Source organism: Plutella xylostella, chromosome 11, assembly GCF_932276165.1.
Source record: "Plutella xylostella chromosome 11, ilPluXylo3.1, whole genome shotgun sequence".
NCBI classification, from domain to species: Eukaryota; Metazoa; Arthropoda; class Insecta; order Lepidoptera; family Plutellidae; genus Plutella; species Plutella xylostella.
The window spans coordinates 547,280-615,565 of record NC_063991.1 but is presented as its reverse complement, the minus strand read 5'-3'; the positions used below and the strand labels follow the sequence as shown (position 1 = coordinate 615,565).

Below are 68,286 nucleotides of genomic sequence, written 5' to 3'. Positions count from 1 at the left end.
TTCTTCTTCTTTACCTTCTGCCCCACTGTGGGAACATAATGATATGTTCCCACAGTGGGGCAGAAGGTAAACACAACAGTTTTCTATCCAAAACTGTGGACAGCAGCCTTTGCATCGGACCACGTCATTCAAACTTCCCGCATCTCCGTCCGATCGAGCGCCGCCAGGTCTATTTAGGGCGGCTTTTCTTATGCTTGCCCTGCGGATACAATTCGAGAGCCTGTCTCAGGGTTTGGAATTTGTCTTTGTACGCAGGCTATGGCTATTCCAACTTCGTTTTATCTGTGAACCAACAGGATCTTCATGGCAGCTTTTCCTCAGATCTTTGTTGGAAGGTTCCGCGAAGGACAGCGGTTAATGAAGACCTGCAGCTTCTGTGTACCTATTTGTCTTTGTGGTCTACCAGGTCTCGCAAGCGTATAACAGTACCGACTTTAGTAACGTTGGTGTTAAATATCTTTCACTCTAATAGAGAGGTGTTTTGACCGCCACATGGATCGCAGACACGCAAATGCACCTTTGACCGTATCAATACGGGCACCCACATCTAGGTCAATGCCACCATCGCCTGCAACAACTAGGTAGCGTTAGTAGATGAGCCAGGATACCGTCCCAACTTGTTCCGTTCCTACGACCCTCTCGTCATATCAGACAGACAGATATCATCTGGGTTATCCAGGTTTTGCATTTACACTAGCCAGAAAATGCTTTTAGTTTAAGTCTAAGTTTTCTTTTGACAACCTTTTCTCTCACTTCCCTTTTATCTAGTAAAATTTTGCTCTTAATCTATTCTCCTCCTAAAGCCTCATCTTTTCAAATCCTCTCTATTCATAGTATTCTCAACTTTTCTGGTCTATTTGTCACACTATCACTGTTTATTTCTCTATTTCTATTCTCTGTGGGGCTGTAAGTACCTGCACCTGGCTCTCTCGAATGGAACCTTTGTGAATATCCCCTAGGTCTAAACTGCCTTCCTATGTTTGGACCATTTCCCACCATGTTGGTCCACTGCGGGTTGATTGGTTCACATATCTAGACATGCTAAACTAAATTTCAATTAAATTCCGCTCCTGTGAAGGCTTGGATTTTCATGTGCAACTTTGATCAATACTTGTTCTGGAATACTTGAAATAGATGTAGGGGGAACATGTTTGTGTCTCCGTAACGCATGGCTGCAGTGGCCATCTTGTGCTTCCATAATAGCATATCCCATTTGCTTGGGCGTATAAGTCTTTCTTGAACAAAATAAAAAATCCAGTTATGGACACCCAATTATGGACATGTGTCCATGACTGGATTTACTGAAAATTTACAAACCAGTAATGAACACCCCCTCTGAAATCATTTCCATAAACGTAAGCTCTCCTATTATTTTGAAAATATGTGCGTAATTCAGTATAGTTTCCATAAAATCACAGCATTTTAATATAACATAAAATAAAACGAAATAATCAACAAAAACCTACACCTAACCTCTTCGAAGATTTCCTTATTTCCTTATCAAATTTCGGTTGAATTGGTGAACCTCCGCCAAATGAACTTTTTTGCCTCACAATTTTTAATCTAAATGGATGACATAAGTCACTTGTCTATATAACAAAGGAGGGATGTATAGGCTTTGAAACTAAGGTGTTGTAATTTTCGTAAAACTATGCATACTCTTATTTTAGACACTATAAGTTTGTCGTGTCCATTACTGGTTCCATGTCCATTACTGGTGCCGTTACGTTAAATCCCAAAACTATTATAATAACATATAAGTAGGTAATTGCAAATTGCCGAAGATGGAACTAGGTAAGTACCTATACAATACAATGTAATCCCTGAAATCCCTTGCTGAATGAAGTTATCATTTCACGAGCATTTGAGAGCGCAGAGAGAATTAAGCTTAGGTACTTATCCAAATCTATTAAGGGAAATTAACAAGTTGCCCTATATTTCTATTCAAACAAAAATTGCTCCAGATTTATCGAAAACTTTTGATTTAACATAACTGTTAACCAATGTAAATCCCATTTAAAATAAATATTAAATAACTAGGTACCCTAGTACTTCAGATACCTTGTTTTGTCTTTTCGATACCGCTCCAGCTTTATGCAAAACTTTTAATTTTAACATAAGTACTTAACTGCTAATCAATGTAAATCCCATTTAAGTTGAATATTTATAATCACAAAATTTTAATACTACAGGGATTCAAGCTTCCATATCTAGATAACCCATCTCCTCGAGCTGCCATCCATGTATGACGATATTCAGCATATTAGTCCATCAATCCATTCATCCTTGTATGATCATGACAAAATAATCTAGTCTCATTTGTCCTTAAAGGTCAACTTTGTTCAAACATTACACACAATAGATAAAAACGTCAATTTAAGACAAATTCGACTGATTGCACTATTCCATAGAATGATCATGTTCTAGAGAATATTTAGTAGGTAAGTATACAATAATAGTAATCACAGCAGAAACCAACGGGGAAAATCTATCTGACATATTATTATATATCCAAGTCATAAAATTTAATAAGTAGGTAATTAATCATGTTTTTAATTCGAAGCCGGTCTAACTTTCCTGGATATAGAGTACTTTAATAAGTTGAAAACCCCACTCTCCTACGCAACAGTTCGAATATACATTAACTACAACATGTAGTAAATAGATACATCCATCTTTTCCTCAACTCCATCTCCGTGTAAAATTCCAGACGCTCACACTCACAAATGTTCACATACCCCATGATATTCATATCCACATTAAGCGCATCCAGTAATATCCGCAGGTCACAATATTGAACTGTGGAAACTTCGAAAAACACACGAGTCCTGTTGTAGCAACCGCCATTCGCCAATGGCCACATGGCAATATAAGTTCAAAATTCCCTAGGCAACAGAAACTAATCCATCTCTCAATATCCGGTCGTCACTTCAATGTAAGCCACCTTTAACCACCTATAACAGCAATAATAGATAGGTACCGTCTAAGTCACTATATGCCAAGCCTACATTGAATATTACGTAACTTCTTATAAGAAGAACTTTGCAAACCCTCATAGACTGCCACAAGGTGTAGTGGCCCCCAACTAACTATCTTTAGAAAATCAAAACATTAGTCCATAAGATTTTACCTACTAGATAAACTATAGGTATGGGTGAAATAGATCCGATAATTAATTATGCAATGCTATTAGCGCACAATCATGATCCATACTTTACCCATTAGAGAAAAGTAGAGTCATCATCATCATTTCATCTACTATACTAAATTATATACCTAATACCTATAAGTTCCTTAATTTTGGCTGGAATCCTTAATATATTATTAATAAAATAAAATTATTAGAACCAACTATAACACTTGAAATGCAACATATAAGTATTTATGACACACAGTCCCAGAATCGCAAGGCAATGACAAAAGGCATACAGTATTCCGTATTGTACTCGTAGCTTCATTTGAAATCATTGCGAACAGACTCAATAATGGCTTAGGAATTTTAAACTCAAGTAAATGTATGTAGGTACCTACTGAATACTTGTTAGGACATAGCGTCATTCAAGTCCGTCGACAACAGCTGACTGATAGGTACCTACTACACAGATGCTGGATACAAGATTCGCTTCCACCTACTCCATCTTCATGGAATCAACAGGCCTACTCAACAATAACCTCTATGTGAGTGGGTAGACATACTAAAAGTCTACAGAAGGTACATGAACCCTTCAACGTGGTCGACAACGGATGGAAAACCAAAGAGTCTCGCCCTGCCGGACATCAGTCCCTGCCAGGTCACTTTATTTCCTTCTTTACCACCTTATTCCCCACCAATACTGCAAGCAACAACAATGTTCCTTTCAAGTAAATGTCATTAGCTGAAGTAGGTAGGTATATCAAATATTTTAGATAATGAATCAAAATCAAATGATGCCCTTGTAAAACTGGGTACATTTATGAAACAAAGGATCATTCAATCACAAAATGAATTATAGCACCCATGACACCATATCACATGACTTATTTTAAGAGGAGGACTCTAAGAATATAATTATCGTTTCGGTTTAATATAGGTACACCACAAAAGAGAACAAAGCACTTAGGTACTTTTAAACCTATTGTGACTTTACTCCAATTCCATATCAAAATTAGTTACGCAATTATTATGCGCAAGATTCCCTTTTTACATTGGAATAATTAATATTTAATTGGAATATACAAAGCCCGACCAACAAATTAATTACTCCTCCAGTGCAACCCTTCTGTGACTCACAGCCAATGCAATCAAAACCATCAAGACTTCCTCAAATGAACATTCCATCATCAAACTTGAAGCAACTGTAAAACCTCCAAAATCACTATATCAAAAAGCAATTAAGTATAAATAAAACATTGCAAGATAACTGTGCAACCACCATTCAAAATTAATAACAATACCAATGCAATGGAATTCATCCAGGTTTCAAATTAATTTTCCCTTTCCTTATAACCATAACATAGGTACCTCATACCTTTATTAACCTACATTACGAGTAACTTTATGCACCTGATCAAAACTAACTAAATAATATGTAAATAACACCCAGTTCAGTGCTCCTTATAATAATCATGGTGATCATGCAACTGTAGATGTAGCTCCAGTCCTGTTGATGATAGCGTCGCCACTGCCGCCCGTCGGCCATTGAGCATGCGAACCGAAGTTCAGACTCCCGCCTCAGTCTGGTATGGTATGGTATGGTCTGGTATGGTATGGTCTGGTGTCTTCGGTCTGGGTACTGACACCACTGATAGCCATCTCCTCCACTGTTCCTCCAGCCTTGGTCCGGTTGATATTGATGTTGACAGCTCTGACAGCTGCCATCACCACGGCTCCGACTCCAGGCCTGTACCCGGAGATGTAGACGCTGGCAACCCCAGCCGCACCACCGCAGCCGCAGGCACAGCCGCACCACAGGCACAGCCGCACCGCAGGGACAGCCGCACAGCAGGCACAGCCGCACCTCAGGCACAGCCGCACAGCAGGCACAGCCGCACCGCAGGCACAGCCGCACCGCAGGCACAGCCGCACCGCAGGCACAGCCGCACCGCAGGCACAGCCGCACCACAGGCACAGCCGCACCACAGGCACAGCCGCACCGCAGGCACAGCCGCACCGCAGGCACAGCCGCACCGCAGGCACAGCCGCACCGCAGGCACAGCCGCACCGCAGGCACAGCCGCACCGCAGGCACAGCCGCACCGCAGGCACAGCCACACCGCAGGCTCATCTTTGTCCATCTTCAACTCATCTGTAGTTGTGCTGCATCCCATATCTCTTGAGTGGTCCAGTTTTCTCGTCTCGTCTCCAACTCAAACAAAAAGGAATAAATTTATATTAGTAGGTATACTTATTATAATTTTATACACAGATATTATTATGTATAACCTTCAGGGTACATTGGTACATTAATTATATACATGATGACAGATAAGGTGTATATTAAATAGATAGTCCTAATTTAGCAGTCTTCAAAACTTAATATATTTGGTATCTTTTGCAACTAAAATAAAATCACCAAAATGATTAACCCATAGTAATGTTCGTTACGTTTTATGAGCCCAACGGCAACGCTATAAATGATCATACCCTTATTACACCTAATGTTAAGAAAGAACATTTTAAACATTAGGCTATCTAGTATTTATAAATAATATCTACCACACGTTAGGTAGTAAGCGTAACATCGGGAAATCTTTGCAGAAAATAATAATTCGTAAAACCCAATAGTACTTTACTCAGAATAATAATGCTAATATTTTAAAGTAATCAAGGCATCGTTTTTGAACGCTCCCTGTAATGTCAACACTGTCAGATGATCAAAATGTCAGTGTCAATGTCAGATGTCAATTGAAACTGGATAGTTCCCTATATTTTTAATAGATGTCGCTACCGTATCGGATTATCGATATCCAATAAAAATCTAATGAAAATGATAAATATGAGTAATATGACTATTCCGAACATTTCCTTACTATTACATGACATAATAACATAACATTACTATTATGTAGTCTGAGCCTATCTGAAACCTAGTTAAACATTGTGAGATATGGCGTTTCGACTTTCTCCGTGTTCGGCATCATAAGGGTCACAGTGACAGTTAAATAAAGTCCATTTTTCTCTCCACCTTTAATTTGCAAGGTGCGGGTGCCTATATAAATAGAGTGAGTCGCCCGCGCGCCTCAGTTGGTTTTTGATTTTTGAAGTGAACACTTCGGCAAAATGGCTCAATGTAGCCACGGTTCTCGTCGGCTTCGCTCCGACGGGGAAAAATATAATATTGAATTTGCGGAGTCCTCGCTGCCGGGAGCTGTAGCGTGATGCGGACCAGGCGGCGCGGGGCCTGCCGGCTGCTGCGCACGCAGCCATTGCTGAGGATTTCGCAACGAAGGTTTGAGATGATAAGTCGTGAGTAAAATGCTATTATTTACTGCTTTTAAAAGCTCAGCCACTGGTCATAAGGCTCCGGCTCTTGGGGTTTTTATCCCACGCAGTAGGGTCCGATTCAATAGTCGTGGTGATGATTGATCACATATTCCGGTCCTACTAGTGGCGCTTGAGCTAGATACTTACATTAATGACCGCTTTAAGTAAAGCATATGTTAAATTTATACAGGAAAAAATAATAAAAATATATTTTTCTACCCTCAATTTCTAATATTTTTAGAAAACAGTTGATAAAAACTTTGCTATTACAATAATGCACTTGATTATAGCTTACATATAAGGCTTTACAAACAGGAGCTTTCCAGGACCGTCATAGGATTTTTTACAGGAAGCACGTGGCTCCGAGTTTCAGTATGTTGGGACATTGCGGCATGTGCGGCGAGTAATGTGATCCGCCGGTACCTACCCGCTGAGGGTAGGCAGGCCGATTCGGTGAAATTGAAGTTTCGTGTAACCTGCACCCGGCCCTGTGCTCCTGCGCTGGCCGCCGTCTCGTGGCACCTGCATCGCAGCATACACCCGGCCCTGTGCTCCTGCGCTGGCCGCCGTCTCGTGCCACCTGCATCGCAGCGTACACCCGGTCCTGGCCCTGGCCACCGGTTTGTGGTACATGCATCGCTGCATAGACCCAGCCATGCACTCCTGCCCTGGCGGCTGTACACCCGGTCCTGGCCCTGGCCACCGTTTTGTGCCACCTGCATCGCAGCGTACACCCGGTCCTGGCCCTGGCCACCGGTTTGTGCTACCTGCATCGCTGCATAGACCCAGCCATGTACTCCTGCCCTGCCGGCTGTGTTGTCCCACCTGCATCGCTGCGCACACCTGGCACTCCTGTTCTGGTTGCCAGATCCAAACGCCCCCTGTCTGGGAAGAGATTTTATGCTCAGCGGAACCGCCTGCACTATTGCTAGCACGGTCATCATCATCATCAGCCATCATTATGAGTGACTTATTTAGAAGGTATCGAGTAACGTGCGCTATTCATCAGTGATTTTGGCATATGCAGACGAACGTTTACTGCCAAGGTTGGTCATGTTAGCCATACAAGGGCACACCAACGAAGCCTGAGTAACCACCAGCAGTCGCCGTAGCCGCATCGGCATGGATGACGACAAATCGGGTAACGTGCACCGCTTCTAAAAGTCTTATAGGACTTCAATTTGATGCCTCCGCTGAGGTAGGGTATTCTATTAAAGCAGCTTTCTTCTGAACTGCCCAAAGTGACCTGTAGACTGCTCCTGGGGATAGTTGTGCAATCAATTTTTTATTTCGATGTCTCTGCTGAAGAAACTGTCTAATGCAGCTTTTGTTCTAAACTGCCTAAAGATCATTGGACTGCTCATGGGAATGGTGACGCACGGTAAGTACAGGAGCGTTACTCTATACTGATGAGAAACGAACGAACGAGAGCTGTCGTGCAATCGGCACGTTTAATACATACAAACAGATAGAGCGGCTCGCGCCGCAGTGCACTGAAAGTTCGTTTTTCGTCATATAAAGTGACCCCCCAGACACTATCTTAAGTGTCATGACACATCGGCAGATTCCAGCTTTGAGTCTTTTCTTTTCTCGGCTATGAGAAAAGTGAATCCCACCGGCGAGTGTTCAACCTAAAAGCACTGAGCTAATTCCTGATTTCGTGAAAGTCGCTGTTGCTATACCATACCGCTTCACAAGTTACCGAATTTATTATGATCCTACTGTCGGGTGATCATGATCGGAGTGTCATCGCGGTTTCTGAGTGGCACCATATTAGCTGTCTTCCTTATGTCCCAGTGGATTGTGAGTGTGTATCCGAGCTCTTTGTTGAAAAATGCGTGAACCTCCTACGCAGCAGCTGTCTACTAGTTGTGTATCGAATAAATCGAGTAACGGTGCTCTTGCACGAGACGACTACCTTTTGGTAAAATTATAACTTCCACTATTCTGGGAACATGCATATACCTACTGTGTACTGTGTATCACATCACGTGTAGCCGCGGCCCTACTCAATGTACGGGGCTAGATAATAAACAATGGCAGTCGTCATTAAATTTCTATGAATTTCGAAGGTCATCATTTGGAGCACAATCCAAAGGGTGAAAGTACCTATTCATGCCTAAACGGATTCTCTAATGAAAATGTATTTTTAATTCGATTCCGGCGCAAACGTTTCATAACTATTTTTCAACACTGTATCTGCTGAAACTACTTAGACTGACTGGTTAAGATGCAGATGTGCCGTTTTCACAATTCCATTTTGAGTAATCCTCAACTGTTTTATGGATCTTTCAGTAAGTTAACTACGTAACTAGTTACCAAGTAAAAAATTACTTGTGTCATGCTCGTACTCGCATCTCATTTAGGAGCTCTCTGGCCTCTAGCTGAAGGCTAGAACTGGTATATATATCTACTAAGCTAGTACAGAGTTATAACCGGGCAGCGGTGACGTGGTAGCTGCTTGATTTATTAGAGTTTGCGGAAAACTTTCTAAATAAGTAATAATTATTAGTCATAATATTAACTCTTCGCAGTTCTTTCAGAATGCAATACCAGGTCGCTGAAGTAGGTAACCTTCCTTAGCTGGACAACAAAAACAAGCCTTTTTGTTTTAAAGAATGTCAGTTATTCGCCGTTCCACTGTCATATCGATGTCCAAGGACTTTTTCTTGGGTATAGCTAACTACCTAAGTTTACCTATAGTTACATAGTTGGCGAACTGTCAGTTCTGATTGATAAGTCAGGCTCGAGGTGGCTCGTCCAACTGTCCATGTTCCCGCCACCATGATTGTTGCTTCCACAGATTAGAGAGTCTATGTTGGCTGTCGTTGCATCAGGTCTGATCAAGTACAACTAACATCTTTACGTACCATCTTTATTTAATCGAGCTATTTTATTTTGTTTTATCAAGGTTGACTTAATGGTTTCAAAATCGAACCTACAACAATGTAAGTAGGTACCTAAATACGTACCTTTGAAGTTGCAACAAGGCGAAGCCTTAAGGTTTTGGCCGAGACCTGCCCTTAGTGTTGACGAACATACCTAAAGGTGACCTTGTTAATGTTTTTCATATGAAGTACTGAACATTTTACTTATCCTGGTGGCATGACTGATCATTTACTTACCCAGTTAAGACATGTTAGCCGGGTTTCATTTATCAACTATAATAATTGTTATTGTTGTGTTAATCAATCTTTAATAATTGATGTCATCTACCAAGGAATGCTGCCAGAGCTCATAATATTCACACATGATGATACAGAATGATAGTAGCCCACAAAATCGGTGCAAAGGCTTATAAAATAACTTTCCTTCCTAGTAGGACTGCACAGGAACTCGTTAACCGCCGAGTTAGTGAGAATACAAAATTAGACTGTGTGTTACTTGTCAATCTAGAATATAAATATAGGTGACCTGCATCATGTTTTGAAAAACTGAATACTTAGTTATCCGCCAGTGTCACAGCCTTCATGTAATCTTTTCCAGTAGCTGATGAGACTGAGATATTTAGTAAAATTATCTTCCCTTCAAGCACCACTCCTCGTTCCAAGGACTAGATGCCGCGCCAGGTGTTGCAGGCCGTGTCGTCGTACGGGGCTGACTGAGCAGGTCCTCGAGGCTCCAGGGTCGGCTGCTGCATTTCTGAGGTCAGTCCAGAATTACATACCCTAGTCAGCATGTGCTGACCTGAGCCCCAGCGGCCTGGATCGATATTCTACACTTTACAGCTTTTAAATATTGTTGCAAAGTATTTCACTGGTTCCATCCATTCGGCTAGTGTATGTTAAAAATATTGCCTTGACAATAACAAGATTTTGATCAATAATTACTTATAAGTATTGCTTTCGAAGAGGCACTGTGTGTATCCATATGTATAAATACCTACCTATATGTATAGGTACATACCTTCCATAACTTTCTGACAAGTCAGGAATAATAAGGAAGTACTTAAGTCTTATGTATACTTATACCTTTCTTTTTAGTATATCTATTACCTAGAAATCTATGCATTATAAATTTATAGATTCAAATATTTATCTACTGATATACTCATCAGTAGCTTATGGGTCACAGTTGGTTTTCTCTCCACCATGCGATAATAAACACATCTCACAATGTTTAACTAGGTTTCAGATAGGCTCAGACTACATAATAGACGCATTTTTCCTGAAATAAAAATGACATATTATGTATCTAGCCTATCTGAAACCTAGTCATTTCTGCATGGTGATATTACAACTGAGGCGCGCGGGCGACTCACTCTATTTATATAGGCACCCGCACCTTGCAAATTAAAGGTGGAGAGAAAAATGGACTTTATTTAACTGTCACTGTGACCCTTATGATGCCGAACACGGAGAAAGTCGAAACGCCATATCTCACAATGTTTAACTAGGTTTCAGATAGGCTAGATACATAATATGTCATTTTTATTTCAGGAAAAATGCGTCTACTATTCGTGTGTGATCTACTGGTGAAGACACAACATTTTGATATTACGTTCATCTCGGCCCGATAAATTCCAACAACAAGAATAACAACAAAATTTATGGGAGAAGGTTACTCACCGCTTCTGATCTATAGTAAAACCACCAAACGTACACGATATAGGTTTATTTCCATGACTTTCAGCATTATTCATAGTTTTAGCAATAAATTACATTTTTATAATCCACAACTCGGACCACCATTTTTCATCCCAAAAACCCAATTGCCTCCTTTTTCTGACATCTCGCCTGACATCTATTCCCTTCTGTCAATCAAATGTCAGTCTCCCTCAAGAGCGGTGTTGCCACTAGTCCTCGTAACATAATAGAATCAATTAAAATATGAATTAATGTTGTGAAATAATACCCAATTTAGGATACTTTCACAGTGAACCTTACATGAAGTTATTGGTGTTTTTTCACCAAGATAAATGAAAAGTACATTTAAAATATTCTAAACGAGTTTGGTTGTTTCTATTTTACGTCAATGATGACAAGAGAAACGAACAGAATGCTAATAAACTAAAGTATTTATTGACAACACCATTCAGCATTATTAAATGCTCATTTTGAGACCAATCGTTAATAGTAAAGAGAGTTACAAACATGCTACAAACTGTTTAACTAAAACCAGACAATTCGGAAATCCTGAAATATTTTATCAGTCGATCTAAAATAATAAATAGTCAACTTGAGTTTACTTTTTGTGCGATGGCCATATGATATTCACATTATTACAAAAAGCGTATGTTATTCCGAAAGTGGTCACAAATCGCCATTATGATCATTTTTAGAACTTTTTTTTCAACATGTTATATCCATAGGTTTTGTGTGTGTGATTCTTTCTCTTTATTTCTTTCGGATTATAATCGCTTAGGTTATACAAATCGTATGAGATAGAAAAACTAAAAAATATGAGTTTGTCCGATAGCTTAGACATATTTTACATTACCTAACGGTACGGTACCTAAATATTATAGTACATATTTGTATCACATACCATTTTATACTCTAGAAGTTAATAAATATGGACATTAGGTAGGTATATAGCATTATGTTATTTTCTTAATCCAAAGTTGGTACAGTGCTCCAAAATGGATAATGCGCATAGAAATCTTTGACAGATCGGTTGTTTTCGATTATGTGACACATGATATTGACTCCTATTTCTTTCGAACAAGGTGCAAAATGCAAGTGTTATTTTTAAGGCTCTTACGATTTAATGATTCGGGTGTGAAGATCTGCATGTGCATTATTAATTTTGGACAAGTGTAGATATAGCTAGACTGTATAACATAAAAATGTCAATTTAAATAGGTATATTAAGTTAAGAAACAAATTCATTCCGGTACAAGAAAAAAACCTTTGTAAATCAGACAACCATTTATGTATAGATAGTTCTTGGTATCACATCTAAATGCAAATTGTTAGGCTTACACATTTACTTAAATTCACCACTATGGCAGATGTAATAACTTGTAAAAAAAAATATTTCAACTATTCCATGTACGTACGTACAAAACATATTTAAGTTTAAACTGATTAAAAACTTACAGTTAAGGTTTATATAACACATGCCAACTGAGAACAATACCCTCTTATTAAGAATACCAGAAGGACTAGCACGGGGCGCAATTAAGACGTGACAAATGTTTTGCACCACGCAGCCTCAAGAGCGAGCGCGACGGAGAACTTTTGTCACGTTTTAATTGTGCACCGTGCGAGCCCTTCATAAGAGCATCTACTGAATAGATCACGCATGTAAACTGCTCCAGTCTTCTAAAAAGACACAACTCTATGTTATATACAACTGTGCCTGTTGAAAGACTAAGCCAGTAGACCGCTCTACTCAAAAGGCCAGGCCAGTAGACCAGTTTACTCGACTAACTTACCAGTAGACCGGTCTACTCAAAAGACCAGTCCAATAGAAATTCCAAACCAGTAGACCGGTCTATTTAAAATATCTGACCAGTAGACCAGTCTACTCAAAACATCAGGCCAGTAGACCAGTAGACGGTCTACTCGAAGAGAGGCAACGCGCTAGCATACGCTATGTACATGCCAGTAGACCAGTCTACTTAAAAGATCTGACCAGTAGACTGTCTACTCGAAGAGGCCTAGCTTAGTAGACTGTCTACTCGAACACAAACGACGACCTGACGTACGCTACGTTAATGCCAGTAGACCCTTATATTAACGACATACGAACAATATGGGATGTCACTGAGAGAGTCATTTCTTTCGCACGACCCTCCATCTCGTTGCTACTTATATCGTAAATCTAAGAGTAGTCCGGTCTACTCAGTAGAAAGTCTACTCGAAGAGACCTAGCTCAGTAGACGTTCTACTCTAAGCGGCCGTAGCTAAGTAGACAGTCTACTCGAAGGAACCTAGCTCAGTAGACAGTCGACTCGAAGTGGCCTAGCTCAGTAGACAGTCTACTCGAAGAGGCCTAGCTCAGTAGACAGTCTACTCGAAGACAAGCGACGCGCTGGCGTAGGACACGGAGGAGTCCTGCATGGTCTCGCACTGAGATGATTGAGCGTACTTGAGGAACTTCATCGACATCTTGGGCGCATTCTGCTGAGTGCGGAGCTTTTCCACTGCCTGTGAAAAAATAATTATTTTGATGTTAATGCGGGGGAATTTTATTAGTGACGGTCGCCTTGGCAGGTGAATGTACAGAACAGACGCTTGTGTGTTCGACGGTTGTGTGTGGTAAGACTATTTGGAACTAGTGTGTTTATCGACTATTTAGACACTTTATAAGTTCTATGAATACGGGTATCAGTATTCTTTTCTTAGCGTCTCGTCGGTGTAAAATAATAAAGCAGAAATAGGGTTAGTCGCCGTGGTGAACGAGCTAGTCAGTCAGATTTCTTGAAGAGCTAGTGAAGGTTTATAATGGATGTGGTTACATAGCTTCACATTCAATGTCACCGACATAGGCCTCTTCCAAGGGGTTACACAACACTCTGACCTCCTATTTCCTAATTCAGCCGGAGGGCGTCCCACGTTGTGTTCAAACAACAACAATAACAAACCTCACGGTTCGGCAAATCTATTATGTGTCTATAAATTGTAGGGTGCTTTTGTAAATAAATTTACTAAACTATAAAATAAAAGATGATGGCTCGGAAATATTCTACCTTTAATAGACAGAGGTCAGGCAGAGGTTTATTAAAGGTAGAATATTTCTTTTAGTTCGCTGCCGTCGCCCGGGATGGTTCCGAAGAGGCTGGCAGCATTCCTTCTCTGTTTAATGTAAATGTGTTTAACGCTGACCTGCAGCAGCACGGCGATGGGGTGGCGCCCGCAGATGGTGTTGTTGTACTTGTCCAGGTACGAGGAGAACGCGCGCGGGTCTAATGTCTCGATTATGTTCATGCCCTGAAATAAAATCATTAACTTTAATTAAAAAAAAAGCATTTTCTGCAATTTTCAATTATAGTATGAGCCTACTAATGATAAGCCTAATAATAATGGCCGTATACTATAGTAAGTATAGCTACCTGTGTATGTCTGTGTTACATAATAATATGAAGTAAAGACTACATTATATGACGGAGGTCACCTTATAAGGGCCAGCTGAAAACCAACGCAGCCTTATTGTCTACAGCACATGCTGAGCTGGCGGTCTTTTCTCCTACCTGTGTGTGGAGCCACTCGATGCTCTGGTGTATCGCAGGGCGCTGTTCTAGGTATTTGTCTCTGGTTGCGTAGCTTCCAAACGGCTGAACCGATCTTGGTTTAGATTTTTACTGTCAGAGATAGTGTTATGTGCGAGAGACTGCGACTGCGGTCATATTGATCGCTGTGGCCTTATTGTCCACAGCACATGCTGAGCTGTAGCCTTTTTGTCGTGTTACCTGTGTGTCGAGCCACTCGATGCTCTAGTCTATCGCCGCCGGGCGCTGTCCTTGACTCCTTCGTCGTGAGCGTATAATTATGAATGTAGGTCTATCTATCTATCTGTCTATAGCTACCTGTTTATCAAGCCACTCGATGCTCTGGTGTATGTGCGGGCGCTGGTCCCGCCACTGGTAGCGGAAGCGCGCGCCCCAGTGGCAGAAGTCTCATTGTCTACAGCACATGCTGAGCTGGCCTCCTTTTCTCTAGTTACCTGTTTATCAAGCCACTCGATGCTCTGGTGTATGTGCGGGCGCTGGTCCCTCCACTGGTAGCGGAAGCGCGCGCCCCAGTGGCAGAAGTCTCATTGTCTACAGCACATGCTGAGCTGGCCTCCTTTTCTCTAGTTACCTGTTTGTCAAGCCACTCGATGCTCTGATGTATGTGCGGGCGCTGGTCCCGCCACTGGTAGCGGAAGCGCGCGCCCCAGTGGCAGAAGTCTCATTGTCTACAGCACATGCTGAGCTGGCCTCCTTTTCTCTAGTTACCTGTTTGTCAAGCCACTCGATGCTCTGATGTATGTGCGGGCGCTGGTCCCGCCACTGGTAGCGGAAGCGCGCGCCCCAGTGGCAGAAGTCTCATTGTCTACAGCACATGCTGAGCTGGCCCCCTTTTCTCTAGTTACCTGTTTATCAAGCCACTCGATGCTCTGGTGTATGTGCGGGCGCTGGTCCCGCCACTGGTAGCGGAAGCATCTTGTATATTATAGTATAGCTATTGTCTACAGCACATGCTGAGCTGTAGCCCTTTTCTCTAGTTACCTGTTTATCAAGCCACTCGATGCTCTGGTGTATGTGCGGACGCTGGTCGCGCCACTGGTAGCGGAAGCATCTTGTATATTATAGTATAGCTACCTGTGTACCTATTTACTTTAGCTGGAGTTTATTTCTTTCAGTGGTTTAGTTTTTTATTGTCATAGATAGTGTTATGTTTATGTACGAAGTAAAGACTATATTATGCGACTGAGGTCACCTTATAAATCCCAGCTGCAACCTGTGGCATTATTGTCTACAGCACATGCTGAGCTGTTACCTGTTTATCAAGCCACTCGATGCTCTGATGTATGTGCGGGCGCTGGTCCCGCCACTGGTAGCGGAAGCGCGCGCCCCAGTGGCAGAAGCCTCATTGTCTACAGCACATGCTGAGCTGGCCCCCTTTTCTCTAGTTACCTGTTTATCAAGCCACTCGATGCTCTGGTGTATGTGCGGGCGCTGGTCGCGCCACTGGTAGCGGAAGCGCGCGCCCCAGTGGCAGAAGTCTCATTGTCTACAGCACATGCTGAGCTGGCCCCCTTTTCTCTAGTTACCTGTTTATCCAGCCACTCGATGCTCTGGTGTATGTGCGGGCGCTGGTCCCGCCACTGGTAGCGGAAGCGCGCGCCCCAGTGGCAGAAGTCTTATTGTCTACAGCACATGCTGAGCTGGCCTCCTTTTCTCTAGTTACCTGTTTATCAAGCCACTCGATGCTCTGGTGTATGTGCGGGCGCTGGTCCCGCCACTGGTAGCGGAAGCGCGCGCCCCAGTGGCAGAAGTCTCATTGTCTACAGCACATGCTGAGCTGTAGCCCTTTTCTCATGCTACCTGTATGTCGAGCCACTCGATGCTCTGGTATATGCGCGGGCGCTGGTCGCGCCACTGGTAGCGGAAGCATCCTGTATATTATAGTATAGCTACCTACCAGCTACCAGCCTCATTGTCTGCAGCACATGCTGAGCTGGCCTCCTTTTCTCTAGTTACCTGTTTGTCAAGCCACTCGATGCTCTGATGTATGTGCGGGCGCTGGTCCCGCCACTGGTAGCGGAAGCGCGCGCCCCAGTGGCAGAAGTCTTATTGTCTACAGCACATGCTGAGCTGTAGCCCTTTTGTCGTACCTGTTTGTCGAGCCACTCGATGCTCGTTCGTTGTTGTAGTCAGTGTGTCAAATAATGCGCCAATCAAACGATACGGTCACTTACTCGCGGGGCAATCGACTGTGAACCGTTCAGAATCTATCGATTTAGTATCTGAGATTAAAAAACAGACTATAGTTACCTGTTTGTCAAGCCACTCGATGCTCTGATGTATGTGCGGGCGCTGGTCCCGCCACTGGTAGCGGAAGCGTCCTGTATATTATAGTATAGCTACCTACCAGCTACCAGCCACCAGCCTCATTGTCTACAGCACATGCTGAGCTGGCCTCCTTTTCTCTAGTTACCTGTTTATCAAGCCACTCGATGCTCTGGTGTATGTGCGGGCGCTGGTCCCGCCACTGGTAGCGGAAGCGCGCGCCCCAGTGGCAGAAGTCTCATTGTCTACAGCACATGCTGAGCTGGCCTCCTTTTCTCATGTTACCTGTTTATCAAGCCACTCGATGCTCTGGTGTATGTGCGGGCGCTGGTCCCGCCACTGGTAGCGGAAGCGCGCGCCCCAGTGGCAGAAGTCTCATTGTCTACAGCACATGCTGAGCTGGCCTCCTTTTCTCTAGTTACCTGTTTATCAAGCCACTCGATGCTCTGGTGTATGTGCGGGCGCTGGTCCCGCCACTGGTAGCGGAAGCGCGCGCCCCAGTGGCAGAAGTCTCATTGTCTACAGCACATGCTGGGCTGGCCTCCTTTTCTCTAGTTACCTGTTTATCAAGCCACTCGATGCTCTGGTGTATGTGCGGGCGCTGGTCCCGCCACTGGTAGCGGAAGCGCGCGCCCCAGTGGCAGAAGTCTCTTTGTCTACAGCACATGCTGAGCTGGCCTCCTTTTCTCTAGTTACCTGTTTATCAAGCCACTCGATGCTCTGGTGTATGTGCGGGCGCTGGTCCCGCCACTGGTAGCGGAAGCGCGCGCCCCAGTGGCAGAAGTCTCATTGTCTACAGCACATGCTGAGCTGGCCTCCTTTTCTCATGTTACCTGTTTATCGAGCCACTCGATGCTCTGATGTATGTGCGGGCGCTGGTCCCGCCACTGGTAGCGGAAGCGCGCGCCCCAGTGGCAGAAGTCTCATTGTCTACAGCACATGCTGAGCTGGCCTCCTTTTCTCATGTTACCTGTTTATCGAGCCACTCGATGCTCTGGTGTATGTGCGGGCGCTGGTCCCGCCACTGGTAGCGGAAGCGCGCGCCCCAGTGGCAGAAGTCGGACGAGATCACGAACAGGTTCTGTGGGTCCGCTAGGTAGGGGGCTAGGATTGAGCCGTATCTGAGAGGAAATGAGGAAGAAACTTTAGTGTCTTTTTATGGTACTATTGTTGTATAAGTTTTTCTTCATAAATAAAATTGAGGTTAGGGTAAGACAATTCGAAGGATATTATTTTCGTATGCTTAAATGGGAGGTATTTTTCTTTTAGAACTAAACAAAACAAGAACACAGTTACAAACTTAGTCTAACGCACAAAACGTATGGCAGCGTCTACTACTACTAATTTTGGCCTTCTAACAGTTGTAACATGTAAACTCACAAGTTTTTACTTCAAAATTAAATGTCTGGCAGAGCGCTGACTCTAGAGCCAAGAGTTCCGGATTCAAATCCCGTCCTGGGAAATATTCAATTATTTTTTTATTTTACTTACTTGGCCTGTTTCTCATTGGTCAGCGACCCCACCAGGATGGGAATGATGGTGAAGCCAGACTTGTATTCCTCCATCACCTACAAAAATATGACACAAATAATTATAATACTTGTAATTAGGGAATGCAATCTCGTACGAGATTTCCACCTAGCGAGATCTCGCAAATTACGAGATCTCGCGAGATTGGGAGAATGGAAGTAGGAACTGAGATGATTTGTAATTAAATAGTAACTTCGTTGTTAGTTATTAAAATAATGTAAGTTTCTTTCAAAAATCAACAGCAGAGTACTTATTATTTTGTCTCTAACTCTAATAACATTTGTTTATGTCTATACCTAATTATCATAAGTCCCTACTGTAGCTAATAAGTTCAAATTCATAAAATATTGGTAACAAATTAATGATCTATATTAAGTATTGCTTTAGTTTCAATAATTAAGAGTAATACAACATTACTGTTTATAAATAAAAACAAGAATTTAACTTCACGAGTTTGAAAATAAATGTTGTGAGATCGTATTAATCAAATACAATAAGTTTAAAGTAGAAGATGAAGTTATCAAGGTACAAGGTAGGTAGGTTACAAGGTTAGGAAAGCCAAGTTAGTTTGTCTGAAAATGGTTTGTCAAAAAACACATATTTTGCATGAAAAACACGTCGTCACGCTGCATTTTTCGATCTCGTTATCTCGCGAGATCTCGTACAAAATTTGACGAGATTCAATCTCGTAAAAAATGGCCGAGATCTCGCGACATCGAGATCTCTGCGAGACGAGATTGCATTCCCTACTTGTAATGCGTTTTATTTTTAACCTGCTAAACATGGATGTCTTATTAAATAGTTATAATGTTGATGTTCTACATATAATTTAAAGAACTATCCGTATACCAACGATGGATTTGGCATCTTTCATAGAACTCATGCTATACAGAGTGTCCCAACAGTGGTAACTTACCTGAAAGGGGTGACCCAAAGTCACCAGTCTTTCTGAGCAACTTTTTCGCCTTTCGGCTTAGTACACCACTTTCGCAACGCCCTGTATTTAACAAACTGTATACCTTGGCTATGTACGGCAGCATCATCTCTATGGAGTGTTCATCCTCGTCGGTCTGCACGTCCATCCACTCGAACTGGCGAGTCGCTTCTAGCTCCAAGTATACATGAGACTATAGTTATAATGTAGATGTTGAAAACAAAAATGATAACTTTGGGAGTCAAAAGTTGCCCAGAATAACAACAAAAGTGGGTTAATACACCTGTTTTGTAATACCCCGTATTGCAAAGTGGTGTACTGTTGCGAATTTTGAAATTCTGATTCCTGTTTTCGGGCTTAGATATACCATGCTGCACATGTAGATGTAGGTATCGGTTTAGTACACCACTTTCACGACACCCTGTATTTAACAAAGTGTATACCTTGGCTATGTACGGCAGCATCATCTCTATAGAATGTTCATCCTCGTCGGTCTGCACGTCCATCCACTCGAACTGGCGAGTCGCTTCTAGCTCCGCGTAAACTGGTGGGAGAGAGAGATTTAGATATAACATATTATGAAGGGTACAGAAAAAGAAGGGGATCATTGATGTCTATTCTAATTCTAAATTCTAATTTTAGTGCTGTTATGACCTTAAATTCTTGGTTTAAAATTAGGCTTTATGAATGTCTCCGTACATCACATTTTTCATGTGCCTTCTGAATCGACATCAATGAGTCCCTTCTTTTCCTGTAAGTACCCTTCATATTGGAATTGGATAATAGATAGAATACACTTTATTTGTGCACCGAAAAGAATAATAACGTTTACAAGTTGTAACTAAATAAGGGTACAAAAGGCGGTCTTATCTCTGCCAGACAACCCCTTGATGGAAGGAACGCTGGTTTGCCTAAATTTTCCAAATCTTTAAGAATGACCCCTTGAGGCACCCGTTTCGGCTGTTTGTAACACCCTGTAGATATACCTCTACTAATTCTACTCACTCTGCTTGTCTATGGTGAGGTCGTAGAGCGGCGTGCGGTACTTGTCGAGCGGGGAGAGCGCGCAGCCGCCGAGCCGCACGTGGTGGGAGGGGCCCAGGATGAAGATGCGCTTACTGGGAAATAGTACACTTTATAAGACACATAAATACAGGATGTTGCAAAAAGGGTATACTAAGCCGAAACCAGCATGTGCTGATTTCAGATTCGGGCTTAGATATAACATGCTGCACATGCTGGTTTCGGCTTAGTATACCCTTTTTGCAACATCCTGTATAATGTCACCGCACCGTCGCTTTCGGGTACATTGAATCTCATAGTACATAGTCAGGATATTAGGACACTTAGGTACAATTTAAGAAATACGGAAGTATGGGATTACTTGTATTAGAGCGTTTATAATATGCTGGTCTGGCTAACCCAAGCAAACCTCATTTCTTTGGAATGGAATCAACGTAGCTGTAAGCTGTAACAAGGTTTAATATATGTACTTAATTGTTGGATTTAGAAAAGTTTTTTACTTTTTGCTGGAACAATAGTAGTCCAAAAGGCACAACAATAGTAACACAAGGCGCACGTCAATGTGGTAGGCCTAACATTGCATTACTTATAATTATGTATTATATAGTGTAAATTACACAAATAAATAAAGTCATAGTGAAAGTGAAGTGAATCTCCCAGTACATAGTCAGGATATTACGACAATTAGGTACAATTTAAGAAATACGGAAGTATGGGATTACTTGTATTAGAGCGTTTATGCTGGCCTGGCTAACTCAAGCCAACCTCATTTCTTTGGAATGGAATCATCCTAGCTGTAACGAGGTATTCTATTAATGTTAGATTTTGAAAAGTTTTTTACTTTCTGTCGAAACAATAGTAGCCGAGAAGGCCTAGCATTGGGCGCACGTCAAGGCGTGACTTAAGTATTTCGTCGCACTGGCTCTCGAGGCCGTGCGACATGATTCAGCGTGACGCAAAACTTGTCACGTCTTGTGTCCTGTGCTAGGCCTTCAGGGTGCAGTGTGCCTACAAGTGTATAAGTAGGTACTCACACGACGACGGGGCTGACTTGTCGGTAGGCGAAGGCTGCGCAAGCCCCGCAGTAAGAGTAGCCCGCGTGACTGTAAACAAACAAACTATTATGTATTTATGTAACAAAATACTATAATTAATCTGAAATAAAAGGTGTTGCTTTCGTGCACCCAGCGCAACCTACTACTACACACGCACTCACGCCTTGTACTAATGTACTCCCTTGCGGGGTAGGCAGAGGTGCATTGCTGCACCCACTTTTCGCCAGAGTGTTATGTTAGTCCCAATGTAATAGGGGGCGGGCCTATTGCCATTTTACGGGCACATCCAAGACCCGAGAACAAATATCTGTGTTTAAACAAATATCTGCCCCAGCCGGGAATCGAACCCGGGACCATCGGCTCAGTAGTCAGGGTCACTAACCACTACGCCATTCGGTCGTCCTACTACTACTACTTTTCAAATGAATGCCTGAATAAGAGGTTATCACGACGACATTACGAATCAGGGTCAGTATTGCGAAGGGAATCGAATCCAGAACCTTCGTCACATTTAACTGTAGGACAGATCTCCCCAAGCTCACAATACTCAGTCTTTAGTCCTCTACCAGCCACTATCCGCTACTACAATGCTACCTTTGCAACTTGTAAAATTTGGAAAATTATTTAATTTGTTTTGCCCTAATAAACTTTTCTTCAGTTGCTAAATTAGCTTTACGACTGACTAAAGTAATAATAATAATAATATAATAATATGTGGGGACATCTCACACACGGCCATCCGACCCCAAGCTAGGCAGAACCTGTGTTATGGGTGCCGGACAGCTGATATATCTACACAAATACATAGATAGATAGATACTAAATATAAATATCAACACCCAAGACCCGAGTACAAATATCTGTCTTTAAACAAATATCTGCCCCAGCCGGGAATCGAACCCGGGACCTTCGGCATAGCAGTCAGGGCCACTAACCACTACGCCATTCGAAAGTCGTCGGTTCAGAGGGCGTCCCACGCCACAGACAATACTCACGGAGCGATGATGGCCCTGGCCGGACCGTGTGTGAGGTCCGCCTTCGCCAGCCACATGTCCAGCTGACGGGATAGCTCCGTACCTGCAGAGAATCAACGTAAAATATGAAGAATTTGTTCATCAAAGGCCATGCCTGCTGCAAACCCAATGGAGTACTTGGTAATCTTTTTTTAACAAATGAATAAACCCTATGGAGCAGGTTATCTTTTTTAAAACGAATGAATAATTAAGAATTTGTTCATCAAAAGCCATGCCTGGCGCAAACCCAGTAAATGGTGTTTTTTTTTTATTAAAAACGAATACTGAGTATGTCTGTCGCACATTTCTGATATTGACTGAGTGAGATGGGTCATTGTTAATACCTACCTACCAATAGCAATGCAGTAATATATTACGTAGATTTGAAAAAAAAAACTATAAGTATACCAACGAACTACTTCGTTGAGTAGACATGAGTGTAATAAGGGCTAGGGCTACCCATCCTTGGGGCATAGACAATACCAGACAAATATCTGTTCTGGCCGGGGATTGAATCCGGGACTCTCGCGACAGCAAACAGAGTATAATGTAGGTTTGATATGTAATTTTCTCAAAAATAAGTTTTGATAAAAAAAACAACGTTTATTTAGAAAAAAACTATATTTCATAATAAAACAACGATATCTCCATTATTTAACTATCTTATAGATTTTTTTCAGTAGTCAATGAATAAGTGTGAATAAAAGTTGTTTACATGGGACCCAACCAGCTGGGTTTCGTTATTTAATTTACTTTATTTTCTCTTTTATCTATCTCCATTAATAGTTAATAACTTCATCAAGCCAAGGTACGCGATTATTTAGAATGTAGTCATAAATACCACCGTACATTTCAACTTGCTCTACTGTTTCCTATTTCAACACATGATATTGGCGGAATTTACTGTCCTAGTCACGCACAGTACAAGTGCCATACAAAACAAGAATAGAATAGAATATCTACATTAATACAACCCTGTAGGAACATTTAATACGCATATTATACAAAAGAAACAACTCAATCAGTCCTCTTCATCGTCCAAATCACTGTCTGCAATCTTAGCAACAGTATCCGATATTTGCTTCAACAGCCTCTCGCTGTAATTCGGAAATTTCTTCTCAAAATTCCTTTTTAAGCTTTCAAAGTCCATTCTTTCCTTGTCCAAATCTTCCAACGTCGTTTTGCAGCTTTCATACTCTTTAAACTTATTTAAGTCTAGATCAGAATGTTTCTTTATCTCGTCCAATCCGTGTATTGCGTCTGTCACTGCGTCTGTAAGTTGCTGGTGTCCCGTTAACTTGTTGAAGCCAAAGTCGACGTTGACAGTCTGTAGTTGGTCCAATGATGATTGTTCTAGATTCTTGAGGTGTTGTAGCATGGCGTCTGTGTTGGATTGCTCGGAGAGTTCTTGGAATTTGACGCAATCTTGCTGTTTCAGGTCTAATAATCTGGAAAAGACAGAGGAAATGTGGGTGAGGCGGTATTCTACTTTTTATGGGGGTGTCAGTGCCTGCATCGGTCTTACATGTATGGAACCTTAGACAATATTTACTACAACACAATATAGGCTTTATGGCGTGAACTTAGGTGCCTTATTAGCTAGTCACCCCATAAATGTGGAAAATCAGTTTGGCACAATAGATAATACAATAGACAAGGTTTAAACTGCCTTCCTAAGCTTGGACTATTTTTACCATGCTGGTACACTGTAGGTTAGTTGATTCACACAACTAAATGTATGGGTTTCCTTAAAAATATTCCTTCATCATAATAGCAATTGTAAACAATATTGGGTCTGGCAGTAATAAAACTTACACTGTAATTTCCTCACTTTCTAAACTCGAGGGCACTCTAGCTATCACTATCACTATCTAGGATATCACAATAAAAACATTAACACAACTAACCTCTTTTGTTCCACAGCAAATGTGACCTCCTTGACCCTCTTACTGGTCTTATCCAGCAGTTCCACAGTGGCCTGCATGCGATTGGCCAGGTGAGTCATCTGAACATCCATATCTGTCTCCTCCCGAGCGATCTTTTCCTCCAGAAGGCAATCCTGCAGCAAAGCACCCAGAAACTTTCCGTAAGCTGCAGAGCGGTTGAACTCCTCAAATTCTGGCAGCGAAGGGTCTAGCCCAGCCAGGGTGGTGTCTCCGTCGGCTAGGACTGTAGTGTTTTGTTTCACTTTAGCCCGGGACGCTGCTAAACGGTCTTTCATGACGGATTGTGGTACTCTTGCCGGTGGGAGCACCCGCGATGGCGGCGCAGAGCTTGTTGAAGCTCTTTTCGTCTTGTTTGACATCGCTTTGGGTACGGGAGGCGTGAAGGGTTTCTTTTTAGCGTCCGACATGGTTTGTGATGCGATTCTTCGTTTGCCGTATTGCCGTTGATATTTTTAAATGGCGAACTGTCACTTTTATTGTCATGGCAACCGACCATAGACAAAACGGATCCGGCAGCGTTCGGAAATGCGCTGACGTCTATTGTTACAAAATAAATAATATTATCAATCGAAGTAAAATTAATTTTAAGTACTAATCCGAATAGTTTTTAGAAATGGAAAGCTATAATAAAACCTATTAATTATTTTTCAACAATGATTTCGTTCTTAATAATTTTACAATGTCTTTATTCCTGAACAGGAATAGAACAAAGAATCCCGTTTTTTCGGAAAGGTCAATAAACTTTGCATTACGAATGCAATAAATATTTTATTTCAGTGAAATAATTTTATAATTAGCTGCAAAATAATGTAGAATACGATCATACATACGGGGAGGAGATATTTTCCTTCCATTTCTAACATTTAACATAACACTTCCATGAATTCCATGATCAATTGATGATTACTTACCATTTTCCGTGTACCAGCTACCAGCGTGCGAAGCATTGCGGCAGGACATCTTGATTCTAGATTAACCCGCTAAGTATTTTTGTTACTTTAGATTATTTTTGATACACAAAATAAAAATAATAAATTTAATTGATTGACGCGTGACGTCGTCGAAAATTTTGACGTTTTTAGTTTCGTTCGGTCTCAGTGCAACCAACATCAAAACGAAAATTGAACGAATGATAATGGTTAACAGAATAAAAAGTCAATTCTCAGAAGATGAACTATTACCAAACTAGAGCGGTTGCGTTTTTAAAACCGCACTTCTGCGGTGCCGTAAAGACCGTAACAAAAGCGCACATTCCACCACCACCATATTTTCTATTATTTTCTAAATGTGCTAATGCACTATAAAATCTGCAGTGGCTATATCGCTTGCGATCTATCATGTGATCAAGGAACATCTGTTAGATGCAGGAAAAGCTTTTTCGCAAATATTTCAGACGAATGGCTATTCATAAGTATGGTCTCACATGTGGTTTTTCAGGTATGTCGAATCTCTATATACTTTACTGCAGATTTCACACTTGAACGGCACACTCTCACATGTGGTTTTTCAGGTATGTCGAATCTCTATATACTTTATTGCAGATTTCACACTTGAACGGCATTTCGTTCGTGTGTTTTCGCATGTGTCGATCCTTGTTATATAAATGTGTGAATCTTGCGATGCAGTTATGATATTCGTAGTTAAAAACCCGTAAACAACTGTAATAGTGCGTCGCATATTTTTTGCGGGGAGTAGGGAGCGAAGCGAACCGGTTTCGCGGCCGCCCGGCGCGGCGAGCGATGCCTGTGCTGTGGTGATATGTTGTCAAACTAATTATTATTTCGTGACAATACCTACTTGTATGGACAAGCGAGCCTTTGTACGAAACGCGTAGATGACGCGTTCTGTATGACACCTAGTATGTACTTTTAGCATCTTTTAGTAATCCGCTCTGTCCACAAATAATGTTAACCTATGTATGTTACCTTAAAAATGAAATTGTATGAGTATCTAAATAAGTAATGTTAATACCTATGTATAATTAATACCTATTGTTATATTCATGTTACTGATTTGTCGACCACGATTGTATTTAGTGTCAAGACAAACCCTTCAGGTTTAATGGCACGTGAACTTCAACAAAATAACTATGTTACACAATGTTTGGTATAAATAATAAAATAAAATAACACTTTATATACACAAAGATTTTTTAAATTAATTATTTGTATACACAAATTACATAGTTTAATTTAAAGTAAAAGTACAAGAAAAAACATTACAAGTACCTATATAGCTTTTCGTTGGTGTGCCTTCTCATATGGATTTTAAAGTGGGTTTTTTGACCAAATGCTCTTGGTTATTAAATAATAAACGAAAATACGAATATTATAATAACGAAATATTTGTAGTATATTATTTATAGAAACACTTGAGAACAAAATACTGGGCAAAAACCTTTTAAGAGTGATATTTGTAATGATAGATTTTCCAGTGCATGTACACGCGAAAAGTCTCATGGCTGAACTATAATTAGATGCTAAAATTAAAAATAAACGACTGTAATGTTTGTTATTAAATTATCGTTATTTATTTAATAAACCTATGATTGATTACGATGTGATTCTCTACCTAATTATATTTCGCAAATGTGCTACTGCAGACATCACTCATGTATCGCTTTTCAGCCGTGTGTATAAGTATGGTTTATTTCACAAGTTACACGCGAACGCACCGGTTTGGATGCGATCATATTTCTCCAAGGTATGTCTTGTTTTAAATCTTTTATAGCAAAGTTTACACTCAAATGGCTTTTCATGACTTTGCATTTGCAACATAACTCTCATGGGACAGCTGGTGCTGCCTCAGCTGATGTCGGCTTTCATTTGTTACATTGCAAAGGATCGTTTTGCTCGTATGTGATCTCAAGCTCGTCAGGTACATCCACCCAAAACGTTTCTTGCAGATCTTGCACTCCATATCCGTTGAATAAAAGCATTTCATTTTTGACTTTGTCTTTGACTTTATCCGCATACCGTTTTGAAGCTGCCCTATTCACTTCCGGATGTTTGGCTGCATAACGTTTTGCAGCTGCCCGGTGCACTTCAGGGTGCTTCGCTGCATACCGTTTTACAGCTGCCCTATTCACTTCGCGATGTTTCTCTGCATAACGTTTAGCAGCTGCCCGGTTCACTTCAGGATGCTTTTCTGTATAACGTTTGACTGCTGCCCGGTTCACTTCAGGGTGCTTGGCTGCATAACGTTTCTGAGCCTGTCGCACTACTTCTGGATGTGCTTGTTTGTATCGCTTCCTAGCTTCACGTTGTTGCTCTGCACGGGATTTGTCAGAAGTTTTTGGTCGACCTAGTTTACGTTTTGTAGGACGACCGCTTTTTGTCGTTTTTATTCTCTCTATAAGGAGTCCGTCCGTGTCTGGAGTGATTGTATTGGGATTATGCACGTCGTTAATGTCTTGTACCACTGGAACACATACGTCAGAATGGCCCGAAGGATTTCCTGTAAAGAGCATAAATTTTGATTACATCAGTAAGTAAGCCCCTGTAAGAATTAGAATCATCTATAGAATTAGAATCATCTAATTCTTACAGGTACATCTATTCTTAGGTAAGTAGGTACAGACACAAATTAGGTATTTATGTTAAGCCATAGAACAACGCGGACTCGGGTGTTGTTAAGCATTCATAATAGAATCTAATTACTAATTAAAAAAATGATAGTTTTTTATTTCTTCCTTTGTATATTTATCTAATCACCTAAATGCATACCAAATTTTAACTCTCTAGCTAGATCATCTAGGACTGGGTTAGAGTGTTGCGGTGTTATTCATAAAAAGTTATGGGAGCCCTATAGGCCTGCTATAAGCAAAATATAAAAAAAACTTTATTCATAAACGATCAATAGCGCTAAAGAACTCTCCAACTGATTCGTAAAACCTTGATATTTATGTTAAAGTTGGCTGGACCCTACTATACACCTTCCGTAAAGACGCCGACACACTAGCGGACGCGGCGCTGTCAGCCGGACGGTCTTTTGGGACAGATTGTGCCAGATCACTCTCGGACGTCTTTGTTCAGTCTTATTTGAGGAACAGAGGTTCTCCCTGGCATCGGGTGGGTGGGGTCGCTAATGCCCAACAGCTAGCCACAAGCTGCCCTGCCGCTTATTGTTATTATAATTATGTATCTCGCAAATCTTAATATATGAGCCAACTTTGATAATTATTAGTTTTTGATTTATGAGGGGGTCAAAAGTATCTTCCAGTGCTTCTGTAATATTACACACGACACGGTGAGGCTCACCAGCTAGATGTAATATGAATACTTAACAAAATGTGTCAATCATGAATTAATATTTAACCTCACAATCATATAGACTTACTCTCTTCCATCCAAAGGTTGTCTGGTAGAGATTGCTATAAGCAAAAAGGCCGCCTTTTTGTACTGTTTTATTTTTAAGTTTTGTTTTTTGTAATTTTTGTTCTTTGTGCAAATAAAGTGTTTTGTATTGTATTGTAATTTTCTTTTTTCCTTATTAATTAGAATTCATATTTTATTAAATTCCTTACCAGGATTTATCACTGTTTCTTCCTTAACAAAACATACATCCATGATGTTCTGACTAGGCCCGGGTAACACAGCTTTATCATCACAACCAAGGGAAGGGATGGCGTCTTTATCATCCTCAGTTATCACCTGAAATGATTATCTTTAAATAGATAGATAGACAGAATATTCTTTATTTGTACCTATACACACATAAAATAAACTTACTTAACTTAACTTATACTAACACATATACTGTACAAAAAATGCGGTCTTATCGCTTAAAGGATGTTTCAAGACAACCTTAGGGTGGAAGGATAGGTATTTTACTATTACAAATATTTAATTTTGTTTGTTATTTAATATACCTATGTATTTATGTATGTTTATCTGTGTACTTATATTATGGCTGAAATGCAGAATAGACAAACCATAACAAAACTGAAACTGAGCAATTGAGCATGTGCTGCTGATGTTTTTATGGGGACGCCTCTTTCGGTAATGTTAAACAAAAACTGAGAAATAGTTTTCTGGTGTCATTATGGTACATCTATTCTGCATTTCACCATCATATCACTGTTTCAGTTGGTAGTTAAAGAATGTAGGTACTTACAGTGTTTGTGGTGAATTGCTCCTCAGTGACTGGGTCATCTTCTGGTTCAATTTTACATGTTATAAATGGCATACCCTGCTTCTGACCATTACACTGCAACTGCATACCTGAAAATCCCACTAATTTTATAAAGGCGAAAGTTTGTAAGTGTGTATGTTAGTTACTTCTTCACATGAAAACAGCTCAACTGATATTAATTAAATTTATGGGTTATGGAGTTAACTGACACCCTGGATTAACACATAAGCTACTTTTTATCCTGGGATCCCCACGGAAAATCTTTTTCGGGCAAAGCAAAGCTCACAGGAACAGCTAGTACTTATTAAATATTTATTAAAGCTTCTATTGTATTATCTGCAGGGTGTGAGTACCGCCTAGCCCTCTTGAATGGAACTTTTTTGCATATCCCCTTAAGGTTTAAACTGCCTAGTTATGGATCAGTAGCTTGGATCATTTACACCACACTGATCCACTTCAAGTTGTCAGGTTTGCACAGTTCTGACACATAATTATGTGCTACATCAAGATGATCAGGGAATGTTTTGGTGCTATGGGAATGGATAGTCCGAAAGCTCCGAAAGGCTTAAGTATAATATCAGTGACTGACTGACAGTTAATGTGAGTAATGTAGCTTACCAATAGCTTACCCACGTTCAATAGTACTGTGACTAACCCTAGTCCAGCTTAGTCTAAAGAGGCTAAGGACTAGAATTACTAATAACTTGCATCCCCTGGTATTGGATACTTTATGTTGTGACTCACCAGAATCTTTTTCAGCTTCAGCCTCTGCTTTAACATCAACTTCCATTCTGATAGGATCCTGTGTGACTGATTATGTAGTTTGTTTATTTTGTTTGAATCGATTAAGCAGTTAAAGTACGGATACAAAGTGATATTATTTATAACAATATCGACTTTTTATTCAAAATTAATGAATGAATGAGTTTTGAGTTGGAAATTAAGTGTATTTTATCTCAGGATACTTGAGGATACAAACTTTTCGTATAACAAAATAATACATAAGTAGTAGAGAAGAGGCCAACAGCTGAGGCAGTTGTAAAAAAAAATATACTCTATGGTTAAAATAGACCCGAGCGCGAACATAGACATGTAAGTGTTTCTCTGTGGAACAAACTTTTTATGCGGGCATCACACTTGGCTATTTGTATTTTTGCTGTTATTGGATGTTTGCTATATTTGCCAAATACATGCCAACGGCGAATATACTGACCTACTCACCACATAAATATACCTATCACATGGCAGTTCTGGCAAATGCGCATGGAAGTAATAAGTTGCAACTACGCAAATTAGAACAGCAGCCTTACTCCCAGCGATGAGTGGCTGAATCGATTTCAACAAGATCGCTGATTTCGTACTCCCACCGCACATTTTTGCGGCTCATTGTGTTATGACGTCACGCAAACCGTTCAGTGAAAATTATAGCGTTACTAAGCTAGAAATTCGCACCACGAGCCAAGGGCGTACCCAGGATTTCAGCTAGGGAGGGGCAGCTCATACCTGTTTAATTTTGCGCAGAGTAGGTTTTATTTCCCACTTGGCAGGAAACGTACGTTTATTTTATCTTTTAGCTCTTTCAAACCTGAGTGATACGAATGTTGCTTATTACCTTACTGGGTAACACATCCTTCTATGAGCATTTTTGCTCTAGTGAAACACCAGTCAAGCTAGTCAAGCAAAAGGTGGGAGATCCTGTTCCTCTTCAGTGTTCTGGACACCAAAATAAAGGCAAGCCATGAGGAACAGGGGTCCTCCCTCTGGAATCTGATGTCCCTAATGCCCAACAACGTCAAACTTTTAAGTGTTATGCCCCACAACCGCCAATTCCAAATCTGCATTAACTCAGAAAAAAGTACATGGCGCTCTCAGAGAAATGGATTACCTCAGGGAAGTGTGTTAGCGCCAACTCTTTTTAACATATATACCAACGACCAGCCCCGTGATGCAGGAACAGCTCGATTCCTCTTCGCTGACGACCTTGCACTGGCATCGCAGGCAGCTACGTTCAAAGAAATGAAAGGCACGTTGACTGCAGCTTTGCGGAAGCTGGGTGACTACTACAGTTAAAATGCTTTGATGCCAAACCCATCAAAAACTCAGTCGTGTGCTTTCGACCTCGGCAACCACCAGTCAAATCGAAAGCTGGACATAACGTGGGAAGAGGTAAAAATCCATCACTGCTCGTCACCAAAATACCTCGGAGTGACCCTGGATAGATCCCTCACGTACAATACCCACTGCCAAAACACCAAGAAGAAAGTCAACTCCGAAACAACCTTCTGCAATGGCTTACGTCTACCAGCTGGGACGCCTCTCCGCAAGTTCTACGAATAAGTAGCTTAGCACTCTGCTTCTTAGCTGCCGAATTTGCCTGCCCCATATGGGCAAGGTCCGCATATGCTGGAGAAGTAGATGTTGCTCTTAACGACACAGTTCGTAAGGTAACGGTATGCCTCAAACCGACATCGCTCTACAAAGTCTACTCTCTGGTTGGGATAGCACCCCCTAGCATACGGCGAAAAGTTGCATGTTCAGTTGATAAACCCAAACAAGAATGCGACTCCAGACATCCACTTTACTCACATACATACTGCCGCACCTTCCCGCCTTAAGAGCCGCAAAGCGTTTCTAAATAGTTAGGTGTCCTTAACGGATGAAAACCCACAAAGAATAAGGCTCTGGGAGGAAAAGCAGCCCCAGGATCCTTTCCTGCCTCTTGAGGAAAAAATTGCTCCCGGTAACAGTCTTCCCTGGCACATTTGGAAGACACTAAATCGGTTGCGAGCAGAGGTTGGCTGCTGCAAGGCGATATTATGCAATTTTTTAAACATATCATAGAAAAAAATCTCAGGTTCGAAAGGGCTAGGGGGGGGCAGCTGCCCCCCCCTGCCCCTACCTGGGTACGCCCATGCCACGAGCTCATCATGAGCTCATCACACAGAGTAGATTATATGTCAAAGTTGCGACTCAACGCCTCTTTGAAAAAAGTTCCTATTCTTGCAACGCAAAGCCATTACAATGGCTAATTTTTCCTATTTTTGTAAGAAAAAGAGCCTGTAATTACACCTACAAAGTGATGTGAAAGTAGTAACTGAGGATACGTGAGGATTGCAAACCAGTCTCCCTGGATATTTAAAGCATATTTAAAGGAGTTGACGGACAATTTGATTGAAGACTTTAGCTTCATGAAACTAGCTGATTTGAGCGTAACAAATAAGGTGAGTATCCACGAACATAATAGAGGTACATGTAAAAGTTTCTTCAACTAAAGGCGGTGATCCATTCGCGAGCAAAACCTCCAATAACCTCTAAGTCCGCGGTCTAAAAAACCTCCAACGATGTTACAAAAAGCACGCCACGACTTTGCCAATGATGAGAGTAGACTGTTTGGTTCGCTAATGGATCACCAAAGAGATTCGACAAGCCAACAATCTATACCGTCGCCTCGCCAGTGGATGACCGCCTTAACTCTCATGTTCTTAAGGCATGAAGAAGAAGCCTTAAAGGAAATATCCTTCAAAACAAAGACAAACCTTCTTTTACCATTGTTGTAGTCCTATGGCACCCCAGAGGTGTCATAAAATCTGCCACCTATCTATGTTTAAACCACCTATGTCTGGTCTCGCTCCAGCTAAGTCCAGTGGCTAACAATATATACCTACTAATAATACTAATAAGATAAACCTTCCTATACTATCATAATGTCTGTAACCTAAACCCCATGATATCTACTAACCAGAATTTTGGTATTTGTAGGTTTTTACTGCGTTGCAACTGGCTCCAGACTGGAATTTATAACCAAGACTAAATATTCAAGTGCCTATGTGAAGTACCTACTTAACAACAAGTTGTATTAAGATCTTATGAAGTTAATACCTACATAAGAAACTAAATTGGCATATCATTCTGCTACTGAGTAAGTCACTTAAGCTGATTTCAATTTATTTGTAGCAAAAAAGATATGAAATACTACCCTAGCACAAACACTTTAATTTTATGATGCACTGACAGTATGAAAAATAATTTACTTGGCTTGCTTATCTAGATTCTATCGGTCTTATTCATAAAAAAACCTTAAAGTAGGTTTACTGAGCTCAATAGTTACGGAACACATTAAGCCTATTTGAGGTTTCGTAAAAATCTCTATTCATAATAGTTCCGTAAACCTTCAGTAACTATAGTGATGCTAATAGATTTCACAGACCAAACATTTTGATATTTACCCTATTAAGTTGCCGGTCCGACGAAACCATAAACAAAAATAGCGAAAACTTTCATTCATTTATCAATCTCTATTATCTATGTTAGCCACGGCTCGGCACTTAAAAAAGTTTACGTTGGCTTAAAGGCGCAGTGGTCAAGCCAAAACCCACAAAAAAAATAATTAAATTTTTACGTTACCATGGCAACTTATTTTCAGCAAATATTAACTCACAACAAATGTCAAATCGTCAATAAAGCAGAACAGCTGTTGACCGGCCGCCATGTTTTTGTACAATAGGAGGCTTACGGAAGGTGTATAGTAGGGTCCAGCCAACTTTAGCATATCAAGGTTTTACGAATCACTTGGAGAGTTCTTTAGCGCTATTGATCGTTTATGAATAAAGTTTTTTTGACATTTGCTTACAGCAGGCCTATAGGTCTCCCGTAACTTTTTATGAATAAGACCGTATATCTATAAAATATTATTTGATTCATCTGTTTTCTAAGTACCTTAGGATTAAACTGTAGTGCTGCGGTGGGTATCTTTTGTAGTTAAAAAAATATACCTATGCTGGCTCAATCTCCACCTACTACAGAAACAAGACTATCTATTCTTGGACCAACAGAACGCCTATCTCAGCTATTGGAACACCCAGGCTTGCTGCTCCATTTTACTCGAGAGCTAGGCTGGCTGAGCTAAAATTAAGGGGATATGTACAAAGGTTTCACTCAAGAGAGCCACGTACAGGAGCTTTGCCACCTCTCAGAATAGAATAGAAAATCTACTAAATAAAGTTGTATCAATACCTTGATAGTACAGTCAGCAATAGATATTTATGCCACCACAGCAACAAAAATTTGATCCTCATGGGTGGAATAATAATATTTTATCAATACTTACTAACTTAAGTATTACTTACCTTAATATTAGTTATCCTTATTTTTCATGTTACATAAATATTACCTATCAATTGTCATAATATCTAAGGGCTTGCGTTGGGGTGGCATACATATCTCTTTGGCTGACTGTACAATATATTATTATTATATCCTAACCTGTAGAATTACTATTAATCTATATTTCTATCTTATTTCAGATAATCAGAAAGCAGTTTTTTAGCTAATAGAAGAGAAGCTTATGCTTGATATTTCAGAACACTAATAATGATTGTGATGTGATTTAATATATGATACTTAATAAACACAAAATACAGCAAAAACCATGTTTCATTTCATTATTTACCTGTTGATGTTGCACTTGACTAAGAGGTCATTCATGATACTATTGATTTATAAAGGCTTGATAGGAAGTATTCCTTCTTAAAGAGTCCGGCAATGATAACATTGCAACATGGAAGGAATTGTATAAGTAACATTGTAAGTTGTACTTTTAACCCTTTAACCAGCAGAAGGATCCAAGTGTAGCAGAAAAATGAAACTTTGGGTATGGGTTATATATGTATAGCTTTATTAAAATTCGAAAAAAAAATTAAAAAATATATATATTTTATATGAAAAAAACATGGTGGCAATATAATGTACACTGCCGGTTTGAACTTTGGTGGAGTTTTGTTTTTTCTTTGTTTCTTTTGGATAGTGATCTGCAATGAGTGGAGTGAGGCGGAGTGGGGTCTTGTCGGATGATGCTGTTGCCCATGAGTTGGGGGACGCGTTTGGTGTTCCGGATGGTGCGGTTTCTGGGGATGGTTTGGGGGAGTCGTATTCGGAACGGGTTTCTGCCCGGGGTGGTTTGGTGAGGGTGCTTGCAGGTGGTGGCGTTCTGCTTGGTTCGGCGGCGCTGTCGTCTCCGTCCTCATCGGCTTGTCGGTCTCCTTCACTTGCTGGACTTCCGGGCGCTTCGAGATCGGCACCGGAGGCTCTGTGTCGAGGTCTTTCGGCTGCAGGACCTAGGGGTGCTTCGGTGTCTGCACTGGTGTCTGCCCGGCGTCGGGGCCGCTCGGCTGCGGGAGTGCCGGGTGGCGCGGAGCCGGTTGCATCCTCTAGCATGCCGGATGGGTTGGATGGGGGTGAGCTTTCGGATTTCTCGTCTTCGTATTCGGGTGAGGATGGGACTGGTTGGGGGGAGCAGGAGTGGACCCGGGGGCCGGATCTCGGCTGCTTTGGTGCTCCGAGGGTTCGGTCTTCGGAGCGGCTTCCGGGCGGAGCGGGGCCTCTGACCTGCTTTTCTTTGTTCTTTGGTGATGACGTGCTGGACATTGTTGTGGACCAAACTAATTTATACGCTGTACAAGTAGGATCGAGAAATTATACACCAACCACTAAAGAAGAAATCATGGCTTGGTATAAATTGGTTTGGTCCACAGTGGTGTTTGGTGCGTCATCGCTGAAGAGTGGAGAGGGGTGGGTCGGAGGTTTCGTTCTGTTTGGAGGCTGTTTTGGGGATTGAACTTTCGGAGTGTCAGGGTGGCTGATCTGGTTTCTGGGTCCATTCTTGTTTTTTCCAGTCGGTCTCATCTTCGTCCGAGTCTGGGTCTGGGGACGGGGGGTCCGGGGGTTCATTTTCGTCTGGCCTGTCTGGTGTGTTGGAGGATGCGGTTGGTTCTGCGTTGCTTGGTGCTCTTGCAGCTGGGCGGCTTTGATGTTGGTGCAGATGTTGAGGCACTTTGGGGTCTTGTGGCTGGGGGACTTCGGTGTGGATTCTCTGGTGTTGGTCTTGAGGTGCTTGGGGGTCTGGTGGGTGGGGGAGATTGGCAGGCTGGTGGGGGTGGGGACGGTGGTGCCGTCGAGCTGGGTGGAGCGTCGTCGCCTGTGGGTGCCCTCACCGAATCGTTTTGGGTGGAAGCTTGTTCTGGGTCCGGTTCTTCCGGGTCATCTTCGGAAGTCGTGCCATCTGGAGTGCCGGGCATGTCTTCCGGCTCATGGGCGGTGGCATCATCTGGTGGGACTTTGTTCCGCTTCATTGTGGATCGTTGTCTGGAGGAAGCAGGGAGGGAGCGGAGCTTTGCCGGGGTTTGGACTGGCGGTGTACATTATATTGCCACCATGTAGGTACCTACAAGTTGATAGTGGCATATATATGGCCACCACAAAAAAATGGAAATTCGAATAAAAAATGACGATTTTTTTTTATAAATAGTGATCATATCGTCTTCTATACTACATGTTTATATAAAAAAAGAAGGTTACTCACATTTTTATCTGCAGGATTGATGAGATATTTTTAAATAAACTTTGTACTTTTGAAATGAGGCAATTTTTTTTCAAGTGACATTTTTTTTTTAAATGTTGGCACTACTAATTGATTTGATTGAAGAAAAAAAATACTGATGTGTATTAGTGACGTTTCCAGTAGCAAGATCGAATAAACTTTTAGAATTCTCAGGTCTATAAGATGGTGGCACGTATATTGCCATCATCAGTTAAAGGGTTAATATATGGATATAGACTTGAGGCCCTGTATACTAACTTTTACCTGTTGCAATGTTATACCCTTGCTATTTCACCAACTGAGCAGAGTGGCAAGTCAGTACTCTTTAACCGAGTGCTCAGCGGAGGACACTGTCTCGGGCCGCTCTACTTGGTGGTGTAATCAGGGTGTTAGCATTATCTGCTTTATTAAGATTAGGTAGATACATTTTTTATGTTTAAAGCAGGGTTTACTTACATGATAACATTGTGTTTTTACATAAGCAGACACTTGGTCCATGCATAATGTTACAACTCTTATTACTGCTTTTTCTTAGAACTGCTTTAAACATAAAGAATAAAAAATAAAACAGCCGCATTCAACTTTTAATATGATTAATACATTACGAGTAATCGTTTATAGAGTTTACAATGCATGAGTCTAATAAGTACATACCTAAACTATGATCACTTACGACTTACGAACTTTTGGATTTCGATATGATTATGGAATTGTATTAAGTATATGGTTGAAAGCACGATCTTAGAGTATAGGTTTGCACTTATTATTCAGAAATATTATCACGGTACAATATATTGTCAGTATTTCACTGTAATTGTAGGTTATGTTGAGTATTTTTTCAATAAATTTCCGCCTTGAGTTAAAACTTTCACAAGATATTTCCTTGGCTATACGGTGACACGCAACGTCTTCTTCTTCTTTCTGTAAACAATAATTGATAGTTTAATATCTATAACTTTGTAACAAATTATCGTAATATTTTATCGGTCTATTTTATAAATCGAGTCGATCTGAGTCTGCAACTTAACCACTCCATCAGAATACTATACTTACGTCATATTATTATGTATTTAGTGCACAAATATCTATTTAAATAAGGAAATTCCATTTGTAATTTTGTTTTATCATTGTTATTGTATGTTGTATGAATGAAGTGGATTTTTTTTTTTTTTTTAAATCATTTATTCGCCGGAAACAAGTCCATAGGCATACAAACATACAATAAAAACAGAAAATAATAAACTAAACTAAAATAATTACAGATAAAAACACAACAACATTAAATTTGTTCAACAGTAGTTGATATAAAATTAAATAAACACTTATACAGTTTTTGGTTTGCTAAAATATCTTGAACGCGGCGGGGTACAGCATTCCGAGGATGACAGGTGTCAGCTGTCATTATCTGTGCAGGCAAATCAGGCATTGACATCAAGTTTGAATCAACCGATTCAACGGTTTCTTCCAAGGCATCCGAAGCCGAAGTCTCGTTCTCCTCCTCCTCTGTATTCAAAGCTTCTCGTATATCAGCCACAAGAGCTAGTCTCTGCATATTAAATTTGGGACATCTCATAACAATATGGGTCAAGTCTGCCCCATCAGCTTCACAGTAAGTGCATTTGTTATTGTCAGTTATCTTCATGCGATGTAAATGGGCAGGCGTTTGGCAGTGTCCAAATCTCAGGCGATTTATTGTGGTTATATATTTTCGCTCATTGGCATCCTTATGGTTATGATACCATGGTTTGATTGGAAGTTCTTTTTGGATCTCTGCATACCATCTTCCTTTCATTTTCGAAACATCCTTGTAATATTCATTCCATAGTCGTCTTTTATCGTTCTTTAAATTCGTGTATAGGTCAGTAAAAGGAATCTTGCATATGTTGCTATGATCTTCATCGTGATTAGAATTGACTGCTTTGTCAACCACTTCATTGCCTTTGATACCTCTGTGAGACGGTACCCATTTAAAAGTCACATTTATATTGAGATTATATACAATATTTCTAATCTTATACACAATATAATTGACCTTATAATTAAAACTGAAATTTTGTAATGATAATAGTACACTTTTAGAGTCAGAAACTATTATTATTTCATTGTATTGTTCAATATTATTCAAGTTTTGTACATACATAAGAGTTTGATAAATTGCATATGCTTCTGCTGTATAAATAAGCTTCTTTGAGGGTCATAATAACCAGACTTTACAGAATTCAAAGACTTTGACCCATCTGTGTACAAATATAAACTATTAGTTTTATTAGAACAATATTCTTTAAAATCTATTTCATCTAGAATAAAACTAGTATCCACATTTAGTTTACATATTAATGCTTCATATTTACATTCATATACTGGCCATAACTGACTCTTGTGCATATTTCCAGACAAATCAGTGACAAAACCCATAACCCGGGTGATTAAAGGATATTGACTGTTAAGGATATCCGCTGCCGAAACATAAGGAGTTGTTTGTAAGGACAATTGCAGAACCTCAGGTAAACAGATCCTACTACTAACTATATCATTATTTATTGCTAAGACTTTTAAACAGAATTTCTCTGTAGCAAATAAACGCCTTATACATAAAGGTTGTATACAAGTCTCTGCTTCCATATTATTTATAGGAGTTGTACACATAGCACCACTAATAATGCGTAACGCCATATTTTGTATTACATCTAATTTTTTCAATAGAACTGGGCTTATGTTCATGTATACAATTGCACTATAATCAAAGTGGCTGCGAACTAAGCTTTTGTATAACATACTTAGGACTTTAGGGTCTGATCCCCAAAATGTACCAGCTAATGATCTCATAATATTTATACCCCTCATTGCATTTCTACAAATATAATTTATGTGTTTTTCAAATTTTAATTTTGTATCAAAAATTACACCTAGAAACTTTTTTTCTTCTGTTTGTGGTAATTGGATATTATTATATTTTATATTTACAGACCTATTGCTACCAAATACTAAAACTGAACTTTTACTTGAGTTAATACTTAGCTTTAATTCATTTGAGTAATAAGAATTAAGCTTATCTAAAGCTAAATTAATGTTTCCCTGAGCAACCTGTACATTACTATTTACACAATATATTAAAATGTCATCAGCAAACTGTAATATTTTAACATCTTTGGGTAAATGATGGAGAATTTGTGAAGTATATAAATTGTAGAGTATTGGAGACAAGGAGGCACCTTGCATTAGACCTTTGTATGCGTTTTTTGGGCCATGTAAAATATTATTATACTTAACATATAATGTACGACCAAATGAAAAGTTAAACAGCCACTTTATTAATTTTCCAGGTAGTTTCAACGAATGAAGAACCTTTGCCATTTGATGGAGATTGACATTGTCATAAGCTCCCTGCACATCAAGGAACACACACACTGCTGTTGACTTAGACAACAAACAGTTCTTCATATCTATCAGGTATGTAGTAAAACTTTCGACTGCACTTTTTCCTTTCCTAAACCCAAACTGGCATGAAGGAATTATATTCTTATTTTCAACATAATAGTCTAGTCTTATCTTTATCATTTGCTCACATAACTTTCCTATACATGAGGCTAAAGAGATAGGTCTGTATGAATTAGGATCATCATCCGGTTTATCTGATTTCAGTATAGGTATAACACACTGAGTTTTCCATGACTCTGGAATCAGTTGTTGTGACCATAGTGAGTTTAGGATCTGTAATATACTATTTTTAGCTGATATGTGTAAATTTTGTAACATAATATATGGAAAACTGTCTAATCCTGGAGTAGTGTTCTTTCTTAAAGCCAATGCTATATTAAATTCCTCATCTGTAAATGGTTGTAACAAAAATAATGCTGTATCATCATTACTATCTGAGTTAAAGATATATTCTAAATCTATATCTGTAGCATTATTTGCAGGTTGTGCCAATTTGTCTATAAAATTACCTATCCATTCGTCATTCTTAGATATATTTCTATTGGTATTTATTCTTTTAAATCTCCGTATATAGTTCCACACTCTAGAAATTGGTGTATATCTATTAAAAGATGAACATAACTTTTTCCAACTTGAGCTTTTAGCTTCTTTAATAATCATTTTTTTCCTAGCATCTAATCTTTTGTAATCAATATAATTTTCAATTGTCATATCATTCCTATACTTAGCTAACGCATCTTTTGATTTCTTTACAGCATCAGCACAGTCCTCGCTCCACCACGGAGCCGGAGCCCTACATGTTTTACCTGCATGACACCTATACACAGGTACACACACATTCCTTAAAGTATTAAGTATTTTACACATTTCATCATATTTTTGTAACGGACTGTCTGAATTAGAATTAAAATCTGTAAACAATGTCTCTGATAAGTTATGGTAGCTTTCCCAGTTTGTTTTATTAAATAAAAATTTCTCAATATCATCATTTACTTGATAGTTTGTAGTAGATACAATAATGTCTGTAAATGTCTGTAGGTGATAGCTACCCATAGCATCATCACCCACGCGCCACTCACATAATGGAGCAAGGTCTGGGCTGACACAGGTCACGTCTATAGCTGATGCATTACATCCAGGTCTACCAACAGTGGTCGGTGCACCAGTATTTAGTAAACATAAGTTGCACTCATCAAAAAGGTCTAATAATTCCCTACCTCTAGGATTAGTAATTTCACATCCAAAAGTAATATGATGTGCATTAAAGTCACCAGATACTATACAAGGTTTCGGTAGTTGTTTTACAATGTTTCTTAGTTTATTTATCCTAATGAGACTATTGGTGTTTTTTGTTTTAGGTGGGCAGTATACACACAGGATTGAAAGTGGACCGTTTGCTGTGGACAAAGAAACTGCTATGGATTGAATATCTTGATAAAAACTAGTCTTCAGATGTTTATATTTAATGGAGTTACGGATTAAAATACCTACACCGCCATGTTCATTTTTAGCATTTTTTCCTATATAATTATAACCAGATATTGATAAATAGGGGTTTGAATCTTTTAGCCAGGTTTCATTGAGAAGACACACATCTATATTATTTTGAATTAATGATGATTTAAGTAAAGCCTTTTTATTATTGACACTCTGAATATTATGTTGCATTATTTTTAAAACAGCCATTATTTGGTAAGATTTTGAATCAATATATCTTTAATGTGTGTGGTTGTGTTTGTTTTATTTGAATTAGCTAACGTAACTAAGGTCATTATTATTTTTTGTAAAAAGATATCATCTTTTACAAGGTAGTCATAGGACAAGGTATTGGAGTTAGTAGTCGGTGTTGGAACGGTTGAAACCGGTGTTGTGATAGGGGACTCATGACTATTTTCAACTTTCTTAACTGGGATAGACTTGGTTTTCAATGCAAATGTCACTGATTTGTCTGTTTTCGGTTTGGGCAACGCCGGAAAATCTTTGTCTGATACTACTTTTGAATACATCCTAGTCAGGTAATTTGATTCATGCCTTTTACGCTGTTCTATTTTAATGGGACAAAACTTCGATATAGCTAGGTGGTCCCCACCACAGTTGCAACACTTCAAGTTATCTGATGTGCACTCCTTGTAGGAATGTGCACCTGAACACCTTGAACATACCTCATCATTTCTACATATTTTTGCATTGTGTCTAAACTTCATGCACTTGAAACATTGCATCAGTGGTGGCACATAAGTGTAAACCCTGTACCTCCACTTGTCCAAAAAAACATACTGTGGGAGGGAAGTGCCTACAAATGTTACACTCACCGTAGTGAGAGGGACTATTTCCTGACCTACTTTCTTGGTGAACCGTCTCACAGCTATAATTTCAGCATCAGCCATCAGTTTTTCATACAGTTCTGCATTACTCGACTCCTTATCGACGAATCTAATGGTGCCGGTTCTCTCCACCGACGCCGCTGGTATGTACGCCTTCAAATTGTTCTCCTTAAGACAACTATGGCTTAGGAAGTCATTTGCTGCTACCGCCTGTTTGAAGACTACCATAATTTTGTTCGCATTCAATCTACGCTTTTCAACTATGCCCTTTACATTTTTGAAAAATTTTGAGAGATATAAGGGGTTTTTGTTCCCAATTTTCTCATTAATTCCTTCAACATAGATCGGGAATTCCTCCTTAGAGCTGTTGTCCGGGTATGACCTCTTATATTCAGGTTTAAAGTAGGGTTTGTACTTATCGTCCGGTGACGAAGCCGCCGCTGGAAGCTGCTCCTTCATTTTCCGCTTCTTTGTTGTCCGCGGTGTCGCCATACACCCATCGTCATCTCCGCCGCTCTCCGGCTCCATTACGATGAGCCCCAGATAGGTATTTTGTAAGTTTACCAAGTTATTTGAATTTATTTAAAAATTTGTTCAAAAAAGGCGCCCTTCCAGTTCCCGCCAAAAAAGGAAGTCGGAATGAAGTGGAGGGAGTGCAGTGTTGCCGCAACGGAGTTCTCAAAACGCACATATCCAGCGCTGAAAACGTACATTTAGGGTTAAAACCGTACATGAGCTGTTTTTTTACTAAAATCACTCAATTTAGCTTTTCCAGCTCTTTCGTACCTGCTCGTCAGCAGAAGTACTATATTTTAATAGATTTTAGTCGTGAGAAACGTACCTATATTTATTATAGCATTTTAAAAAGTGTTACAATGTCCTAAAACCTTCAGAGTAGGTACCCCGCAGTTTTATGTATGATATACTTATAAATACTCATTGTAATCATGTAATAATCATATTGGTTGAGAAAATAATCATACAAGAAAATCAAAATCGTAACTAATTGTGGTTAATAATTTTTTTGCTGCGATTCCAAAAAAAATACGTAAAATAGTCCATTAACAAAGATTTTACACATGATAATCATGATATTGGAAGTTAAGTTTAAATGGTACATTACATGGACCAATTATATACACATTACACATGGGAGGCTAAAATAGTACGTCAAATGTGTAAAATGTACGCTAATGGCAACACTGAGGGAGTGTTTTCACAGGTTCACAGAGTATTTTGATTTTTAGTTTGAATGCGTTCAAAAGCCCCTAATTTCATATTTTAACGTTTACAAAGTTAAGTTTTTGTGAATAATAAGTAAAAAATGGCATGAGTGATGACTTTAACCTAGTGTTTAATAAGTATTTTAATTAATATTTTACTAACATTGAAAAAATAAAAACATAATATGGACTGATGATTACCGGATTTCTTATTTCAAGCTTCGCTAGTACTTCGAACGCACACCAATTTTTTCCTTGTCAGAGCGAGAAAAAACACAAGATCTTATACAATTTTATAGAGCGACATCTCTTTCTTTCACCTCTATTGAAATACGGAACGCAACATCGGCCTGATATCGGCTTACTTCGGCTACCGTTTCAAAAATAATCACTAGTCGTTTCTTGATATATTTTCTACGTTGTCCCTGGTCCGCGGCTCAGTCAAAACCGAGGTGGTGGTACCAACTGAATCGGCCTAAATTTTTCAACTGAGTTTTAATTGGCTTTTTTGGATAGCGACTATTAATCGCTGGGAGTAAGGCTGCAGGCTAGTGGGTGGGGTAGTACGAGTAGCATTACATTGTTATGAGCGGACGCGGATGTCAGCCGCGATAGTGTGCACGGTCTTTTGGGGCTGTTAGCCGCGTCCGCTAATGTGTCGGCGCCTTCAAATGTACAACTATTCACAGAATAGATTAGGCACCGGCATCATCTGCCATTCTGCCAATGCCAGAAAAACGAGAAAAACCATAGAGAAAAGAACACTACGTTTTAAGAGATGGGAGTACAAGGGAAAAAAAAGAAAAAAATACTTGTATTATTTTTTTTTATTCACACGTACTAACAGAGGGTACCAACAAAACAAAAATTGTGACGTACAAAACTGCCAATATAGCCCCGCTGAAATAGCGATGTGCTTCTTATGGATATTTTTTATCGATAACTAGTAAAAAAAAAAAGTGCGAGTGTATACTGTATTACTTTAATTTCAGTTTTACACAATAGGATTTCAGTGTTACATAATGACACCAACGTTAAGTCTCGGTTCAACGTTATGTTATGTTCCTATTTGAACACAAAAATATAATCCATAAAATAAACTCGAGATTTTCCGTTGACGTAAGTGCTATGATATAATGTTGAAATAAAATAAAAGTGGATAAATATAATTATATTTATTTATTATAAAATAAAGTGTCTGCAGTAAGTCCCACACATGGAATTGTTTTTTTTTTCAATTGTGTTCTTAAAATGTTGTGGTAGAAAATGATTGCCACAAATTCGTTTAAGTTGATGTAGCTTTTCAATAGGCACATAAACCAGATCCTCCTTACCGGTCATCTTAACCCACTGTTTACATCTGCAAACAACATTTTTATAATTATTATTAAACAATGGACAACATTTCAAAAAACTAAAGCTGCTATAAATCGAAAACCATTTCGAGATTTAGCTCTAAAGGCCACAAAAAAAAATGTTTTTGTATTTTTTGGATGTATCATTTTCGAGAAAATCATAAAATAGTAAAAAAGTGCTGATGACGTCATGCATCAGGTGCGATGCATATTGATGATCAAAGCCTATAGATTTAAAAACAAAGTAACTGTCACTTTCATTTTTGATTGACGTTGACGTTTTATCGTGACGTTGTTGTTTATTTGGGTCATTTTCATTAATTCTGTTCTGACACTTTCTGACTATTTTTTTAATTTATTATTAAGAGATGACCTCTATATAATATGTCCCAGAGCATGCCACCGCCTACACAGCTGAAAAAATGCTTCTGCTTATTTTTTTACATGATAAGTACCTACTTTTCATCATTAGAAATATCAAGGTCATTTGAAAATGACCCATTTGTTGGTTGGCATGTAAACAAAGTTTAAATGTCACTTGTCAGTGTCATTTATGTTTTTTTTCGAGACTCAGGCAATAGACAAAAATAAAAATTGAGCCTAATATGTGACGTCACTTCCGGTTTTTTAATAATTAACTTTAAAATTCAAAATAACATGCAAAAATTTATGTATACAGGGTTATTGGTAAGTAGACCGGATCCTTTCAGGAGGTGATAGAGGAAGGCATTTCCAGTCGATTGAACCCAATAATGCATTATCCTAAACTTAACCATTTTTGAGATATTTAATATTTAAGGTTTTTTAAATTTTTTGCCAAAATTTGATGCTTAAAACCGAAAATAAAAAAAACTAGCCACATTTCAATAATTTTTTTGGTTGTTTTGCATAAGTAACACCTTAATAAACTAATTAAAATAATCAAATGTGCACTATTCGACTTAAATTAGACATAATACCTCAAAATAGTTAAACATTTTGAAAAAATATTCAAAACGCGAAAACAAATAAATTAAATTAAAAAAGATTTTCATATGACATTTTTTTGTGCACGTCAGCTTAAAAAAATGGTCAACTAATAAGCTTTCAAACAAGATAATTCAATACCAAATCGATCAAGGTATCACCAAGATATGGCCAAAACAACCAGCACAGACGGACAAAATTCAACAGGAAAACTAACAAAATTAGCCCAATTTAAAGGTAAAAAGTGTGATTGTTTTCAGTCCTGTTAACTTTAGTATGGAAACCCCTGCTCAGTTTTCTCCGCTTTCTCTGGTTGTTTTGGCCATATCTTAGTGATACCTTAATCGAATTGGTATTGAATCATCTTGTTTGAAAGCTTATTAGTTGACCATGTTTTTAAGCTGAAGTGCACAAAAAAATGTCATATGAAAATCTTTTTTAATTTAATTTATTTGTTCTTGCGTTTTGAATGTTTTTTCAAAATGTTTAACTATTTTGAGGTATTATGTCTAATTTAAGAAGAATAGTGCACATTTGATTATTTTAATTAGTTTATTAAGGTGTTACTTATGCAAAACAACCAAAAAAATTATTGAATTGTGGCTAGTTCTTTTTATTTTCGGTTTTAAGCATCAAATTTTGGCAAAAATTTTAAAAAACCTTAAATATTAAATATCTCAAAAATGGTTAAGTTTAGGATAATGCATTATTGGGTTCAATCGACTGGAAATGCCTTCCTCTATCACCTCCTAAAAGGATCCGGTCTACTTACCAATAACCCTGTATACAAAATAAAAAAATACGGGTCCACTAATTTTCTATAAACTTTCCGAATAACTAATAAAAGTATAGGGTAAAGAAAATGTTATTTAAGTAGGTATAATAAAAGTCACTGGTAATTTTTGTATGGAGATCCGAATTTGATTTTCGCTAATTTCCAAAACTAGTAGACAAAAGTTGTTCTGATTGATGAGCTGTGCGTACTAATGATAAATAAAAATATCGATATCGATAAAAAAACATTCATACACTATTGTTGGTTGGTGCTGACCCTCCAGTTATTTTATTAGACTTTAAGTTTTTTATACATATAAATAATCTAAATCCTATGCTTTAGCCTTTAATTGTAGCTTACCTTTCCTCATCCAGTGGAAATTTGGCCATGAAAATTCTCTTTTGGCCATCTATACGACCGGCTAGCGGCTCTTAAACCACATATTTCACAAGTTTTATAAAACATAATTATTATCAATAATATCAAGCAACACTAATAGTTAGGTACCTTCACACAAACACTGCACTTATCCACAGTAATAATAATATATAAATAACTGTTAAATCTTAATTTATTTATGATTTAAAATTATTTTTCAAACTAAACGATTGACTGACTGACACTGACAGATGACAAAAGCCAAAGATGTCTATGATAGCGTAAAAAGTACTCTGTGAGCGGTGCTCGCCATTATTTTTCGTACGTGTTCCATACTTATTTTTTCCCAGACTGTCTTTCGCCAGACTGAGAAAAACAACACATCAACAAAGCTGAAAACAAGTGTTTCCTGTTTTGTTTACTGATAATTGAATTTCTACACAATGTATAAGAAACCCTGTATTAAACAAGGTTCCACAGTGAGAATAAAATGCTGTTGTGCATGTTTAAGCAGCGAGCGCCGCCTTCAGTGTGTCCCCTCAGATCTCAGGAATATTTGCAATGGAATATCGGTAAGTGAACTTTTACTGTATAATATTGGCTTTCGGCATCGCCCAGTGTTTCTGTATTCCGGTATTATAAATAGTAGCCTAAGTAACTCTTTCATCCACCAACAAAGGTTGGAGGGAAGAAATTGCTTTTTGGCAATAAGCCCGCCATTGTATGCTTTCAGTGTTTTTGAATTGTTGTGTATATTATATGTTTCTGTGTACAATAAAGTGTTTAAATAAATAAATAAAATAAATAAGTAGGTAGCCCTAACTATTCAATTCCTACATACAGTAGAATTGTTCCTTTTTAGCCCACAGCGGAAAAAGAGGGGTGTTATAAATTAAATGTGTCTGTGTATCTGTCTGTTGTAGCGTAGCTTCCAAACGGCTGAACCGATTTTCGATTTGTTGTTTTTGGGTCATAGCTATTGTTAACACGAGTGTTTATCAAAATCGTCTTTTTAATAAGTTGAGTTCCTTTAGTGTTGGGTTTATTTTTGCCCATTTCCATGATTACTTTAACACAATGTTATTTTTTGTTTAAAAGTTTTCAGCTAAAGACAAAATATGCTATGAGTGCAGAGCCATATTAAATAAAACATTGAAATTTAAAAAGAGAGCTGAAAAAGCAATGAACATTTTATGCAGCTTGCAGCACAAAAATGTGAGTAGGTATCAGTTATGATTTGAAGAACTAGTCACTCTCTCACAGAGAACAATTCGCTCTTTGACAGAGAGTGACAAAACAGTTCACTAACTAAGGGTCCAGTAACTTTTTTATGAATAAGGGGTTCGGTTTATAATTATGTTTTGTGCCATACTCAAATAAATTATTCTTAATTAACCTGTATTACCATATTTTATAATACCTTACAGATGCCTAGAAAACACCACATCAGAAAAAGTCTTTCTACTTTAGCTATTTCTAACACGAAAAACATGTATGATGCAGAGTGTGTATTTCCCCAAGAAAAAAATCACAAGCCGTTAAAATGTGAAAAAGAATACAAACCTGCACAAGAAAGCAAAAATATAAGCATAGCTACAGTACAAATATATCTAGAGTCCACCGGAGCGACTGAGTCTGATCCAGCTTTGTTGAAGGTAGAGAATCAAGACACAACTGATGTAAAAGAGGAAATAATTGCAATAGAGGAAGGATGCAATAAAAGTTATGATGATGAGGTAATAATGATTTTTACTAATATATTAGGATGATGGAGAAGGAAAATATTGTGAGGAAACCTGCACATCTAGATCCTAGATGTGAAGTCTAAGTGCATTGTACTCATAAAAAAATGGCGATTAGGCTTGCGACCAATACGTGGGTACAAGTGTAATGTGTGAAAAGTGGGTACCTTGCTTGTGAGTCACCTCTGACTCGCTTTTCGGGTATTATAGTCATAAGCATATTATTATTATTATGTATTGTATGTTTCATAAAAACGATTTTCCAGCACCACCATCTCGATTCCGAAGATTATTTAACCGAATGCATTCTTCCTCTAACCAAACCCACATCTACAGATGCAAGAAAACAATCAGATTATTACGTAAAAACCTTCAGTGAGGCAGAAATGTTGGATTACAGAGAAGAAATGAAAAAAGCGAAAACTTACCGAAACAGACACTACAAGTGTGAAATGTGTATAACAGGATGGAATGAGCGGCACATGTGGGTGAACCATAATGTGTTACACGATGAGGTAAAGAGAAAGAGTTATTCTGATAGCACTAAAACTAATTTTAGCAATGTGAAACTGTAAACTTTGCCATGGGTAAATGAGATTTACAAAAACTGTATAAGTATAATTCCATTCTTCAACAAAGAGTTCTTGGTTTTGAAATCGTTAAATCTCATTGATGCCTTCATAATCTGTGCCAATTTAAGCTTACTTTGTTTAACTTTTCTATCTATAAACTTTTGAACGCATAGTAGGTATATTGGTTCAAACTTTCTGACGGTGATAGACGCTAAAGTAATTATATATTTTAACTTTATGTTTCCGATTATTCTGTTTCAGGAAAGTGGTCCTTACTTGTGTCGCCTTTGTCAACAGAGGTTCCCACTGAAGGACGACCGAGACAAACATGTTGAGACTCACTATAGGTAAGTGCAGACATAGTTATGTATTTTCTATGTGAACCTACACTCACGAGCAACGAAAAAGTTCCATTGATAATAGCCCCATATTACTTCTGAACGGAAAATACTAGCTTAATGAATCCGTCTGCAATATTGAAGTTCATTTCAACAATAACTTCAACACCGCGTCAGAATATTAAAAACTAAAAACGTAAATATTTTGATCAAATTCTAAATAAAATAAGACATTTTGTCTTTGGAACTTTTTCATTGCTCGTGCGTCTGTCCACAATATTTATGTTCGCAGATATTACGAATGCCGCCGGTGCGCTTTCCGCCACAATTTACTGAGAGTGGTCACAGTCCACGTGCAGCGCAGCCACACAGAGCACGAGTGTAAAATATGTAACTCTGTATTTAGGTAAGTAACTTTCTTTTTAGACAAGAAATCTTATTTTCTTTCGCATAAATTATGTCACACTTGAGGTAATTGTCCACGTATTGGTATCGTACGTATCGCATTAAACAGGTTGTCATAAATGTATGGTGAAACGGCGTCGGCAATGCCGATGAAGTGAACGCACTTGTGTGAATTTCTATACAAAGAATACTTAATGCGATGCGTTTGTTGCTGAAAAGAGGACGCTTTAACGATATATTTTTTTCAGGAACTACGACCAATTAAAACGTCATGAATTGGTGCACAGACAAAGAATACAATGTAATCTGTGCGACAAGACACTAGCGTCAGCTATGTCTTACGGACAACATATGAGGTAAATATAAACCATAGATACGCAAAGAAGGGGTGTTATAAGACACGAGTGTCTTTGTATTTGCGTATCTGTCTGGGGTAACGTAGCTCCGAAACGGACGAACCGTTTAGTTTTTTTGTTTTTAAGATAATGTTAACCGTGTTTTCTTAGATATCGATATAAATCGGTTGGGCCGAATTCCACGAAAAAGTTTCATTCAGATTCAGACTCTAAATGGTCCCATTTTTTTTAAGTTGGTAAACTGCGATTATAAAATAATGTAACTACTCCGATTTCAGACGGCGTCATTAAGCTAGCCATTTCCGTTTAGGAGTAATTTGGTGCTCTGTCATTGGAACTTTTTCATTGCTCGTGAGTGTGTTGTGCGTGAGTGTGTAATAGTATTTTGAGTGTTCTGTTGTTCTAGAAGGCATAAAGGCCTGGTCCCGCTACACGAGTGCGCTGTGTGTCACAAGCAACTGTCCAGCTCCACCACGCTGAGATCACATGTGAAGCTGCAACATGCTTATAATGTGAGTTGATGTTTGTTTCTTCATTGATAGTTTAGTTTCTACTTAGTTTTCTACTATGACATCGATTTTTATAACTTTGTAAAATAGTATGAGATATATGACAGCTATCAAATCCATACATTTTGTTTGTCATTTGTTGGTTTTAATAAAGAGAAAAATAACTTTATTTACCAGGCATAAGGATCTATTAATCAAACGTCATAGGGTTCATGCTATATTTTACAAAGTATATAAGATCACTGAATACCGCGTAGTTTCTGGGATATTGGCATCTATTTGAGTACATTAAAGCTATTCGACAACTGAACATAATGTGTGATAGATAACATTTACAGCCTACAGAAGTGGACGAGGGCGCCTACTGCGTGGAGTGTGAGAAACAGTTCAAGTCTAAACAACACTATGAGACGCACCTCAAGAAGTCGCTGCGACATGCGGATGGCAAGTACGTACCTGCAGTGCAGTCTTATACATGGTGGAGTTTTATCATCAAGATGTCATACAAATTACCTATCGACTAGAGTTCAAAACATTCGTGATCGACACACTGAACAACTTTTCGCATCCTTATTTCCATAGTCACTATAAAAAAATACAAAATGTATAAGTTACTGAAGTTTTATCAGATTCGGCGTCCAATCCAAACAGTCGCTAGACAAAATTTAACCAAACATTGCACATAGTGACAATATTGGAACAAAGGTGCGTTTTGTGATACTTTTTAAAATTCACGAAATAAAAATCTGCTTCTTGTTAAAACTATGTTAGTCATTTGACCTTTTTTATTTGTCCTCAGATATGAATGCGCGTACTGCGGCAAAAGATGTCCATCCAAGTATCGAATACAATTGCACATAGAAATCAGTCACCTGAAGATACCGAGATACGAGTGTGAAACGTGCCAACAGGTAAATGAATGAAGAGGAAAATTTCATAAAATGTTAGAAATTACCAAGAATAATAATAATTGTTGTTTTAGTAGTCAATTTTAAGTGTTGGCACTAGTTTCTGTTTTCTAAGTTTATTACAAGATATAATGAAATTCTAGAACACTGGTCATTATGAATTATGTTATTACTTACCCTTATTTATTTATTTGGTTTTCATTACTTTACTACTTTTTATCGTAATAACCTCCCAAAGAAAGAAATAGCTTTAAGCGATAATACCTGAATTTATACAATTATGTTTTGTATTAAGTTATGTATCTGTTGTCCTTGTTTTTTTGTATAGGTACAAATAAAGAATATCTAATCTTTTTGCGGTTGCACATGAGTATATCCGTTCCAGAAGTTCGTGTCTCCGGTGTATCTGAAGCGGCACGCAGACGCACACGGCGCGCGGCGGGCGGCGGCGCGCAAGCACGTGTGTCATGTGTGCGGGAATGGATTCACGGTAAATTGTGTTTACTTACTTTTCCTGTAGGATTTGCTTCGATTTAAAAGGTTTTAATGGAGGATTTTTGTGGTAGTTTCGGCGTGAAAACGTATCAAACATACTAACACACATACTGACAAACTTTCGCCATTGTAATATTAATGTCATTGACTAAAGTGGCAGCTTTCTGTAAAGTTATTATCAAGAAATCATATTATCGCTCACCAATACTGTCGCGCCTCTTAAGACAAAAAAATGCATGAAATATTGTGAAAAGACACTAGATTTCAAGTATCTATTATAACGCTTGTTGTTTGTCCCTTGTTTGACAAAGACATTACTTTTTGTGTTTGTTCCTCAAAAATAAATTCTTTGTTAGACGTTACTTTCGCTGTGTATCTCCCTCCAAAACATTTTTTTCTCACAGACCGCCAAAACGCTACGTGACCACTTAAACTCTCACTACGGGCTCCGCCCGCACGAGTGCAATATCTGCGGAGACACATTCTCGTACCGCGCGGCGCTGTTCAACCACAACAAGCTGGTCCATTTGAAACAGCCGCGGACTAAGAGAAAGAAGAAGACTGGCTGAATTATGTATAGCTAAAACCTGAGATAAAAGTGTACAAAAAATATCGTACTTAATAGGTATTATTTATGTAACTGTAAGACCAGATTATTGTAAAAGTGTAGAAAATAAAAAAGTTCGATAATCAAAGTCAAATGTTTTTATTAAATAAATATAAAATTTTCGGATGAACGTAAATTTTTACAAACTACTCTCCGTTCGGATAATACTGTGGGTAGGTTTACCAACGGACGAATAGAATAGAAAATAATACAATAGTTAGGTAAGTATATCTTTATTGAATATGACATAAATAACACTAACAAAAAATATACTTACAGACTAGAATCAATTTATATTATGCGGACTTATCACTAAGAGCGATCTCTTACAGGTCACTTTTCAAGACTTCCTAAAGACTTTTGAGAAAAGATGCGGCGAAGCTAAAACTAGCGGGCATCAGCTAGTCTGAAAAAAGGACATTTTAGTTAAACAAAAAAAATATATCAAATAAGTGATAAACAGTCACAAATTAGAGTAAACTGAAGGGCTAGCACGGGGCGCATTTAAGACGTGACAAAAGTTCTCGGTCGCGCTCGCTCTTGAGGCTGCGCAAAGAGCTTAATTTTGCCCTTCTGACCTCAACGATATAGTAATGACGACATAGTACCTACTTACTGCATCGCAAACTGACTTCTACCCCCTAGTAATAGGCTTGCACTCCTCCTGCAGCCACTCCAAATCTTGAATAAGGTTGCGCGCGCGCAGCACGGGGGCCAGCGTCGCGAGCACACGCGCGTGGTACGAGTTGAGGTAGGACAACTGTAATAAGAATGACCTTAAAATGGGACCACCCCTGAGGTAAACCCAATAAGTACATAAAAAAAGGATTATTACTGGAGCTGAGTGGGAGGAAAATCAATTGTATAGACAGGAAAAAAAAGTCTGAGGGGTCAGTTTTATTTTCCCAACGTGCAATGCTACATAAGCGTCAGCGCACACCGAACTGCAAAATGCTCGCGCATGGTCGAGCAAAATGTAGAACGCATACTCGAACATTTACTAGAAAGCTCGAGCATGGTCGAGCATCAAGTTGGGACGTGTATTAAATTTTGAAATGTATGGAATTATCATAAGATTAATTTTTCAATGATTTCACAATATGCTCTGCTCTGCTCTGCTCTTGGTGTGCGCTGAGCCTAAGAGGGATAAGGTTTCTTTGCTACATAAGTCCTAGCGTCTTGAAAAGAGATTGAGATACGGACAAACTAAATGTCTGTTTGCACAAGGCTAGTAATTTAGTCAAGTGGAGAATAATTTAGTAAGTAGTTAATAACTAAACGTGTCTCAACAACGATAATTTTGTCGAGCAATTTACTAAATCATTTAGTCAAGTCAAAGCTTTACGGGCTGTGCACTTTTGTTACGTTTATGTATACCTACCTCAAAGTCATTCAGAAACAGTTTTGGGTAACGAAAATCATTGCCAACCCTCATGAGGAAACGGTACTAGAAGAAAGGCCCGTTATGTACTTAGAACACACTACATACCTCGAAGTCATCCAACAGCTTAACATCCACACAGGCCGTCTGATGCGGCACCATCGTGAGAGTGCGGAGCCCGAGCACGCCGCGACCGTCGAAGTCACCCATCAGATCTTTAGCCTGAAAGAGGGAATGAGGTTAGAGTTATGATGGAGTTGTAGCGACATCTATCCTCGGTCACATGGAAACTATACCTAGTTGATGTTTAATAAGCGAATATTTAGTTGCGTATGATAGTAGATTTAATTTATTTCCGAGCTCTCAACTTTACTGCTGGCAGATGGAATTTTTGTTTTTAGATTAATAAGTTAGATATTTTTTTTTAATTTGATTATTAAGTGGGATATAGTATATATATATATATATTATTAGGTATATATTATTATGTTCAACAATAGTAATGATTGCGATTCGGATAGTGCAGAATTTGATTCTTGTGCCTCTTCGGATGAGTTAAACAGTAGTTGTAGCAGTTGTAGTAGCTTTTTGAGTCTGGCCTCCTTACCCGAGGTGTTAGACTGTCAGTTCCGTGATGTCCCTAAAAATTTCAACGTTGTTCATATAAATGCTCAAAGTATTCCGTCTCATTTCTCGGATATGCTGGCTTCTTTTGATAACAAAAACTTACATGCTATTTTAATTTCCGAGTCATGGCTCAAGCCGTGTCTCCCTTCCTCTTCTTACCAATTACCCGGTTTTCACCTGCTTCGCAACGACCGCACCGGTTCTCGGGGTGGAGGAGTTGCCATTTATCTCCGTTCTAATATTCCCTACTCTATATTGAGTTTGTCAACTCAACCACCTCCGTCTGATGCAGGCGAACATCTTTTTATTGAAGTGACTCTTTCTCACACCAAGGTTTTACTTGGTGTGTATTATAGCCATTCGTGTAAAGTCAATTTTTTCAAATCATTCGAGAATCTCATTGCGGACTTCACGCCTAATTATAGACATAGTATAGTAATGGGTGATTTTAATACGTGTCTATTAAAGAATGATTCTAGATCCTCTTGCCTTCAATCTATTGTTAAAGCTAGCAACATGAATATCCTTCCTCTTAGTACCACCCATCACTTTCCCAACGTTACTCCCTCTCTTCTTGATCTTATCTTAGTATCTTCTACAAATCATGTTGCTAAGCACGGTCAATGTGGGGCTGATGGTTTTTCTTATCATGACCTCATCTTTCTTTCTTATAAAATTCGTCCCCCCAAGGCTAAGCCAAGAATCCTTCTTCAGCGCAATTTTGGTGGAATGGATTTGGATAAACTGAGAAGGGATGCACGGAATATTGATTGGAATGTTGTTCTAGATGCAGACAGCGTCGACGAACAGGTGTCTCTTTTTAATTCACTACTAACCAATCTTTATGACGTGCATGCCCCGGTCAGGGCGATCAAGTTAAAGCACTTGCCAGCGCCATGGCTGACTGATGACATTAAGAAGATTATTTCCCAGAAAAATGCTGCCAAATCAAGATATAAATCTCAGCCTACTGAAGGGAATAAACTGAAATTTGTAGCTCTAAGAAATCACTGCAATAAGGTGTGTAGGGACGCACAACGACGCCATATCCATAAATCTGTTGAAAATGGCGAACCAGCCAAAGTATGGAATTTTCTTAAGTCTTTAGGTGTTGGTAAGGCCCGTAATAACGTCGTCCCGAAAGACCTTGATCTAGATTCTCTGAATTCACATTTCTCTTCTACCTCTGATTTAGACTCTGCTACTAAAATCAAAACTCTTAATCATCTTTCCTCCATACCAACACCCGACTTCCCTTCATTTAATATTCGCCAATTTTCCGATTGTGATGTTGAGAAGAGTATTCTTTCCATTACTTCCAACGCTGTTGGGAGTGACAGCATTAGTCGAAATATGATAGTTCCTATACTTAACATAATCCTTCCCATCATCACACACATCCTTAACTCCTCTATTATCTCTAGTACTTTCCCCACCCTTTGGAAAGAAGCCCAAATTATCCCTCTTCCCAAAAAACACAATCCATCGTCTTTTTCCGACTATCGACCTATCTCCATTCTTCCTTTCCTCTCCAAAGTCCTTGAAAAACTTGTTCATCGCCAATTAAGTGGTTTTCTCATTCGCAACAATCTCATGAATCCCTTCCAGTCCGGCTTCCGCCCTGGCCACAGCACGGTCACTGCTCTTGTGAAAATCACTGATGATATTCGCCAGGGTATGGAAAATGGAAAACTTACTATCCTATCCCTTCTTGACTTCAGCAATGCTTTTAATACTGTCAATTTCGATATATTGCTGGGGATTCTGGGGACGACCGAATGGCGTAGTGGTTAGTGACCCTGACTACTGAGCCGAAGGTCCCGGGTTCGATTCCCGGCTGGGGCAGATATTTGTTTAAAGACAGATATTTGTACTCGGGTCTTGGGTGTTGATATTTATATTAAGTATCTATCTATCTATGTATTTGTGTAAATTTATCAGCTGTCCGACACCCATAACACAGGTTCTGCCTAGCTTGGGGTCGGTTGGCCGTGTGTTAGATGTCCCCACATATTTTATTTATTTATTTATTCTTCGTTCTCTCAACATATCTCCAACGGTGATTGGCTGGTTTCAAAGTTACTTGCACGGGCGCCAGCAACGCATCCGTATCGATGATTCATTTTCTAAATGGTGCAGTACCTCAGCTGGCGTACCGCAAGGTGGCGTGTTGTCCCCCCTCCTGTTTGCTATCTTCATTAATAGTATCTCTGAAAATCTGTCTTCTTCCTACCACCTTTATGCAGATGATCTTCAGATCTACACACATGCAGTTCCTTCTGATCTACCTCAGGCTATTTCACTAATTAACAGTGACTTGAACAGCATATCCGACTGGAGCAAACGACATGGACTTAGAGTGAATCCTACTAAAACTCAAGTCATCATATTAGGCAGTTCTAGACTCTTGTGCAATGTAGACCTTGCTCATCTCCCTTCAGTGCTTTTTGATAATGTCCAGATACAATTTGCGAGTACGGTCAAAAACCTGGGAATCTTCATCGACAATCACTTGTCTTGGGGACCACAAATTGAATCAGTCAGCCGAAAAGTGTTTGGCTCAGCTGCTTCGCTTAGGAGATTGCGTAATTTCCTTCCTACATCCACTAAGATTGCGCTTTCTCAATCTCTATTATTACCGATTCTTGACTACGCCGACGCCAGCTATCTCGATCTCACCGAGGAGCAACTTAATAAGCTTGAGCGACTTCAAAACTTTTGTATACGGTTAATATTTGGTTTACGAAAGTATGACTATCGTATAAAACTCAAGTGGCTTCCTATTCGCCTTCGACGGAATACTCATATCTTAACGCTTCTCTACAACATACTGTTTAACCCGGCATCCCCTCAATATTTAAAAGAGCGTTTTCAGTTTCGGCACTGCTCACACGATCGCACACTTCGGTCTGCTCAGAACTTGCGACTGCTAGTTCCGCCGCACAAAACTGACTTCTACGGTGACTCCTTTACGACGAAATCAGTGGTTCTCTGGAATGCTCTTCCTGAAGAAATTAGACGTGCACCATCTGTGGCCTCTTTCAAAGAAAGGGTCAAATTGCACTACCTACAGTCACTGACTAACTAGTTGAATATAATATTATGTAATGTGTCGTATTATTTATGTAAGTATATTATAGGTGTATATATATATATATATATAATATGTATAGTTATTAGATATTTATTTGTTGTTTTATTTATTTATTTAGTGTATGTACTGTTTAGGTAGTATATATTTTATGTATATAATATACTTGCACCACAACTACCTCACAATCATATAGACTTACTCTCTTCCATCCAAAGGTTGTCTGGTAGAGATTGCTATAAGCAATAAGGCCGCCTTTTTGTACTGTTTTATTTTTAAGTTTTGTTTTTTGTAATTTTTTTTTCTTGGTGCAAATAAAGTGTTTTGTATTGTATTGTATTTAGAGAGGTTTAGGGGAAGGTTAAGCTCGGCACTTATGAGAATAGAAAATTAATAATAATAGGGTCAATATTCCAATCTAAGGAGAAGAGATCATCAGCGAAGGAAGTCACAGTTCCGGCACAGATCCGAATAAAGTGATAAGTAACTATACTTTCATACATTCTCTATGAATGACACCAGGTTAGGTTTAGAAGGTCGTTGAACGTCTGTCGTAAGATAACATCAGTGGCGGATTAACCTATAAGCACGACAAGCACGTGCTTGGGGCCCCGGGCCTCCAGGGGCCCCCATCCTCTGCTGCTGTTTCATTTTATACCTACATTTTATTCATCCACAATATGTCCGATGTAATGAGTTTGCTCTGATTAAAGGGCCTACCACAGGCGTAAGTATCACCACCGTTTTGCCTGCGTAGGCCGACTTAAACACGGAATACCGTGCGTGTGGTTGGTAAAGGGCCTACCACACGCGTAAGTATTAAGTACCACAGTTTTGCCTGCGCAGGCCGGCTTGCACTGTACATGGAATACTGTGCGAATGGGTGGTAAAACTGTATACCGCGCCAACCCCGAAGAGCGGCTTGCGCATTTTTCGACATGTTTGAAATTTTAATAATTTTGCCATTCATTAGAGTATTCTCTAAATCCTTGAGTAGTTTAACATGTGAATGATTTTTTAAATTTTACAGCAATTTTTTTGTCCACTTCGATCGTGTACGGTTTGATTTTTGGGAATAGTAGGCAACTAGACTTTTTCTAGTGAAAAAATTCTAGTTGTTTGCAAACATTCAAAATATACCAGTAGAAGAAATAGTTCCTCATTGGGAAACTTGTTTCTAGTTTCCACGCCGATGATTTTGACAAAAATGAGGCTTGCGCGTACTTAGCTGTGCCGTGCATAGCATACCTATACAATGTGTTGTTTTTCGAACCCGACAAATTTTAAGGGTGTATTCTACGAATGATTTCATCGAGAAAACACTCCCATATGGGGGGTCAAATCTCAATATTCTAGAAATGGCGGCCATTTTAAAGTTTTAGATACTTACGGTCTTATTCATAAAAAGTTACGGGAGACCTATAGGCCTGCTAGGTATAAGCAAATGTCAAAAAAACTTTATTCATAAACGATCAATAGCGCTAAAGAACTCTCCAACTGATTCGTAAAACCTTGATATGCTAAAGTTGGCTGAACCCTACTATACACCTTCCGTAAACCTCCTATTGTACAAAAACATGGCGGCCGGTCAACAGCTTTATTGACGATTTGACATTTGTTGTGAGTTAATATTTGCTGAAAATAAGTTGCCATGGTAACGTAAAAATTTAAATTTTTTTTGTGGGTTTTGGCTTGGCCACTGCGCCTTTAAGCCAATGTAAACTTTTTAAAGTGCCGCGCCGTGGCTAACATAGATAATAGAGATTGATAAATGAATGAAAGTTTTCGCTATTTTTGTTTATGGTTTCGTCAGACCGGCAACTTAATAGGGTAAATGTCAAAATGTTTGGTCTGTGAAATCTATTAGCATCATCACTATAGTTATTGAAGGTTTACGGAACGATTATGAATAGAGATTTTTATGAAACCTCAAATAGGCTTAAAGTGTTCCGTAGCTACTGAGCTCAGTAAACCTACTTTAAGGTTTTTTAGGGTTCCGTAGCCAAAATGGCAAAAACGGAACCCTTATAGTTTCGTCATGTCCGTCTGTCCGTCTGTCCGTCTGTCCGTCTGTCCGTCTGTCACAGCCGATTTACTCGGAAACTATAAGTACTACAGTGATGAAATTTGATGGGAATATGTGTTGTATGAACCGCTACAAAAATATGACACTAAATAGTAAAAAAAGAATTGGGGGTGGGGCCCCCCATACATGTAACTGAGGGATGAAATTTTTTTTTTCGATGTACATACCCGTGTGGGGTATCAATAGAAAGGTCTTTTAAAATGATATAAAGTTTTCTAAAAAACATTTTTCTTAAAGTGAACGGTTTTTGAGATATCAGCTCTCAAAGTCGTAAAAAGTATGTCCCCCCCCCTCTATTTTTATAACTACGGGGTATAAAATTCTAAAAAAAATAGAGGTGATGCATGCTAATTAACTCTTTCAACGATTTTTGGTTTGATCAAAGTATCTCTTATAGTTTTTGAGATAGGTTGATTTAAAGTTTATTATATTTGCTGCTACGGAACCCTTTGTGCGCGAGCCCGACTCGCACTTGGCCGGTTTTTATGAATAAGACCGTTAGTTTTCATAAAAAAAATCTCGAAATTTAAACGCCTTACGGCCATGAAATAAAATGATTTCATCCGCATAAAGTCATCTCTATTCAATAAAAATATGCACAACTGCTTAAAAAGTTACATAAAATAAGTTACAAGCACCTAATCTAGTTTTTTTGACAAAAAAAACAGCAAATTTTACATTTACTTGAATAATTTTAAAAAAGCCCCCTTTGATTGTATTTAAGTATTTAAAAGTATTTGAAATTTATAAGCTAAACAATGATACCAAAACCGTATCTGTACGTCGAGACAGTCAAGAATTATTGAAGTTGAAGAAGAAAACACACCTAACGATTAGTTGCTTGTAACTTATTTTATGTAACTTTTTAGCAGTTGTGCATATTTTTATTGAATAGAGATGACTTTTTGCGGATGAAATCATTTTATTTCATGGCCGTAAGGCCTTTAAATCTCGAGATATGATTTTTTATGAAAACTAAGTATGTAAAACTTTAAAATGACCGCCATTTCTGGAATATTGAGATTTGACCCCACATATGGGGGTTTTTTCTCGATGAAATTACTCGTAGAATCCCCCCTTAAAGTTTGTCGGGTTCGAAAAACAACATGTATACTCTAAGGCAGCTATACTCAAACTGCGGCCCGCGGGCCGCATGTGGCCCGCGGGACCTTTATCAGTGGCCCGCGTGCCATGAGAGATAATAGTGAATATACATTCTGTGTAAAAAGTATCGGGATTATATCCATAAAACAAAAAATGATTGTTATTCATCCTAATTTATTTTGTCACCTTCAAAATTTGCTCCTTCAGAAACGATACACATAATTTTTTTTCTAATCTCAAATTACCACTTCGAGGCACTGTTTTCAATCGATAGAAGACAATAAGGAAAAATCGCCGCGAGTACTACTAAACACAACTCTGAAAACAGCGTTTAAAAAAATGTTGTGATGATTGGATAATTCGTTGGCGTATGTTTATCGTTTCTGAAGGAGCATACTTTGAAGGTGATAAAATAAATTTGGATGAATAACAAAATTTTTTTGTTTTATTGATCTAATCCCGATACTTTTTACACAGAGTAGTACACTTGTCCAAAATTAATAATCCACATGCAGATCTTCACATCCGAATCATTAAATCGTAAGAGCCTTAAAAATAACACTTGCATTTTGCACCTTGTTTGAAAGAAATAGGACTCAATATCATGTGTCACATAATCGAAAACAACCGATCTGTCAAAGATTTCTATGCGCATTATCAATTTTGGAGCACTGTATATGCATGTGTTTTTTAAATGATTACTAGCTGTTTCCGCTAGCTTCGCTTCGCCTTAAAAAGTTTTCCCGTGGGAATTCCGGGATAAAAAGTAGCCTATGTTCTTTCTCAGGGTCTAGACCATATGTATACCAAATTTCATTTAAATCCGTTAAGTAGTTTTGGCGTGAAAGAGTAACAGACAGACAGACAGACACAGTTACTTTCGTATTTATAATATTATATAATATATAGTTAGGATTCGATAGTTTACATCGCTATACATACAATAGTTTTAAAAAAATTGCTTGCGGCCCGCGACACCATGACTTAAACGAGTTTGTGGCCCTTATATAAAAAAGGTTGAGTACCAATGCTCTAAGGTGCCGTGTGATAGCTCGGCGTACCTGCGCAGTTGTAACGGTGGTGATACTTGCGCGTGTCGTAGGCCTTTAAGGCAAGCAATTTTTTTTAAATGTTTTACCTATATCCTTTTTTATAGAAAAGTTATAGGACGTTTTAGCTATTGAACTGTTTTGTCACTCTTTGTCAAGGCACCAATTGTTCTAAATTAGGGGCCTACACAGGCTTTGTGCTTAGGGCCACCGATGCTCTTAATCCGCCACTGGATAACATGGTGACAACACTGACACTGAAGAGTGTGGGTATGTTAGTCACACACATTCAGAGAGCCACAAAAACAAAATTTAATTGAGTGTGGGTACAATCATTCAAGTTGTGAAGTCTCACCCTGGGATGGTCGGAGTCTGGTGTGACCTCGATGACCTCCACCATATCCTCATGTCTGATGCCGTACTCGCCCACCTTGTAGTAACCAGGCTCTGCAACAAACAACAATATTTACTTCGGTATGCAACTTGACCCCTAGAGTACCAACCTACTTACCTATTCTTTATTTGTACACCACTTCTATTCTATTATATTCTCTGTAAGTCTGTTAAGTGCATATCCCAATAAGGTACCTATAAAGTGCCTTTCTAAGCTTGGAACAATAATCCTTCACTGCGACCTCAAACACTAGACCAGCTACCCTATTCACAGCACAAAAGTTCGCTCGTTTTGGTATGTATTCTTACGATCTAACTAAGTATATTGCGATTTGTGTCGCCTCTCGATTTCTCGACGTATTTTCTTAGATCGTTACGATACACAAACGAGCGAACTTTTGTGCTGTGAATAGGGTAAGGTAGTTAAGTTGGCAGCTTTTCTGTCGCCCACGAAAGACTCACCAATACTAAACACCATCCAACATAAACCCCCAGATCATCACTAGCAGGGTTGATGCGGTTGTGTCCCTCGTGCACGTTGAGGAAGTGCCCCACGCCGTGCCTACTGCCTATAGCTAGGCTAGATTAATAATGTTCTATTCGATGATTAATTACTAGCTAGGTACCTATCTGTTCTAGAACCTACCTACCTAGTGTTTAACCTAAACCCAATAGAATAGCTTGAAGTATTATACAGTGGGTGATAAACACAACCATACCGCGATGTAGAATGTATCCGGCAGCGCCATCTAGTGGTCACACAAGGGAAACTCACCACTCACCATCTCACCAATACTAAACACCATTCCAGTCTCAACCCCCACATCATCACTACCAGGGTTGATGTGGTTGGAAACCCAATAGAATAGCTTGAAGTATTATACAGTGGGTGATAAACACAACCATACCGCGATGTAGAATGTATCCGGCAGCGCCATCGAGTGGTCAGTCTATGGAAACTCACCAATACTAAACACCATCCCGGGCGCCACCCCCACATCATCACTACCAGGGTTGATGTGGTTGGAAACCCAATAGAAAAGCTTGAAGTATTATACAGTGGGTGATAAACACAACCATACCGCGATGTAGAACGCATCCGTCAGGGCCATCTAGTAGTCACTCTATGGAAACTCACCGATACTAAACACCATCCCAGCTTCCACCCCCACATCATCACTAGCAGCACTAATCCGATTCGGTCCTCAAGCATAGGCTTATATTTGTTTATTTTTATTTACATATAAACATTTTATTGTATAATGATAGACACAGTTACAAAGATGGACTTAAAAGTAGTAAGTATATACAGAGGCGGGCTTATTGCCAAGAAGCTTATAAGTAGTGCCGTAACTCAATGAGCTAGATATACAGTGAAACTATTAATTCATGAAATTAATGTTTGAGGAACTAAAATTTTCAGGAGCCTGGCACCATTAGAAAAGAAACATAAAAGTCATAACAATTGTTTATGGCAATTGGTGGTTGGCTGTTATTTGAATTTTCTTATTAATTATAAGGATAATCTAGATAAAAGTAACCATTTACGCATGATTGCAATTAGGAAAATGAAGAAAAATATTCGTAGTCAAGCTAGGGAAGTTATTTATCGAGTTTTTATACAATGTTTAGCGGAACATCAAGCTGGACACATTTTGTCGAATTTGGAGGATGTTTACGCTCGTAAAGCGTCTATGACGGGTATGTAACATTGTACAAATTGTAATAACTCATTTTTTATTAGTACCAACGCTTCATTTATTGATAAACCTAGGTTTAGAGCCCAAGTCGAACATTGTTTACATACCACTGATTGTAGGTTTCATCGGGTTTCAGTTGAGTCAAACCTTAAGATTTTGATCCTTGAAGATATATTTTTTGTTTACTTACTAAATTCACACTGTGTGAATTTGGGGGGCATTGTGTAACTCAAAATTATTTTTTATTTTATTTTATAGTTTTATCGGACCAGAAGGGCTAGCACGCGGCGCATTTAAGACGTGACAAAAGTTTTGCATCGCGCTCACTCACAACACACAGCCTCAAGAGCGAGCGTGACGGAGAACTTTTGTCACGTCTTATTAGCGCCCTGTGCTACAGGGCCAGCGTGCCAAAGAGGGCAAAATATAGAATATTTCTAACTCCTGGAAGAAACAGAACTGGCCGTCCAAAAAGAAAAATTGATGTCTTTACTATGTGTGCCCTTCGTCAACAGATCCAGTTTTTTATACAGTTGTAATAACGTTATCTAAATAAATATTTATTGGTTTCACTATTAGCCTTCATTTTAATTCATATTAACACCTTCTAGCTTGTATAAGAGCTTTTTTGTAGGTGGTAAGTTTTATTTAAATACATAAATAGGTAGGAAGTTCACAGGCAAAATTTCAAGTATCAAAGTCAGATATGTTTCGCTATATAGGGTTGCTACATGAAAGATAGCAGTGCCCTCATTTAATTTCAGGACTTTATAGTTTCACTGTAAGTTAGATAGGTACCTATCGGTTCTTCACACTGAATAACTATTTGTAAAGATAGTAACTATTATACGGTGGTTTATAAACACAGCCATACCGCGATGTAGAATGTATCTAGTGGTCACACTATGGAAAGTTATGCATTTACCTACTCAAACTCACCAATACTAAACACCATCCCAGGCTTCACCTCCACATCACTATCCCTAGAGACAGCATCAATCCGGTTGGGTCCCTCGTGCACGTTGAGGAAGTGCCCCACGCCGTGGCCGGTGCCGTGCGCGTAGTCCAGCCCGCGCCGCCAGAGGTGTTGACGGGCGAGGGTGTCTAATACATTGCCCTGGTGGAGAAGATGTACAAATAAATATCAACTCTATCTAGATGTATACTATACCTCAAGTGCATTGTACTCAATCAAAAACTGTCATACGGCTCGCGACCTATCACGTGAGTACCTAGGTACAAATAGAGAAATGTAACAGAGAAATGCGGCGCAAGCGAGTTACATCACTGGCTACCCCTTTGGGGATTACAGTCGTATGTTGTGAGTATGTACTATATAACATGACGGCAGGCAGGTATGCACGGGTCTCCCATAGCCGTAGAACGTAAATTTAAATGAGTTTATCGACATCGACAACGAATCCGTGTAGCCCTGCCAGGCCAATATTGACCGACAGAAGACTTACCTTAACCCCCCTAGGAAAGACTGCAGCAGCAAGTCCCAGCTGCCCCTGCAGCGCGCGAGTGAACGTGTCGCGCTGCTCCGCGCTGCAAGTTGACATGTGCCGCGTGCGAGTGATGTCTGTTGTGCCGTGTCTGTGGGAGAAAAATACCAATAAAGGCATCTTATTCATAGATTCATCATTTACTCAACGTATACTTAACTTTATGCTGGTAACATTTGGTTATTCGTAATTAATTAATTCGTAGTTTGTTAGTTATTGCATATTTGCTGTATTTGCCAAAACCTACCAAGAATTTAGGCAAATTCGGCAATAATTTTAACAACCACGCCACGTGGTCACCACCTAGCGGTTCAAGCACTGCACTTAGGTACTATCACCATGCTAATTTGCTTTCTCTGAGAATAACCTACGCCAGGCCTTCTGTACGTTATTTAACTCACTTGTAGTGCCCCCCAGAGTCCACCAGCAGCATGTCATCAGCTCCAATAACAGTCTGCTCGCCCTCACGCGATGCAATGTAGTGTAAGATGGCTGCATTAGCGCCCGCCGCGACTGACGTAGCGAAGGAGGGACCCATGTAGTCTGATTCTTCTCTGGAATAACATAAGCTGGTGAATATTTAATTTATTATCAAAGGACTTTTATTTTTCTTACCTGACTATATCTTTTTATTTGCACACCTTTTTAGTTACTCGTGTTCGGTTCGCAGGTAGGCTGGTAAAAAATGATTACCCCTACATTTATGGTCCTACGAGCCGGATATATGAACCAGCAGCTCATTTATATGCCGTATACGGCAAGGATGCTACGGATTCTCCTATCATTCGTTCAGAAATACAACATCCACCTTAAAGCCTTAACTTTACCAAGACAGAAAGATGCTTTTATACCGTAGGTAACCGTCACAATCACAATACATACGCCCTCATCTCATCCAGCTTGTCAGCCAGTTCCACTTCAGTAACTTGGACCCCGGATCGAACCTGGGACTCCGCCCAGCGCAGCGCGCGCACCACCGCCACGCCGTCCTTGATGTGCGCTGACTGGAAACCCTGAGGACAAGAATATAATAGAGAATATACCTACCTATATCTTTATTGGTCACCAAACAGAACTTAAAACAGACAAAATACAATATGGCTAAGAACCTAAGAACATTACCGATAACCTAAAAAACAAAATCAAAAACACCACAGACAGATCTACGTACACATAGTTACACGTCAAACTTATAACACCACTATTATTTTACCCCTTCTGAGTTTTTATCTTTGCAACAACGATATGCAGGTTTCCTCATGATGTTTTCCTTCACCTTAAGAGCGATGGTATACATTGTACTTAAATTCAAAGAATTCATGTCAGCACCGGGATTTGAACCCGCATCTCTGGAGTGAGTAGCGGGCGCTTACAAACACGACTGAGTTACCACGGATGTAGGCACTCTTGATATACGATGCTTGATATTTCAAATACTTAATGTTTTTTTAGTCAAACCTAAACCCGAATAATCAATACCTAAGTACGGTGGCCTGCGCCTAAAAGTATACAGCCGGAGTTTTTAAAATAGGGATCTCAAGCTCACATGCTGCTCAAGCACATCCACATAAACACCACTGCTACACACATCACACACAACACGTCCCCGGATTTATAACAGATGTAGCTGGTCCCTTCATCATCAGGGATCGCTATTTTAAAAACTCCGCCTGTATACTTTTAGGCGCAGGCCACCGTACATAGGTTCAAAATTGTATGGTTACCTTCAGTTCCACTTCATTCTTGACCATTTTCATGAGCGCGACGGGTGAGTTGGTAAAGGTTGCTATCTTATTTTTTCCATCCTGCGAACAAAAATTATTTAAAAGTTCCACCTACAAGTCATCACTACCCATCACGTCCCCACTGCTGGGGCACGGGTCTCCTTCCAATGAAGGAAGGGTTAGGCCTAGTCCACCACGCTGGCCTAGTGCGGGTTGGTGGACCCAAGCAAGCTAGTTAGTGCTGAGAGAGTTGTCAGTTAAATGGTTAACTTATTAATGTGTTGCTTAACTTCAATGATCAGTTACGATCACTGAAGCTAGCT

General features: G+C 39.3%; 6 protein-coding genes and 3 long non-coding RNA genes across 18 annotated transcripts in view; 2 read left to right on the top strand and 7 right to left on the bottom strand.

The window, feature by feature from the left end:
- Nucleotides 1–11,461: 11,461 nt before the first annotated feature.
- Nucleotides 11,462–25,499, bottom strand: LOC125488483 (protein MEMO1-like). Of its 2 annotated transcripts, none has more exons than XM_048624180.1 (9): nt 25,316–25,499; nt 22,441–22,522; nt 21,425–21,493; nt 20,373–20,485; nt 19,811–19,911; nt 18,395–18,471; nt 17,874–18,024; nt 14,235–14,339; nt 11,462–13,556 (listed from the first exon to the last, which is right to left on the bottom strand). In XM_048624180.1, exons 1-9 carry the CDS (start codon nt 25,362–25,364, stop codon nt 13,419–13,421), a joined length of 885 nt encoding a protein of 294 aa, XP_048480137.1. In that variant the 5' UTR covers nt 25,365–25,499; the 3' UTR covers nt 11,462–13,418. The 2 variants fall into 2 exon arrangements, with proteins under 2 accessions (XP_048480137.1, XP_048480136.1); XM_048624179.1 differs by lacking the exon at nt 19,811–19,911 and adding an exon at nt 19,453–19,553.
- On the bottom strand, nt 23,218–24,858 carry LOC105385012. Its single transcript, XM_011564374.3, has 2 exons — nt 24,366–24,858; nt 23,218–23,906 (listed from the first exon to the last, which is right to left on the bottom strand). The coding sequence occupies exons 1-2, from the start codon at nt 24,809–24,811 to the stop codon at nt 23,480–23,482; spliced, it is 873 nt and encodes a 290-aa protein (XP_011562676.3). The 5' UTR covers nt 24,812–24,858; the 3' UTR covers nt 23,218–23,479.
- Nucleotides 25,500–26,595: 1,096 nt separating the features above from the next.
- Nucleotides 26,596–30,557, bottom strand: LOC105392711. Of its 2 annotated transcripts, none has more exons than XM_048624177.1 (4): nt 30,282–30,557; nt 29,520–29,626; nt 28,930–29,056; nt 26,596–27,860 (listed from the first exon to the last, which is right to left on the bottom strand). In XM_048624177.1, exons 1-4 carry the CDS (start codon nt 30,325–30,327, stop codon nt 27,226–27,228), a joined length of 915 nt encoding a protein of 304 aa, XP_048480134.1. In that variant the 5' UTR covers nt 30,328–30,557; the 3' UTR covers nt 26,596–27,225. The 2 variants fall into 2 exon arrangements, with proteins under 2 accessions (XP_048480134.1, XP_048480135.1); XM_048624178.1 differs by having other exon boundaries at nt 29,544–29,626.
- Nucleotides 30,558–32,457: 1,900 nt separating this feature from the next.
- LOC125489192 lies at nt 32,458–35,051 on the top strand. The gene is made up of 3 exons (XR_007266804.1): nt 32,458–32,758; nt 33,297–33,456; nt 34,841–35,051. It is a non-coding gene; the product is annotated as an uncharacterized LOC125489192 (long non-coding RNA).
- A 957-nt stretch (nt 35,052–36,008) lies between these two features.
- On the bottom strand, nt 36,009–36,664 carry LOC125489205 (proteoglycan 4-like). Its single transcript, XM_048624275.1, has 2 exons — nt 36,527–36,664; nt 36,009–36,434 (listed from the first exon to the last, which is right to left on the bottom strand). Exons 1-2 carry the CDS (start codon nt 36,662–36,664, stop codon nt 36,009–36,011), a joined length of 564 nt encoding a protein of 187 aa, XP_048480232.1.
- Nucleotides 36,665–37,488: 824 nt separating this feature from the next.
- On the bottom strand, nt 37,489–38,362 carry LOC125489191. Its single transcript, XR_007266803.1, has 2 exons — nt 37,966–38,362; nt 37,489–37,833 (listed from the first exon to the last, which is right to left on the bottom strand). It is a non-coding gene; the product is annotated as an uncharacterized LOC125489191 (long non-coding RNA).
- Nucleotides 38,363–45,061: 6,699 nt separating this feature from the next.
- On the bottom strand, nt 45,062–47,728 carry LOC125489193. Its single transcript, XR_007266805.1, has 2 exons — nt 47,354–47,728; nt 45,062–45,257 (listed from the first exon to the last, which is right to left on the bottom strand). It is a non-coding gene; the product is annotated as an uncharacterized LOC125489193 (long non-coding RNA).
- Nucleotides 47,729–47,745: 17 nt separating this feature from the next.
- LOC105381341 (zinc finger protein 470) lies at nt 47,746–53,391 on the top strand. Of its 4 annotated transcripts, none has more exons than XM_048624166.1 (12): nt 47,746–47,943; nt 48,470–48,586; nt 48,799–49,107; nt 49,380–49,628; nt 49,947–50,032; nt 50,316–50,429; nt 50,677–50,784; nt 51,194–51,296; nt 51,632–51,741; nt 52,093–52,204; nt 52,587–52,691; nt 53,101–53,391. In XM_048624166.1, exons 1-12 carry the CDS (start codon nt 47,815–47,817, stop codon nt 53,263–53,265), a joined length of 1,707 nt encoding a protein of 568 aa, XP_048480123.1. In that variant the 5' UTR covers nt 47,746–47,814; the 3' UTR covers nt 53,266–53,391. The 4 variants fall into 4 exon arrangements, with proteins under 4 accessions (XP_048480123.1, XP_048480125.1, XP_048480122.1 ...); XM_048624168.1 differs by having other exon boundaries at nt 51,191–51,296; nt 52,590–52,691; XM_048624165.1 differs by having other exon boundaries at nt 51,191–51,296.
- LOC105385008 (xaa-Pro aminopeptidase ApepP) overlaps nt 53,387–68,286 on the bottom strand; it is a 26,723-nt gene continuing 11,823 nt past the window's right edge. For 3 of the 5 annotated variants that reach the window (XM_048624142.1, XM_048624145.1, XM_048624146.1), the window contains 8 exons: nt 67,964–68,044; nt 67,122–67,252; nt 66,641–66,793; nt 66,201–66,330; nt 65,674–65,851; nt 62,997–63,088; nt 54,793–54,906; nt 53,387–54,063 (listed from right to left, as the gene is read on the bottom strand). In XM_048624142.1, the coding sequence (XP_048480099.1) occupies nt 53,938–54,063; nt 54,793–54,906; nt 62,997–63,088; nt 65,674–65,851; nt 66,201–66,330; nt 66,641–66,793; nt 67,122–67,252; nt 67,964–68,044 (1,005 nt within the window). In that variant the 3' untranslated portion in view covers nt 53,387–53,937. The remainder of the gene's footprint in view (nt 54,064–54,792; nt 54,907–62,996; nt 63,089–65,673; nt 65,852–66,200; nt 66,331–66,640; nt 66,794–67,121; nt 67,253–67,963; nt 68,045–68,286) is intronic. The other 2 variants (XM_048624143.1, XM_048624144.1) reach the window with 2 other exon arrangements.

Coding starts and splice junctions, on each gene's coding strand:
- LOC105385012 (XM_011564374.3), bottom strand. CDS start 24,811: ATGTCGGACGCTAAAAAGAAACCCTTCACGCCTCCCGTACCCAAAGCG. Junction 23,907..24,365: donor TTTGCTGTGGAACAAAAGAG/GTTAGTTGTGTT, acceptor TGTCTTTTCCAG/ATTATTAGACCTGAAACAGC.
- LOC125488483 (XM_048624180.1), bottom strand. CDS start 25,364: ATGTCCTGCCGCAATGCTTCGCACGCTGGTAGCTGGTACACGGAAAAT. Junction 22,523..25,315: donor TAGCTGGTACACGGAAAATG/GTAAGTAATCAT, acceptor GATTCTCTGCAG/GTACGGAGCTATCCCGTCAG. Junction 18,025..18,394: donor ACCAATGAGAAACAGGCCAA/GTAAGTAAAATA, acceptor ATTTCCTCTCAG/ATACGGCTCAATCCTAGCCC.
- LOC105392711 (XM_048624177.1), bottom strand. CDS start 30,327: ATGGAAGTTGATGTTAAAGCAGAGGCTGAAGCTGAAAAAGATTCTG. Junction 29,627..30,281: donor TGAAGCTGAAAAAGATTCTG/GTGAGTCACAAC, acceptor TGGGATTTTCAG/GTATGCAGTTGCAGTGTAAT. Junction 27,861..28,929: donor AGAAACAGTGATAAATCCTG/GTAAGGAATTTA, acceptor TGCTCTTTACAG/GAAATCCTTCGGGCCATTCT.
- LOC125489205 (XM_048624275.1), bottom strand. CDS start 36,664: ATGAAGCGGAACAAAGTCCCACCAGATGATGCCACCGCCCATGAGCCG. Junction 36,435..36,526: donor CTTCCACCCAAAACGATTCG/GTGAGGGCACCC, acceptor CCCACCCACCAG/ACCCCCAAGCACCTCAAGAC.
- LOC105381341 (XM_048624165.1), top strand. CDS start 47,815: ATGTATAAGAAACCCTGTATTAAACAAGGTTCCACAGTGAGAATAAAA. Junction 50,785..51,190: donor TCTTACGGACAACATATGAG/GTAAATATAAAC, acceptor CTGTTGTTCTAG/AAGGCATAAAGGCCTGGTCC. Junction 52,692..53,100: donor TGTGCGGGAATGGATTCACG/GTAAATTGTGTT, acceptor TTTTTCTCACAG/ACCGCCAAAACGCTACGTGA.